This window comes from Bidens hawaiensis, unplaced genomic scaffold (assembly GCF_021521415.1).
Source record: "Bidens hawaiensis isolate Kalapana, Puna unplaced genomic scaffold, B.hawaiensis_p1.1 tig00001382_1, whole genome shotgun sequence".
Lineage (NCBI taxonomy): Eukaryota > Viridiplantae > Streptophyta > Magnoliopsida > Asterales > Asteraceae > Bidens > Bidens hawaiensis.
The window spans coordinates 968,638-1,029,585 of record NW_027491078.1 but is presented as its reverse complement, the minus strand read 5'-3'; the positions used below and the strand labels follow the sequence as shown (position 1 = coordinate 1,029,585).

Here is a 60,948-nt window from a genome sequence, read left to right as displayed (position 1 = left end):
TAGTCACATTTGAGACATGTTTAAGCCTATTTTTATACAAAAGTTTTTTATAAAACCCAAATCATAACCAAGCAAACTATTTAAAATTAAATTGTTTAAACCCAACAAGATATTCCTTTTACTTAAGGCCCAAAATATTTTTCGCTTTTGGCCTAAATTTTTTTCAATTCTCGGAGTCGGCCCTGAATATTTAAATCTATAATTCAGATACGGTATAAAAATTTGTAGAACATTACAAATTTATTCTAATTGCACATTACATTGATCGTTTTGATTTGAGTATTTTAGATATGGTTATCACACAATTTCCCGTTTTTACAATTATGTGAAAGCATGTTTTGTGAATCAAGGAACATACCTCATTCGAAAAGTTCCCTCTGTAGGCGAGCAAGATTCAGTAGAATTGATACCATTAGCCAAGCATAAACCTTTTCAAGCATATCAAAGTAAGTCACCCTCCATCTCCGGATGAAGTGCAAACTCCCAAGTAGTCCCACGAATCCAACAACGAACCCTGGGCCCATTCCTTCGTAGAACCACAATCCTGCATTATCATCTTGATCTTCGTCCTCACCAACATGATCAGATTTTACATAATTTACAAAGCAACTCCTTGGAACTGGTGGACCACATAGTCCAGTGTTCCCTTCATAAATAGATTGATCATCTAGAGTCCGAAGCTGATTTCCTACTGGAATTGGGCCAGATAAGTTATTGAATGACAAATTCAAGTAGCGTAGAGAGTACAAGCTAGCCAAACTTTGTGGAATCGAACCAGTAAGCTTGTTCTTTGACAAATCTAAAGATTCCAATTGCTTTAGATTTCCGATGGTCACTGGGATCTTTCCAGTTATAAGGTTCCCGGAAAGATTCAGATTCTTCAACTCCACAAGATACATTAGAGCATTTGGAATTTCACCAACAATATTGTTGTGTGAGAGGTCTAAGGATGTAAGATAATGTATTGTCTTGGTGTAAAATAACTCCCTTCCCTTCATAAAGGCAAAGATATTTTCTTCATACAATTCCATAGTAATGTAGAAATTATCGCTAGCGGTGATCATTCCACCTATTTTTCCCAAGCAACGAGGGATTGCCCCTGTTATGTTATTACGTGCTAAACTTAAAAATTGAAGAACATTGAGTTGACATAGCTGTAGTGGAATCTTGCCTGTAAATTTATTCGACCCGAGATTCAAAAATGTAAGCGTAGATAGCTTTTCACCAATCCAGAAAGGGATAGTACCCATGAAAAAATTGCTCCCCAAATCCAAGGTGACCAATTCTGTCAAGTTTTGAAAGGACACCGGGATATATCCCTCTAATCTATTGTTGTGCAAGTGCAACGAGATTAGATATACTAGATAACCCAATGAGCTTGGAATCATGCCGGTTATATTGTTATTTGAAAGATCAATTGCTTCCAAACAAATTAAGTTCCCTAAGCATTCTGGAATCCTTCAAGAAAACTTATTTTGTGATAAATCCAAAACCTGGATACAAGGAGCCCTGCACAAGTGTACTGGAATGCTTCCGGTGAAACGATTGTTTGAGAGATTAACAACTTCTGCACTTAGAGTCGTCGTTCTATATGTTTGAGGAACATCTTCGGACAGTAAGTTATCTGAGAGATCCAAAATCTTCACATTAGATGGAAATGCAGCTAGTGATCCCTCAAATTTGTTCGAGTTCATCTTCAAGGACCGATCCTCTATCTGGTTACTAATATTGAAATCAAACCGTGGTAGTTTGCCACTGATGTGGTTGTTCGACAAATCCAAGTAAACAATATGATACAAAATGCTCTCAAACCACTCAGGTATTGTACCTCTAATACTCGAGTTAGAAAGATCTAACCTCTGAAGATTTGTCTGTCTTTGAATCCAATTCGGGAAGTGTGGTCCCATGTTGCAGGAACCTGCATAAAATATCTGCAGTTGGAAGGGAGAAATCCATTGAGAGCTGAAATGCAAATCTAACGAATTCCCAGATAAGCCCAAGTAATTCAGATTTTTTAGCTTGGAGAGTTGAGTTTCAGAAAGAACCCCAACCAATGAATTGTAGGAGAGATCTAGATTCTTGAGCTTTGAAAGTTGCCAAAGACTCTTGGGAATGTTCCCATTCAATTGATTATTATGAAGATATAGGTCATTTAGCTTCAGTAGTAGTCCAAGGCTCGCAGGAATATGACCAGAAAATGTATTCCACGAAAGGTCCCAAGGCTGCTCAAATTGCATAATAGCCTTGCAGGAATATGACCAGAAAATGTATTCCACGAAAGGTCCAGATGAACAAGGCTGCTCAAATTGCATAATAGCCTTGCAGAAATATGACCAGAAAGCGCATTCCCCGAAAGGTCCAGATGAACAAGGCTGCTCAAATTACATAATAGCATTGTAGGAAAATGACCAGAAGGCATATAATTACTCAAAAGGTCAAGATGAACAAGGCTGCTCAAATTACAGAACAAATCTGATATTAAAAAATCAATGGAATTAAACGACAGGTCCAATGAAACAAGACCGCTGAACATCCCAATAAAACCAGGAACTTTTCCATGAAAGCGGTTAGAAGCAAGGTTTAGATGCATGAGGTTGGTAAGGTTTGCTAACCAGACAGGAATGGTGGAATTGATTTCATTCCCAGAGAGGTCAAGTGAATTAAGAGACGTAAAATTTACGATTTTACGGAAGGGATGGCATAGACATAACAATCTGCCAGGTTCAGTGTAAGCAGAGAAGGGAGCATGCTCACCATATGGAACCAATCAACATCATTACCAAAGGTTTTCCCAGATAAATCCAAGTGCTTTGATGATAATAGCGAAGACACCCATCCCAAAACCATTTCACTGTTTGAAAACGAGTGTGACAAGTTAAGGTATTCCAAACGTTTAAATGATCCTAAGAATTCAGGAACGTTTCCTGAGAATTCATTCATGCTCAAGTCCAAATAACGCAAATGCTTCAAATTCTGTAGGGAATGAATCAACTCTCCTTCGCGCCCTAAAGTAACATTGTTTATAGTTTTTTTCAAAGTCACTAGAGCTCGAAGATCAAGTTTGACAACGTGGCCATTCCGATTGTCACACGCAACTCCATGCCAGTCACAGCATTCCACTCCTCTCAATGTGGACAAACGATTATATGTGTTTTTGAGGGTCTGTTTGAATGCAAGAAGGGACTGCCTCTCACTTTGGATACACGTAACATTTGAAGAAGTGGCAATGATGCTTAAGCCAGATGTTTGGAAGAAAAGGAAGGTTAAGATGGCAAGAAAACTGGTTGTCATTTTGGAGTAGGATAGCAGGGGAGGAGGTTGTATATCATATTATAAACTCTTTTCAATAATACAAAAAATAAAAATAAAAATAAAACTATTGGTACCCTATTTTTGTAAGTTATAACGTATACTTTGGTTTAGAATTTAACAGTAGAGTCATCGCTCTAGAATCCAGATCCTTTCAGCAGTTGGTGGCCACACATACTTGTAGTGATTGGTGGGCTTTTGACTTATTAAGTCACTTTATCGTCAACTCTGTTTGGCTGCTGGTATTTTGTAATTTAGATAGAATAATATTTTGTTATTCTCTGTTTTTTGGTTTACTTTAAATTGTTATTTTCTAAAAGAGTATATATATATATATATATATATATATATATATATATATATATATATATATAGGGTTAGGGTTAAAATAAAAACCTACTTGAGTTGTGAAAATTCTAGAAACCCTTTCTCAACCATATGTTTTTTATTAAATTAATTTGAATCGTATGGTTCATAATTAAAGTTAATAAAAATGTGAATATATAAATAACTTTTTCTCTCTCCTGAAAACATATATAAAAATTAGTAAAAAAATGTTAAAAAATAGCAAAACAATTTATTTTTGATTTTTCGATGTTTCGTACTAAATCTAACAACATATATTACGTGTGCAAAAAAAAAAAAACCGATGTTACATAGGGTTTTCACAACGCAAATGGGTTTTCATTCTATACTTCCCCTATATATATTTAGGGGAAGGTTCATGTGCATTTTAGTCTTAACATGAGAATGTAGGAAATAATACCAATTTATAAAAAAATGAGAACGTAAGACACAATATCAACTACAATACCAATCTACATAAACAATTATTTGTAATAACAAAGAAAAAACCTAAAAATTACAACAAAAGAATCAAAATCAAGAACAAAATAATAACAGCAAATACCAACATATACTTATATCAGCAAAAGAAAAAAATCTAATAATAACAACAATATATATATATATAGGGAGATGATCAAGAGAGAACTCCTCATTAAAGAGAGAACTATAGAACCACCTTGAGTTTTAAGAACATGGTTGATTTCTTTTAAGAACCACTTTGAGTTTTAAGAACACGAAAGAACTAAACGTAACAATTTGTTTTTGAATTGTTTTACATATACGTAATATATGTAGGTTACATGTACGTAGAAAAATTACATAATTTTTACGCACCGAGTCGACTTCTTACATAGGTGTAACGGACGTTTAAATTAGTGTAATCACTGTATATCTTTATTCTCTCTCCAACTTAATTTTTTAATCAAATTTAATCTCAACCACTTAATCTAATGTATTTAATTAAATGTGTGGTTAACAATGAAGTTCTTAAGTTCTTAAAACTCAACAAGGTCATCAAATTATCCCTCCCATACATATAATTTAGCAATGTCGGTGGTAGACTCAGGTTTCACTATTAATTTTCATCGTGCCACTTTTCATGCGTAGACAGGGGCAGATCTGCATAGGTTCGATCGGGTCCCGGGACACTAATGTTTTTTAAAAAAAGTTTTAAAGGTGGTGTATTAAATTTTGTAAGGCCCGTATAAAAATTAATACTTGGAACCCATACTATTAAACCTGAATTGGTCTAGTGGAAAATCCTTTGTTTTACCTTTGAGAGGTTGCTGGATCAAGCCTTACCATGCTCTGTTTTTTTAATATCCTATTCAATATTAGTTATTTAGTTAGGTATTTGTGGCTTTCTCTCATGTAGTCATTATATATCCACATGCAACATATATAATGGCAACGTGGATTTTGCATATTTTTTTATTATTTATCTTGCATATGCATATTATAATTAATCGTTTCTCTGTGCTTGAGTTAGTTTTTCATGTTGTGGTCCTGTATGTGAGACTATATATATATAGCTTTACGTTTATGTTTTTCGGGTATAAATAAAAATTAATTAAAGGTCTATGTTCTATCTAGTTTCTAATTTGAATTCTTTCTACTTTCTCGTTTCGAATGACACCGTATTTCTGTGTTTTATTATGTTCTTCGCCTTGACCCGACCAAACAATGACTGACCTGAAAATTTTGTAAACTGAAAAAATGGGATGTCATTGGCAAAAAAATCCTTGGTCCACCACTATGCGTAGAATACAACCAGCCACACTCTTCCATAAATCATACCTTCCAACTTACACGTGTTGCTCAACATGTCTTGCCCTGACGGTTTCTTTCTTAATTTTCCTATCCGCTGTGCGTTAATTTGAAACCTCATTTGGAATTATCTGGATTCTTTAGGGTTTTGATTCGTGAGAAGACTGAGGTCGAACCAACTGATTGTGGTTCATAGTAAGAGATTGAGGATTGTGACAGAAACACAAGATGGAGTGGCTAATTTTCCTCACAACGAAGTCATTTCTCTTGGGGGTAAGCCGACGGCGGTGTTATGGCCGTTAGACACCATAGGCCTTACTGTGGGCTTCCGGAGAACAAAAGATTCGCGAGAAACTTGTTCAATGCTATCTTTTGCAGGGTTGCATTGGGTACCTATGTTAATTTAGGGTATCTTGCCAATAAAATATTCTCCTTCATCAATTATTGATTCTCCCCTACAATAGATATGTAAATCTTTTGTTAAATTTATTTGATTACAATTTTCCTTGGTTTATGTGTTCGAGTTTGTTTATTTTGTAAGACATTTTTGTTTATTATTAGTAGATTTCAGGCTTTTGTTAAATTTCTTGAAGGAGTTGGTGTATTGAATTACAGTAGAAACTCGACAAATTAATACTCGATTATTTAATAAACTCTTTAAGATAATATTTTTTGCCGGTCCCGACTCAGGGATAGGGTGCTAAATTAATAATTCGCTAAAATTATAAGATAATACATTTTTGATAATTTCTTTAGACCCCATATAAAATATAAATTAATAATTCTTTATATATAGCATATTACATGAATGATTTATGAAGGTTTCTTGAAAAATGACTCAATTGTTTTTTGTTTTTTGTTTTTTGTTGAAATCAATTTCCCCTTGAATCTCGTCTCTAATTTTCCTTAGCATTGTAAGAACTTCTGGTGTTGTTTTCTCATAGCTCAACAAGAAATTGTTCAATGTGATTGCCGTTTTAATAGCTTCGTTTCGCGAAGGGGGCTCCATTGTAGAACTTTCATCATCTTCTTCATCAATATCATCTTTATTAATTCCAATAACGCTTTCAATAATTTCTTCATTAGTCAACAACTATGCAACTAGATTTTCTTCTAGGTGAGTCAGAACATCTTCGACATCCATTGCATTGCGATAACCCAACTCTTTGATCAAATTCTGGAGTTCTTGAGTGCTTTCACCACCTTCATTTGAGTTCTCAAAAGTCATGTTATTTGTTGATCGAAGTTTACAATGACGAAAGCAGTTCGCAATTGTATTTGCACGAACATCCATAGTCCATGCTGAAATTGCAAGATTCATTACATCTAATACATTTATTTTTGCTGGATTTGGAACCCTTAATTCATAACCCTCCAAAAGACTTCTATAAACGAGTTAATGTAATGCCGACCCTCAATAGTTAATGTAATGCCGACTCGTTTGTAAACTAAGTATTCTACTATAAATTAATAAAATATTAATTAATATATAAATTAATAATTATTAATTTATCGATTAATTAATAACTCTTTTAATTAATAAATTTTGGTGGTCCCAAGTGTATTATTTTATAGAGTTTCTACTGTAGTTAATGATAACTTAACCTCATTTACATCATATAAAAAAACTAACCCATCAAATGTGACATTATATTGCAGATCATCCGTAGCTCGGCTCGACCCCTGTAACAGCTATGCACATTAACCAAACTATCAAAGAAACACAAGTCTTCAAGAAAGGTAAACCTTTAATGCATATCAGGTTAGGAACGACAAATTAGATTTATAGGTCCCGAAACTGGATCCGACAGATGAACGGATTTTGTTCTTGATAAGCGATCGAGACGAGTGCGGTGAAATCAAACGATCGAACAAAATAATATAACGATAATATAAATAGTGAATGACTCCGTTGTCAGTCTCGAAAGATGAAATATATAATAAACGAACCGATCCCACCCAAGGGGAGCTGGTGAAAACACCTTACAAACAGACACATATACAAAGACAATATATGATATATTTATAACAAACAATAATATTCTAGAAGCCTTTTTCCCCGTTGAAGCTAAACGCGTGCACCGAAGCTCTCGTCTCGTATTCGATTTCCCGCCCACTTTAATTATTAATTTGACCATAATATATTTAACAGTTTCGTTCTTTTGATATCGTAAGTCACATTTTTGGACTTACAATCACCCCCTTGACTGGTGATATCAAAACTGTGTCACGCCGTGTCTCGCATCTTCACAAATCACTCGATAAACCAAGCCTTTTCGTTTCAATTCACCCCCTAAAGGTATGACGCACCTAATTCATTCATGAAGGAATTCCTGCCTCTTTATCCATCTCGGATCTTATGTAATATAGGTTGAGAAGAGCTCAAATATCCACAATTGATTTCGAATTACCGGATTCAACGATCAAATGACAAAACTCATTATTTCTTCTTTAAATCCAAATCCATATCCAACTTGCTCAAAGTTCACCACACGGATCCAAATTCTCGAGCGCCTTGAAAATAAAATAAAAATAACAAGCTTTGAACACTGTTAAACAGTGACGAAAACCTCGATCAATTTTGACTTTCTTTAGTTTGGTCAATCCGAACATTATCAATTTCACAGCCCAAAATTATTTCGCAAACACATGCATAAACGAGTTCATACAACTGGCCCAAGTAATGGCTCATAAGCCCAAGTTAAAATTTGCAGCCCAAAACAAATACCCACTAGTGAATCAGGTCAAAATAACCAACCCCAAATAAAATAAATGGCCCATAACCCATTTTCAGCCCAAGATAGGTTAGAAAGAGGCTCAGCCCACACAAACCTGTGACCTACCTACCATATTTTGATGCTAATGCGTGCACCTGTCAGCCTCCATAGTCTGATGTCGAAAAAAAAACATTCACCAGAAAAGAGCTTGGGTGACACACCTGGTACACAACATCAACGACATCATTGATCTCCTTCATCATCAACCCCCATATCCAGATACCTCTTAACTAAGGATCCCGTATCATAGACACTACACCCGCCACCATCTCTAGACCACTGGTGACCGGCCATCTTATCCGTAAAATCGATCTCCAACCTGTTAACTTGAACAGCCGTCACCTATAATCACCGGTGACCTCACATACCGAAAAATCGATCGCCGGTGACATCACCGCCTTTAGCCACTTTTACTGGACATACAAGCATCATCATCGTCACCCCCTAGGTTTCATGAAAGAGTTAACCATTTATCATAATCATGTGTGACTAGTTGCTTGAAAAATCAGTTGTGGCTTGAAGTTGTCGCCATATTCATATGATGTGCTGAAGGTATTGCTTGTACAGTTTCAAGTTGACACACCTTTTCAGATCTAATCATAAAATTAACCATAAAACCCACCTTGAATAGGAGAACACAAACGCATAAACCCAGATCTCTAAATTGGTCGTAAATCCAGATATACGAAGAAGAACCTGATGCACCTTTATTTCCTAACTTTATTTCTTAAATCTTCAAACTTTATTTCCAATTCTTCAGCGGATCTTCAAAAACTTCAAGAAATTAACGTCTCAATTCGGGTAATCGCGGAATTAGAACCCGAATATCAAGAACAAAGTTGAATCAGTTGATTCAACCCGCTCTAATACCAAGTGTAGGTCCCGAAACCGGATCCGACAAACAAACGGATTTTGCTCTTGGTAAGCGACCGAGACGGGTGCGGTGAAATCAAACGATCTAACAAAATAATATAACAATAATATAAATATTGGACGACTTTGTTGTCGGTTTTGAAAGATGAAATATATAATAAACGAACCGATCCCACCCAAGGTGAGCTCCCCCTGGGTGGGTGAAAACACCTTACCAACAAACACATATACAAAGGCAATATATGATACATTTATAGAAAACAATAATATTCTAGAAACCTTTTTCCCCGTTGAAGCTAAACGCGTGCACCGAAGCTCTCGTCTCGTATCCGATTTCCCGCCCACTTTAATTATTAATTTGGCCATAATATATTTAACGGTTTCATTATTTTGATATCGTAAGTCACATTTTTGGCCTTACAAATCACCCGATAAACCAAGCCTTTTCGTTTCAATTCACCCCCTAAAGGTAGGACGCACCTAATTCATTCATGAAGGAATTCCTGCCTCTTTATCCATCTCGGATCTTAAGTAATATAGGTTGAGAAGAGCTCGAATATCCACAATTGATTTCGAATTACCGGATTCAGCGATCAAATGACAAAACTCATTATTTCTTCTTTAAATCCAAATCAAATCCAACTTGCTCAAAGTTCACCACACGGATCCAAATTCTCGAACGCCTTGAAAATAAAATAAAAATAACAAGCTTTGAACACTGTTAAATAGTGACGAAAACCCCGATCAATTTTGACTTTCTTTAGTTTGGTCAATCCAAACATTATCAATTTCACAGCCCCAATTTATTTCGCAAACACATGCATAAACGAGTTCATACAACTAGCCCAAGTAATAGCTCATAAGCCCAAGTTAAAATTTGCAGCCCAAAACAAATACTCACTAGTGAATCAGGTCAAAATAACCAAGCCCAAAAAAAATAACTGGCCCAGAACCCATTTTCAGCCAAAGATAGGTTAGAAATAGGCTCAGCCCACACAAACCTGTGACCTAGCTGCCATATTTTGATGCTAATATGTGCACCTGTCAGCCTCCATAGTCTGACGTCAGAAAAAAACATTCACCAGAAAAGAGCTCCGGTGACACACCTGGCACACAACATCAAAACATCATCCATCTCCTTTATCATCAACCTTCATCTCCAGATACCTCTTCACTACGAATCCCTTATCCTAGACACTACAGCCGCCACCATCTCTAGACCACCGGTGACTAGCGACCCTAGCCGGAATATCGATTTCTAACCTGTCAACTTGAACTGTCGTCACCTATAATCATCGGGTGGCCTCACATACCAGAAAATCGATCGCCGGTTACATCACCGCCGCCGGCTACATTCGCTGGACAAACATGCATCATCATCGTCACCCCCCAAGTTTAATGAAAGAGTTAATCATTTATCAGAATCATGTGTGACTAGTTCCTTGAAAAATTTGTTGTGGCTTGAAGTTGTCGCCATATTCATATGATGTGCTGATGGTATTGCTTGAATAGCTTTAAGTTGACACACTTTTTCAGATCTAATCATCAAATTAACCATAAAACACCTTGAATAAGAGAACACAATCGCATAAACTCGGATCTCTAAATCGGTCGTAAATCCAGATCTACGAAGAAGAACCTAATGCACTTTTATTTCCTAACCTTATTTCGAAAATCTTCTAACTTTATTTCCAATACTTCAACGGATCTTCAAAAACATCAAGAAATTAACGTCTCGGTTCGGGTAATCGCAGAATTAGAACCCGAATATTAAGAACAAAGTGGAATCAATTGATTCAACCCGTTCTGATACCAAGTGTAGGTCCCGAAACCGGATCCGACAAACGAACGGATTTTGTTCTTGATAAGTGATCAAGACGGGTGCGGTGAAATCAAATGATCGTACAAAATAATAAAACGATAATATAAATAGTGAATGACTGCGTTATCGGTTTCAAAAGATGAAATATATAATAAACGAACCGATCCCAAGTGAGCTCCCCTTGGGTGGGTGAAAACACCTTACAAACAGACACACATACAAAGACAATATATGATATATTTGTAATAAACAATAATATTCTAGAAGCCTTTTTCCCTGTTGAAGCTAAACGCGTCCATCGAAGCTCTCGTCTCATATCCAATTTCCCACCCACTTTAATAATTAATTTGACCATAATATATTTAACGGGTTTTGTTCTTTTGATATCGTAAGTCACATTTTTGGCTTACAAGAATGGCAAAATTTATAACAAATTGATAGCATTTTTAACATACTGAAATAGTCAGATTTTAATATCGATCGAGACAGAAAGAGTGGCGCATGAGGAGAAAAAGCAAACATGACTTCGATGTTTCTTGCTGCCACAGTGCGACCCCCAATTAGAGGTTCCAACTTCTTTCTCCATTAACTTCAGATTTTAATCTTTATCACTTTGATTTATTTCATGTTCGATTCTAATAATGAGACCTAGGGTTTTATCAGTTATCTTGGTGTCGTTGATTTAAAGAACTATATTAACAGCCGGATATTGTTTTTTTTTCCATCAGCTTACAGTTCTTCCATGAATTTTTATATAGGCTTAGGAATCAACTTTTGGTTTAGGGTTTTGTTGATTTCATCTCTATTCACTTACTCAATTGGATTTGTTTGATTTGCTTTGTTTCTGTAGGTCCCGAAACCGGATCTAACAATAATATTCATGGATCAATCTGCCTAGTGGTAGCGAAAATCACACTAGAAGAACCGAGATCTCGGATCTTGTTTGTAGTTGGTTATTTCGGCTAAGGAAGGTAGAGAAGAGAGAAAGTAGGAGTTGGTGAGAAGATAAGATTTTCAAAAGGTTATGTGTGCATGATTGTCTTGCAATATTTATAGTGCAAGCCTCATGCACATGTAATACTAACTTGGACCCAAATAGGCTTTGTTTACATGTGGCCTTAGGCCCAAATACATGAGAAATTACAAAGACGATAACATACATACGTGAACAATACAAAACACTTTAAATATACAAAATAAGGCCTAACAATCTCCCTCTAGTCTTTAGTATTATGCCTTGTCTTCGTCCCTAGTCGGTCTTGTACTCCAAAGCGTCGTCTTCAGGTAGTGGAAGTTCAACAAGCTTGCGAACGAACTTGCTGAAGGCTTCAACTATCTTGTCGGTGTTTTGTTTCTCGTGATCCTCTAGAGTGGGCAAAGGAGAGTTGTACAGCTTCAAAATATCCTCCTTGCTGAGGTCCATCAACTTTATTCATCAAACACACGCAACGGATACATGGTTTGGTAGTGGATCACGGCTTCACCCGTGTTATTATCAAATTCCCAGTAAAGGAAGTCGTGGAGGAGATTTGGCTCGAATGGCTCTCCATGATAAACCTCACGACCATCCTTGGTCATCTTGTATCTCCATGCAATTCTGCGTTTGTCCGTTGATGGATCAATCTCTGTCGGATGCTTGTATTTCCAACCTTTATTAAGCTGGAAGTTGGCATAGCGAATCTTCGATTCTCGATCCATGTGGCGCTTGAACCAACCTTCCATCTTATTTTCTCCAACATCATCACCTATTGCCCGCCTGAAGTTGTTCATGTGAAGCTCGGGCAGAGTATGTACTTCAGTGGAATGCATGTAGGTGAGGTCCCCATTTACCCTTCACAGCGCCCATGACTCGCTGTCGACGTGATACTTTACATAAGCGATGAGCACGTCGTCGTGGTAGGGTAGTTGCAGCAGCGAGCACTTCCTTGGCTCGTCACACAATGCCACTTTTTCTTCATTTATTTTGGAACTTCAGACGAGTTTGCTGCTGTGGCATTCACGGGATCTACTTCGGGAGCCGGATCTCTAACGTCTTGAATAGGCGTGTCAGGATGAGTAGAGTAGTTGATTCCATTGTCCTCTTCAGAGATCTCAGCTTTGTCTGGAGATGATACGGTACCTGCAAAATCATCAGTGTGAAATAAAGCATTGAACTTATCCTCCGATGCAGCATCCTTATCTCTCACTCCCTTCGAAGCCTCGGTAGTAGAGGGGTCTTCATGTGGCTGATCATCCTGTGGAGCGGTTTGTGTATCCGCTCCACTACCACCTCCTACTCCGGCACCACCGTTTACTCCATCACCATTTCCTTCATCATCATCACCGTCGCCATCGACATCGTCAAAACTATCATACACATCCTCCTCGTCATCTTCATCATCGTCCTCGTCATCTTCCTCCTTAGCCTATGCCTCGGTCCTAGCAGCAGATCCTCCAACATTCGGAGGGCTTGGACTGGCACCTCCAGCACTCGAACCACCAGCTACGTGGGGTATAAGAATCCCCACAGTAGCTTCACCTTTAGAAGACACCGCTATATCAATACCAGCAGCAACACTCGAACAAGCAGACGGTTGCTGTTCTTGAGTGTGCTTCGCCCCCTCCCCCCCGAGTCTTTCTAACTACCAAATACCAAGTTAAGACGGTCCTCGAGAGTGTTGAAGTCATCATCACGCATCCCGATGAGTTCTGAGGCTGCTTGATATTTGCTCGCCATTTTTACGTTTATCTTGAGCTGTAGCTCGTTCAGACGGTCTTGGGCGGTAACTTTTGTCTTCAGTGCTTCTATCTCGGTTTTGAAATCAACATTATCAGAAATAAGAGTTCCGAGAGTCTAAGAAGTCCCCTGTTGACTCTCCAACAAATTAACCCCAGATTCCATCGCCTCTGACTCAATCCACCACTTATCCACTGCCGTCTTCAGATCAGCATCTAGTTTCTTTTGAAGAACAGAGGCAGATGGTAAGTTCCTCTCCAGAGTAGACACGCGAGCCTCGACTGTATACCCCTCCTCACGATGATTAGCGAGTGACAAAGATTGATCATTGAGTAGCTTTTGTTGACTGTCAACTCGCTTTTGGAGGGTGTCTATCCATCCCTGCTGACTAGAAATCACGGATTTGTTGAGGTCGCGCTCTTCCTCCAATTTGGCAATACGTGCCAGCAATCCCATTTTCTCCTTCCCGGCCTCCAACTCCTTTTACTTTTGACCCTTGACATACTCAAGCAACACCCGCTCCCGTTCAACATACTTAGCGTTGGATTCCTCCAATGCTAAGATCCTATCGAGGATAGGATCGGCATACAATGGGGCCTTTTTATACTTACCTCTTGACAGGGGTTTGGGTGTGTAGAATGTGGGTTTGTGAATAGTAGGTGGTGTGTTTGACTGTGTAGGTGGAGTTGTGGTTTGTAGAGGTAAGGTTATTGATTGGGTAGGGGGTGGTGAGGTTATGGTTAAAGGTAGGGTCTGTGGTTTTGTCTGGTGTTGTGGTTTTTGTTTGGGATGGTGTGGAAGTGTGTAATATCCTACTTTTGTTAATAATAAATAAAGGGTATTATGCTAGTTTAATTGTGTGTTAGTGTTTGGATTTTGATTGGGATTGGGCTTGAGAATGGGTTATGGGCTATAGAGCCCATGAAACCCCTATATATAAACTCCTATTTCCTAAACTATCCTTCTTTCTCCATTTCATTTCTTTCACAATACACACTTAAGAACACACACTTTCTCTCTCTAGCATTCGGATCCAAATCCGAACCAAAGGAAGGACGAATCTAGTGTATAAACACCATCAAACAACAAGAAACAACACCAGTTCCATGAGTGGTCTAGAACCCGAACCCAAGACAAAAAAGGTGAGTTTCGGCAAAAAGGTTAAGTTTTATGGTCGGATTCGACATGCAACTTGATATATTAGTAGATCGGGCTGTAAGAAGTTAGAAAAATGTAAACTTGATGGGCCGGGTGTTAACGGTTGCGTTATAGGACAAAAAGGTGATATCTGAACCTTGAAAAACACGGGTATACAAAGTTGGTACAACCCGAAACCCATAAAAAGGGTAAAATCGGGTCCTAAGGAAGGGTCACGGAGGAAAATGACTTTAAAATGGTAAAAGTAAAGAAGAGGAGATTCTGTTCACATGATACAGAATCGCATCACATAACCATGCGAATTCTTCCCATGTGATGCAAATTCCTCCCATGCGAATTCTTCCCACGCGATGCGAATTTCTCCCATGCGATGCGAATTCTTCCCATGCGAATTCTTCCAAATTGTTGTAAAATGTGACCCGATTCATTTTTCTGATGCATTTTTCATAAAGGCTTATTAACCAAGCTGACCTCGACCCCAGCCAGGGGCTCTGCCCCTTGGATCCTGCTAGGGGCTGCCGCCCATAGACCCCGCTACCAGGGGCGCTGCCCCCGGACCCCCGTTAGTTGAGGGTTTTATTAACGTAGATGTATGAAGTAGTAGTAATAGATAATTGACACTCGTAATGTGTTACACAGTTAGCCGTGCATAGCTAAGGAAGGGTATTACCATTAACTCGGAGAGAAACCGACTCCAGGTGAGTTCTAGTCCCTTTATCTGTTATGTTTTTGGGGCTATATGTATACTCCTATGTGATAGATAATACACTTACTTGGATGGTAAGTGTATGATTCGTGTATGATTGTGTATTGAATGTTATTATTACAGGATGTTTATATGAATGAGTATGTATATATATAACTAGAAGATATGTAAAGTATGCACGTATGATAAAATATATGGATGATTGACGAGACAGGTATGGTTATATGGTTATTCGAGACAGAAGGGACCAAACCCTTATAATATCTATGATATTAGGGACCAGACCCTTACAATATCTGTGTAGTTAGGGTCCAGACCCTTATAATATATGTGATGTTAGGGACCAGACCCTCATAATATCTGTGATGTTAGGGTCCAGACCCTTACAATATCTGTGATGTTTAAGATAGAATAGCTTATGGTATACTATAGGGTTTTATGAAAGAAAGTATGTAAGTACGTATGCATGTGTATAAAGTATGTATGAAAGAAGTAACAGTAAGTAAGGTATGAATACGTATCTTCGGACACGTATGAGTAAGGATATGAATGTAATGTATGTTAATTGATTATCTAGAACTCACTCAGCGTAGCTGACTTTTAGTATGCACACAGGCAAATAGGTTGAAGCAGTTGGCTTGAGGAGGGGCACATGGCATGAGCTGAAGAAGCTGGCATCTACGAAGAAGTGTCATTACTATTTTATATTAATGTTTATGAAAAGACAATTTGTATGTTTAAGACAAAAACTAATGTTTTTTGATGTAATGTTTGAAGTTTTAAGTATTCTGCAAAAGTTTTAAATTAACTCTGATTTTAGAACTGTGTTTATGAGTAAATCCAACCCCAAAGTAGGGCTACTGAGAACGGGGCCTTACTAAGTGTATGTTGTTTGGGTTGAGGGTGAGGTTGTGAAGGTTTGTGACAAGATATTTGTGGTTCCTAGGGGTGAGGTAAATGTTGGTGATCTGAATGGTGAGGATATGGGTGGGTCAGGTGATATAGGTTGGTCAGTTTTTATGGTGGTTGTAGGTGGAGAGAATGATTGGTGGAAAGTTGAAGTTTGCACGGTTTTTTGTGGTGGTGATGGTGGAAGGTTTTCAAGTATGGTTTGTAATGGTTGGTCTTGTTGGGTAGGTGAGGTTTCGGGAGAAGTAACGGGCGAGTCGAGTAGTAAGGTCTTTGGTTGTTTGATTTGGATTTGGCTTTTGTTTTAGTTTTGGTTTTGGGTTTTGTGCAAACGGGGATTTGTAATTGTTTGGCTTTAAGGTCCGCTAGGGTTTGGGTAGGGTGGTTGGTGACACTATGTGTGGGTCAGGTAGGGTTGTTTACATGTAGCGGCAAAATTGATAACTAGGTTTGGGGCCTTCTTGGAGTCCCCGACCTTGCGTAACCGCTTCAGCGGCTGAATGTCCCTTGCTTCCTCTTCCTCCACTTGTTGGGAAGACTCACCAGCAGAACGCTTGCTGACGGCCTTCCGTTTCTTTGGATTGTGGAGCTTCCTTGTCCTCCTTTCGAACCCACAACCTCCTCACTATTATCACCAGATTCAGCATCATCAGGCTCAGTCTCACTAAATAATCCAAACTTCCTCCCTGGAAAAGCTCCTTTATACACATAATCCTTGCCCTTTGTGTTTAACATGGCATTGAACACTGTTGGCATCACCATCTTCATATGATACGGCTCTGATGGAGGCAGCTAGACACCTTTCTCATCAACCTCAACAATATACTCTGGTCTCGGTGTGTTTAGCATCATTTCGTCTAACAACATCTAGACGAATTCGGGATACATCATCCATGTGTTGTTGGTCGAGGCGTTGGCAATCACGCAGAGAAAAATAAGCCTTGAGTAGTTAAACTTCACCTTATATGTCATCGCGGCCATCACTCCCACCCAGTCTGTCCGAAGGCTATCGAAACCGCCTTTGAGGTTCGACTGACAATGTACAACAATGTGAAATAATAATCTCCAGTAGGGTAGGAGGTGCCTTTTCTCCAAACAATATCATACCCCATCCTAGGTTTCCAACAAACTTTGCATGAACAGCTTGACAACAAAACACATGATTTTGAATAAAATAAGGTTAATAGAATATGTACGAACATAATAAAAACTTAAAATCTTTTTGGCGTTTTCATATATTGTTGAATTACGAAAATATATACATAATATTTGAAGTTGAAACATAAAATAAAACAAAAATAAGATAGGAGTAAAGATGAAATTAACATTATATATCAAAAATATTTACTTAAAAGTTTACTAAATTATTTTGTGAGAAAGATCACGATATGGAATCACATTATCTGTTAATGTTCTAGATCACACTTCAATTTGGACATTATTATGCCAAGAACCCAAAGTCAATTGTAGATATAATTTGTTCACTTTAAACTTAACAAGTATTTGGATGTCAAGGTGATATGTTAAGGTATGTATTAGGTACAATGCTTGTGTGGTCCCCATTTAATCCAACAAATTACAGACTCCATCATACCTCAGGCATAGTATGATTTCACATGTCACCTCAACTTGACTTAAACATTTCTTATCTGATCATAGTACGCTTACTGACACTTTGGACACTTTATTTTGGACACTTAGACTTAAACATTTCTTATCTAGAAATATTAAAATAAAGCAGAAGTTCAGGGTCTTAATAATCAGGTCTTGTATGACTACAAACAGAAAAAGTCCAAAGCTTGAACAAACGAAAGAAAATAAAATAAAGCAGACGATTCAGGGACTTAACAATCAAGTCGGATAATACCATATTATCGCGCAGAGAAAGTCCAAGGCTTGAATCAAAATAAATGATGAAAAAAATTAGAAGTTAAAACAATCCTAAGATAGACAACTTTTCAGTTTTGTTTTTCTTTTCTATTCATTTCTTTTCTGACTCCTTTTCTTTTTCTTTTCTTGACATTTTTCTTGACTCAACAAAGATTAAAATTGACACTCGATTGCATAAGACAACTGTGATAAGGTAAAGAGAGGCTTGGGGTATGACATGCTATTTACATTTCTGCCTTCATTGATATGACTTAAGTTGGAGTCGGCGACCGCTTCATAATGTGTAACCACTAGCATAGGCAGATATTTAAGTTTATATCACTATGGCACTTACTCATTTATCAAGCCTAGGCTACACATCAAGCAATGATTTTGTTGGCTTTTGATCTACTCTTTTCATGTGCTAGAATCGTTAGAGATAATTTCTTATCATTTTCCAAGGGTCGAATCATTTTCTCAAAATTTTAAAAGTTTTAATTATCCGATTCCCTCTAAACAGGAGCTTCCTCTTAATGGGATAGTACTTTTAAAAACGTTTTTTTGATTTTCTTAACAAAACGTAAAATATTTTTGTTAAGTCAAATGACTCATTTTAGTTTTCTTAAACTTACAAAGTGAAAATCTTTTTGGTGTGTTAAACTTAACTCACCAAAAAGTTTTAACTACAAAGTGAAAAGTTGTAAACTTAGTTTTCTTAAACTTAAAAGTTTTAATCATCCGACTCCCTCTTAACATGAACTCTCTCTTAACGGGATAGTACTTTTAGAGACATTTTTCTGATTTTCTTAACAGAACATAAAATATTTTTGTTAAGTCAAATGACTCATTTTAGTTTTCTTAAAGTTACAAAGTGAAAATCTTTTTGGTGAGTTAAACTTAACTCATTTTCCCCCTCTAAAATTAAGACATACTTGAAAAATATTTACAATTTTATATACAAAAAGATAGATAGGTTGTTGTTAATCAAAATTGGTCATGCCGAGCGATTCGACCAGAAATTCAGATCGGGCATGATCGATGGCTTTAGAGAAAAGGTCAGCAAAGCTATTGTCAGATGGACTATACAAAGCATGCATTGTCACATTGTATAACAAAGTTGAAGAGATTCAAACTGAGACCCAACAGATGATGCTGGATCAATCACTTGAGAGAAATAGTTGGACGAGGTTAGTTTGTGGAATGCTCGATAAGTTGTGGTTGAGCCATTTGAACAAGACTGGCGTTGTTGAAGCACAAAGTTCCATATGAAACACTTCCCTTCCTTGAAGCTTGTCCTCCCATGTCGCTTATGAAAGACTCGAATCCGCCATCGAATGGTTTAGCATCAAATAGCAAGGGTTCGTCTTCCGTCATATGCCGGGTGCAATCACTATCTAAGTACGTAATACTATTAATAGTCCTCCTTTATTGACCCTGCATGCACTAAGCGTTTAAATAGACATGGGTTCCCGAGATACTTTTGTCCCGGGAAGGTCAACCGTAAACCGACCAAACTTAATTTTATTTCCTGAAAACAATTTATTTCTTTTTGCCATCTCGCTTGATGAAGAGTAGTCCTTAGGAATCCAAGCAAAACTTGTTCCTTGGATTTGGCTATTTTGGACTTCTCTTTTCTTGCTTTTAGAATTGTTTTTGGTAAATCCTCAGACTTTACAGTCTTAGAATCCTTTTTGATTTTATCCTTTTTGATTTCCAAAAAGGTTTCTTTTTGTGTTTTACTTTATTTACTTTGGATCTCATATCCATTTCACTGGGTTCACTATCGGCTTGATTAGTCCTTGAATCAGGGCTACTGAAAGCTCCTTTTGGGGACTAACTAAGCCGCCTTTGAATATCAATTTGTTGCTTGAACCAGTGCTTGCAATGTCTTGCAAGGTGAGAAGAGTGATCACACACAAAACAGCACTTTCTCCTAGGAGTGCCATATAACTCATCTAAACTATAATGTGGTTGGTGTGGTGGGAAAGGTGATCCTTGGAAAGGAACATGATTATAAAACACATTTGTGTAATATGGATCAAAAATTTTTGTTGATAATGACCATAGTAGTTGTTATCACAGAAGTTGTATGACTGAAGATTTCTTAATTGATTGGTTGTTTGAGAAAATGATCGTTTATTTGATGGAACATATTTACACGAAGTACTTGCCTTTTCATTTTCAAAAACTTTGTTTTTACTTGAATTATCCTCAGCCTCACAACTTGATGAATAACTTGATACGTTCACCTCAACAGGCCTACTTTCATTGACATATTTTTCAACAAAAGTTTCATCACAAACGGTTTCATAGTCACCACTCGTGTTCGTTTCCACCGCACACTTTCTTCAACACAACCTGTTGAACAAGATGAATCACCGATAGATTTATCTGATATAGGAGTTGGAGCAGTCGCTTGTGAAGCAGGAGAAACAAATTTCACAGGTTTTGGTATTTTACCAACACCGTATGCCATTTCTTCCTCGGTAGGAGTGTTGTAACTAAAGTGGGGGCAGACTGGTGTAATTGTTATTCATGGGTGGAGGCACATCAGTATAATCATACCACAGTCTCAACTGTAGTTTAGCACTCCTATGTGCTCCAAAAATATCATTTAATTTACCTGATGCTATCTCAATTTTTTCAACCGTTATCCCATGTTTTTCAGAAGTTGATTTCTTATCAGAAAGCCGAGTTTCTAAATTTTCAATTTCAGCTTTTAGTTTTGAAACAATGTTTTTGTAATATTCAACTTCCTTTTGTGATTGAAAGATTTTGAGTTTAAGATTTGCAACATTATCATGGTGAGTTTTAATCTTTTCAATATATATCTTATCAGATTTAACATATTCAGAATTCAGATTCTTTAACTTTGAAATCTCTTTCAAAGCATTATCATACCTTTGTCTGTAAAACTCAACCTTGTGAATGCAAGCTTATGTGCACAGATTGTGGTTTACCTCATGACTAGGTGATACTCTTTTTTTTTAACTCTATTAGAATTTTTTTTTGGTAGAAAAAGAGAAAAAAAATTAAGGTTTATTATTATTATTATTTTTTTTATTTTTATTTTTTTTGCTGCAGTACCGAGTTTCTACGCTACAGTACCCGTGTGATGCGACTCGATTGCTACAATACCCCCCCCCCCTCCGTGCAATGTGGTTGCTACAGTACCCGTGTGATGCGACTCGATTGCTACAGTGTTTTTTTTTTTTTGAAAATATAGCACTTAAACTTCCAAAAAGTCAAAAAGACTTTAGTTTAAAAATCAATAAATTGGCCTAGATCTGAGTTTTTAAGTCGAATCCGAGCTCAGACACAAAAACTTAAAACACTAAAAACTTAGATTTGGTGATTCTCGTGTATTTCTAAGATGTAAGGGACTCCAAAAGAGGTGAGTAACATGAAATCAACCGCAAATCCAACAAAAACTAAGATCAAAATCCGAAAAGTTTGATCTGAAAACCACAAAAAGTCAAGCCGAAAGCTTTTATACCACTTGTAGGTCCTCTAGATAGATCAACTTTACTCGGATCAATTCGTCTTATTGGTTAGCGGAAATCACCGCAACACTCGGATCTCGGATCTTAGTTTTGTTATTATAAAAGAGAGAAAATATGAAGTGTGGAGAGAGACTTTTATTTCCAAAAAATTGTCTTGAGAGTTGTTAGAGTTATGGAGAAATGGGTAAAGTGACCCTTTTATAGAGTCCCCATTTCTCCAAGATTTACATTTTAACCGTACAAAATAAACGTACCGAGTATGAAATACATATACTAAAAGCAAACTAAAACGACATATACAATCCTAAAAATAATATAGAATATTGGCTCTACAATAAACATGACGAGAAAACTAGTTTCCATTTTGGAGTAAGATAAATTCAAAGCCACAAAGGTGATCAGTGGCGGATCCAGGATTTTTTATGAGTGGGGGTAAAAATAGGCATGGTCAAAAAAAGCCAGGTCATATTACAATGAGTTGTTGACTCAATATAATCCAAACTTGTTTGCTTAATGATATAATAAAACTTTCATACTTATTTGCTTAATAATATTATGATTTTGTTTGAGATTCTTTTGGTCAAATCAAACAAATGTTATAACGTGTATAATAAAATTTCAAAACTTACCCAAAACAAAAATTGATAGAATATTTAACTAGATAAGTAAATGAAAGGTGGTTGTAAATCGAAAATAAAAAAGCAATTATTAATCTATTCAATCTAATTAGATTTGATTAATAATTAATATAAATTGCTTAACTTTAGCTCTCTAAAGTTGTTAAAAATCAAATGAAACTAGTAAGTAACAGGAATGATTTGTAACTTTGCTAAACTAAAAGGGATGAATAATAAATTTGTATTTAATTTACCCTTTTGATAACCCACGTTCCTAATTGATCTCCCCCATTTCTCTCTTTCAACTTATCTCCTAGCTAACCTCCATTGATTCCGATTGGAATCTACAGGTTCTAAATTTTTTTGAAATTGTTCTACTTAAATGGGGGCTTCAAGGGTTCTACATGGGGGCTTATAAAAAAAACATATGGGGGCCTAAACATTATTTGTTATTAAAATGTTGTTTTCTTACCCGAATGACCTTCAACTCAGTGGGGGTCTTTACCCCCCCTCAACTGGTAATGAATCCGCCACTGAAGGTGATGCATAGCATATCATATAAGAATTTTTGTAGTGCAAAAATAATAATTACAAAAGATAAATAAATAATAGTAACTATTATTACCCGATTTTTCCATTTTAGAAAGTATACTTAGGTTTAGACCAAGTCCACAAGACTTTGACAGCAGATTTGGAGTCATTGCCAAAAGAGTCCAAGTTTTTCATATTGGCTGCCGGCTTTCGAAGGATCCTCGATCTGTCTTATTATTGTGGTTATATCTGACATAGTTAATTAAACTCAGGTTGCTTCGGGTTTCCTCTAACCTCAACAGGATATAATTAGTTTATAAATAATGGGGCAAATGGGCGGAGCGGGGCATTTTCAATGCTTATTTATAACACATAAAACATCTCTAAATCATGTTAGTAAAACATCTCTAAATCATATACATAATTCCACAAATTCAAAACTTCATACTTGCATATCTTTATTAAAGCACGTGATAAAACTTTGAAGCATCACAATTTATATTTAAAGGTCTTATGCTTACGTGTAAAGTTTCTTTGATCACTCCTCACAGTCTATCTATGTTCTCCTCATAATCTGCTGTACAGTGTACGACATATAAGTGTTTATGATATGAATAATTCAGTGACCCTATATGAACTCTAAATATTGTAAAGAGAGAAATACAAATTAAATCCACATAAAATAAAATCAACTTATATCTGTCTTCTAATGAAATGATATTGTAATACAGCAAAGCCAATTGCACAATAAGAACATAGAAGATAACAAAAAAAGGAACTGTTTGGTACTTGGTGGATTACATGAGAATCAAAATAACAGATATAATAAATGTTGGTTTCATGAGGCATGCTTAAATTAATTAACGTAAAATGATTTTTTTGTGTATGAAAGTACAGATTCTCAAGCAGTGGTGGAAGTAAAATAGCATATTACAAAATCTTTTTTGAAATGCAAAAAAATAAAATAAAAAAAGATCTAAATATAAATTATAGCAGATGTAGCCATAGCTCCATTTCCTTTCAGTACAATATAATTGTAGATATTGATGGACTTCCACTTGCAAGTTATTTAGCCGACAAAGTTGGTTGACTGCAGTCTGTTCAACTGAAACTTTTCTACTTGTTAGTAATTTTGGCTTACCAGTATCTTTTTTTATTTTTTATTATTTTTTACAACACTAGCTCCTAACCTTGTAAGGGGTACTCGTAAAATTCCCTCTTTCAGGATTTGAACTCATGACCTCCTCATGAAAGAAAAACCTCCACGACCACCCCACCCCACCAACCAACGGACTAATTGCATTTGAATTTGGATATATTATAACTTGTTGGAATTAGTCTTGAAATTCAAGGGCAATTTTCTCATTAATTCGAAAATGATATTCTCCACCTCTTTGATTAAGTTTGCTAATGTGATAGGCCCATAATTAGCATGTTTTAGTAAGAAAGCCCAAATAACCAAAATGGATCATCTCCAAGAATTCTTCTAACCCAATATCTTTTAAAAACAATGACCATCAAGCCCATAAGTAGTATCGGTAATAACACATTGGCTCATAATCTGTTTTTTATTAATTTTATTTGGGTTAGACTTCTTTTAAGGGGCCTTAAAATCTTGTTTTTCGTGTACTTAGCCCACTTAATGCATCCGTATAATATGTTTATCGTTGCATTTGCTATCTATGCACGCCGTTCCTTATTAATCTAGTATTAAAAGGTTTGAGGATGCACACCAAGTTTTCGATGAAACGCTGCAACCATATTGGTGCTTGGCGAAATGCTTTGTAAATCAGTTTAACTTCCCTGAGGCTACAGTTCATTATGTTTTGTTGCATAAAGCTGTTGTTTTGTTTATTAATTGCTACATATTGGTTTAGATGTTTGCTGTTGTTTTGAGCTGTTTTGTGGTCTGCCTGGTTTTAAGGATAACTTTTGTTTACTACAAGTATGTTGCAGAGAAATAGCATCAGACGAATAACGTCCTACTAACATTGGATATAGAGTGCAAGAGTTGTTTCTCTATGCGTTACTAACTTGTACGATACTATCAGTTAATGCTGTCCATGGCTTGAAGCCTTGAGAGAGTAGGTGGTTTTCATTGTTGTTTCTATTTGTTAACATTCATCCACACAAGTCTGCAAATGCTGATATCCATCGCTTGAACGCTTAATTTTTTTAATTGTTTTTATGTAATTTACAGCTAATGCTATATATTGGAAGTTTTGTGGAGATTTATTTGCTTAGGAGTACTTGATATATGGTGGTGTGACCTTTTCAAATTCAAAACAGATTCGGTTGGGCTGGTCCTACCTGCCCGTACTTTCTTGGCGGATCTTGATTTATTTGACCAACAAACTACAACACAAACTAGAAACTAAACAGATTGTCGCTGCGACCATTAACCAGAACAAAATGCTGATTCCTTTAAAACCTGTTAGAAAGCATGCTGATACTTTTAAAATTCTACAGCTTTCATAGTGTCTTTTTGGCTTTCAGATTACAGAACATTATATAGCTTGACAAAGTCAAAGGGGATAGCTTTACATGGAGCTGATCGAGAGGATTGTGTTCAGGTTGCATTGGCAAACGCTTCTGTGGTAGAAGATCAAAAGGTTGTTGCTGAGATTGAAAAGTTTAGAAAGCTGTAAATGAGTTTAAGGAAGTTGTTCTTGCGGGTCACCAAGACTAGTAGTATGTCTGCTTTGTGTATATCCAGGTATGTATCCAATTGTAGAACCATTAGCTTAAACGCACATCAATGGTAGTAGTAGTAGTAGTTAACTAGATAAACCAATGAAACAAATCATAAATCTATATTCCTCGTGGGAGTGATAACTTAAATGCACTTGTACATGATTTTTTATTAGGTATTCTTTATTTTGCGGATTACATGAACCGGTGTTTGGAACGTACCTTATTCAAAAAATTTCTTCAGGCTACCATAGACATCCGTAAGTATCTTCAAGAGTCTCAAAGTAAGCGAACCTCCATCTCCTGATAAAGTACAAACTCCCAAGTAGTCCCATGAATCCGACAACAAACCCTGGGCCCATTCCAGCATAAAGCCACACGCCTTCAGTATCATCTTGACCTTCATCATCATCAACATGATTGTATGTTACATCATTTCTATTGCAACTCCTCGAAACTGGTGGCCCACATAGTCCATTGTTCCCTTCATAATTAGAGAAACCATCTAGAGTTTGGATCTGATTTCCCATTGGAATTGGGCCAGATAAGTTATCGAATGACAGGTTCAAGTAGCTTAGAAAGTTCAAGCTAGTCAAACTTTGAGGAATCCTACCAGAAAGCTTGTTCATCGACATATCTAAAGATTCCAATTGCTTTAAATCTCCAATGATCATTGGGATATAACCAGTTATAAGGTTTCCAGAAAGATTCAAATTCTTCAGCCCGGCGAGATACATTAGAGCGTCAGGAATTTCTCCAACAATTTTGTTGTTTGAGAGGTCTAAGGATGTAAGAAACTTTCTGGTCTTGGTGTATAGCAACTGCCCTCCCTTTATGGAAGCCAAAATATTTTCTTCATAGTCATACCTATATGTAAAAGAGTAGCTGTAGTTTTCACTGTAAGCCTTGATCATGCCACTTAAATTTCCGAAGCATTGAGGGATCGTCCCTGTTATGTTATTATGTGCCAGGCTAAAAAACTGAAGAGAATTGAGTTGACAAAGCTGTAGTGGAATATTGCCTGTAAAGTTATTCAGCTGGAGATTCAAAAATCTAAGGTAAGATAGTTTTTCGCCAATCCAGAAGGGGACACCACCGGTGAATAAATTGTTCCCTAAATCCATGGTTACCAAATAAGTCAAGTTTTGTAAGGACAATGGGATATCCCCCTCAAATATGTTGTCATGCAAGTGCAACGACTTTAGATATTTTATGGAACCCAATGAGCTTGGAATAACACCACTTATATTGTTATTTGAAAAATCTATCACATCCAATCTAATCAAGTTCCCTAAGCACTCCGGAAGCCTTCCAGAAAACATATTTTGTGATAGGTCCAATACCCGGATGCCTGGAACCTTGCATAAGTGTTCTGGAATGCTTCCTGTGAAATGGTTTTTTGAAAGATTAACAAAGTCAAGACTTGGGTTCATTGTTTCATTTGTTTGAGGAATATGTCCTGACAGTAAGTTATCCGATAGATCCAAAATGCTCACATCTGACGGAAATGTAGCTGGTGATCCCTCAAATTTGTTTGAGTTTAACTTCAAGATCCCATCATTAATATTGAAACGAAATCGCGGTAATTTGCCACTGATCTGGTTATTGGACAAATCTAAGTCAAGAATAGAAGACAAGATGTTCTCAAACCACTCTGGTATTGTATCTTTAATACTTGCATTAGAAAGATGTAACTTCTGAAGATTTGTCTGCGTCTGTAGCCATGCAGGGAAGCGGGGCCCGATGTCGCAGGAACTCGCGGAAAATATCTGTAGTTGGAAGGGAGTAATCCATCGAGAGCTGAAATTCAAAACTAATGAATTCTTAGACAACGTCAAACAATTTAGATTGTTTAGCATGGTGAAGTGAGTTTCAGAAAGAACCCCAACCAATGAGTTACTGGACAGATCTAGGGGGGTGTTTGGTACAGAGAATTGGGGGGTGAGAAATGGAAATGGAAACAATTCTCTTGTTTGTTTACGAAAGAAAGAGGTGAGAAATGGAAATAAACCATTTCCATTTCCCTGATTTCTTTTCTCTAAAAAAAGCGGAGAAATCATTTCTCTAGGGTTTCATTTCTCACTTCCATTCTCTTCCTTTTCACTTCTATCACCATCCTCTAATCTCTATCTAATTACCCACCCACGCACACCACCACCATCCTCGCTTGATTTCGGCCCGAACCAGGTATGATTTTTGTTTCCCTATTCCTATTCCCTATCCTCGTAGATTTTCTGTTTCCCGACTTCTAGGGTTCGACTATGGTTTGAACGACTAGGCTTAAGCTATAGCTAGGGTTTATGGTTTGAACGACTGATGTTCAATTTGGCTGAATCTTTCTATTATTTTGAAAATTCTGGAGTTAAAGGAAGTGGGGGTTATGGGTTTAAGTTTGTGGGGGATTTTGTTAAAGTTGTCTAGAAAATAAGAAACAGGGGTCTTACTACCACACAACTTTGGAGATCATAATATAGATAGAAAACAGTAAGCATTGACCAAACCGAATCATAAACCGATGGTTCGGTTTTGATATTTATTAAAAACCGCAATATTGGTTTGGTTTGATTTTGCTTTTTGTGAGGAACCGAACCAAATAAATGGTCAAACCAAAAAAACAGTAATGAATGGACCGAACGAAACTGTAACCATCTAAGATTATGATGTAAACTATATCTTTATGCTTGTTTGTCTATGTTATTTGGTATTTGTCTATTTTGTTTCTTCATTTTTTTAATACATGTGTGTTTATTAGATTACTTGAATTGTTTCTATATATACATGGAATTGACTTTCCTAATTTCTGCAAATGTGTTTATTTCTTCAGGTGTTTTACTTTGATATTGGGGAGAACAGGAGGGGTCGCTTTCTGAAGGTATGTATTCGTGTAATACTGTATTTCTGGTTTTGTGTTAATGTGTTCTAAACTTCTAAAAATGTTTCTACTGTGATATTGTGTGGATAATGGGATTATTAGTTAATTAGATAATGTATAAAGAACTTGAATGTCTTTACTTGAATTGTAATATAGATAAGAGAAATCAAACTATGATCCATGGAAACAAATAAGGCATGTGGCTTTTCTGTCATATTATTATTGTGGTCAGAAATTTTGAAGGACAAATGTTACTGGTGTGTAGATGAATATAGTAGCCAGCTTACTAACTAACTGACTAGTTATCTGTACGTACTTGAAAGCATGTGATTTTTTTGCACCTACCTTGATTTGATTTGGGAGCTATGTTAGGTTTTATTGTCATATTTAGCATGTTGTAACAATCACATTAATGTCTTTAACCATGTGATAGATTTGCTATGAATTGCAGAAGCTTTGATTGCACCATTTTTTAACTAGTTTTAGATTGTATGTTAAGCTGTCATGGCCCATTGTTCAAATAATGAGTTAATTTGGGCAAAACTAAATTACATATCGGTTCATTTGGGCAACTTTAAATTAATTAGTGGGTCGAAATGGATCACCTTAAATTAGTGAACAGGTCAAAATAGGCATCTTAAATTAGTCGACAGGTCTAAACTTGTAACTATTATAATTCTTATTAACTTCAAAAAGGGCCCAAGTGGGTAATCACCACACGTGACCATTGTCTGTTTTCGCCGCCGCTGCCACCACCATTAACTATTTAACTTGATTCTGTTTTAGCCGAACTCATTTTGCTCAGATCCTGTTTTGATCCGAATTAATTTTTTGGAACCCCTTCTGACCTGTAACCCGTGAAATCTATGAAAATGTTAGTGATGAGTTGAAAGCTTTACCAGGTATCACTACGAAAAAACGGTTCAAAGCAGCTCATTTGATTGGTAAAGATGTGGATCTAGGACGTTCTTTTCTTGCGTTGACAATAGAAGAGAAAATTGAGATGGTCGAGTTGTATACCGATGGTTCAATGGGATAGTTGTGTATGGTTGAAGTATGTTTTGTATGTGAATTGGTTTTAACTATGGTTGATGTTTTTTGCTTAAAAACTATGTTTTGTATGTGAATTGGTTTGATCAATGCATATTTTGGTTGGAATTTATGCATCTTTTTATATGTTTTTTATTTTTTAATAAATATTTGTTATGAAAAAAATACTTGTGCTAATGATAAAGTTGATATAATTCTCTGTTTATTTTCTATGTACCAAACAAGAGAAATGATTCTCAGCTATATTTCTCTACTGAAATCTCTGTACTACCAAACAGAACAGTCAATTCTCATTCTCCAGACCAATTCCCTTTCTCTGCAATTCCATTTCTCTACAATTCCATTCTCTGTACCAAACACCCCCTAGATTCTTTAGTTTTGAAAGTTCCCAAGACTAAAGGGAATGTTCCCACGCATTTGGTTATCATTAAGATATAGGTCTTCTAGTCTTGAGAGTCGTCCAAGATTTATTGGAATATGGCCAAAAAACATGTTTTGTGAGAGGTCCAGATGGACGAGGCTGCTTAAATTACATAACGGATCTGGCATCGAAGTTTCAAAGGAATTGGCCGAGAGGTCGATGGAAGTAAGAGCACTGAACGTTCCAAGAAAATCAGGAATTTGACCATGGAAATCATTTACTTGAAGATTTAGATACATGAGGCTAGTAAGGTTTGATAACCAGGCAGGAATGGTGGAATCGATGTAGTTGAAAGAGATATCGAGTGAATAAAGAGACGTGAAATTGACAATTTTAACGGAAGGGATATAATTAATATCACACCGTGCCACGTTCAGTGTAAGCAAAGAAGGGAGCACGCTAAGCGGAGATAACCAATCTGTGTGGTTATCAATGGTTATGCCTGATAAATCCAAGTGCCTTAATAAAGAAAGTGAAGACACCCATCCTAAATCATCCGAAATTTCTATACCAAAATTATGACTCATATCAAGATAATTTAACCTTGAGAGATTTCCTAGATGAGGAGGAACTACTCCACCTAAACCTGAGCTTGACAAGTTAAGGTACTGCAAACGTTCAAACGATCCTAAAACTTCTGGAATGTTGCTTGAGAAAGCATTCAAGCTCAAGTCCATGTAATGCAAATGCTTTAGGTTCTGTAACGAAGGACTCAACTCACCTTTGAGCCATTTTTCATGAAGATCAAGTTTGACTACTTGACCATTTCGGCTGTCACACCCAACACCATGCCATTCACAGCAGTCTACCCCTGTCCATGTTGACAGAAGATTAAATCTGTCTGTGATGCTTTGTTTAAATACAAGAAGGGCTTGCCTTTCCCTTTCAATACATGATGTAACATTATAAGAAGTCATACTCATGGTGTTGTTGCTTGTGCAAAATTTTTGGAAGAAGAGGAATGTAAAGATGACAAAGAAGCTGGTTTCCATTTTCAAGTAGGATTAAGTTCAGAGCCACAAGTAGGGGAGTGTGTATCATAAAATCTTCTTTCTAATGCAAAGATTAAAAATAATAAAATTGTAAATATTATTACCCAAGCTTTCTATATATATTAAATAGTATGCTTGGGTCTAGACCGGGTCCGCAAGACTTTAACAGCAGATTTGGAGTCATCTGCTCAAAGAGTCCAAGTCTTTAAAAGTTGTTGGCCACTCACTTTCAATTCCAGATCTTTCAAAAGAGTCCAAGCCTTTCACAATCTAGTTGGCTACCTGCTGTTAAAATATTCTTAAGCTGTCTTATCATTATAGTAATATCCGGCCATTTAATTTAGAACGAGTCGATTCGGGTGTCATTAAACCTCTTACAACTCAAAAGAATAAAATAAAATTTTAGTTCATAACGAAACTGGGAAAATGGGCGGAGTGGGGCTTGTCCAATGCGTATTTATAGTACACAAACCCTCTCTAAATCATGTTAGTAAAAAAGCTAATTATTACTTGACGAGTTGACGTGCACGAGAAGTCACATGTTTATAACCTGAACTTTAACTTATTGTGTAGGCTGCTAGAATATACTAAAAAAGATGGTTATATGCAATGGGGAAGACAGCTTTTGATATTAAATAAACTTTATACCTATGGGGAAGACAGCTGATGTGAATGTTAATGATATGCAGAGATATTTAGAAAACTCAATAATCATTCAATAACAAAAGCACTGCTTAAATAGCAGCCAAACAAAGACCCACGTCTCAACAACTATCACATGATCTAAACAACCCACTAAACCAGGACTCCATAACCTATTGACTTATTCTAAGCTATCCCTAAAGAATAGCATTACATGACTTAGCATAACAAACTAATTAAAACACCATAATATGAAAATAATAATAAAGACACGTGACACATTTTAATTATTTTTCAACACTCCCCCATAATTCAAAGTGTCACAACTCCAAGCCTTTCACGAAAGTAAACGAATTGTTCCAGCCCCAGCACTTTAGTGAACACATCAGCCACCTGTTCTTGTGTGTAGCATGACTTCAATTCAATCTGTTTGCTTTCTACCAAACTTCGAATGAAATGAAACCTGATATAAATATGCTTGCTTCTTGCATGATATGCTTGATTCTTTGACAGGAACATTGCAGACACATTATCACAAAAAATTGGTGTAGCCTCATTCTGCTCTTGAAACAATTCCCTTAACAGTTTTCGAACCCATGAGGCTTGACATGCTGCTGCACTTGCTGCAATATACTCAGCCTCTGTGGTTGAAAGTGCCACCACATCTTGCTTTTTAGAGCTCCACGAAATAGCCCCAGTTCCAAACGTGAACATGTTACCAGAAGTACTCTTTCTATCATCAACCGAGCTTGCCCAATCACTATCCGTATAACCTGTTAGCTGCAGATTTTCTGTTTTACCATACCATAATCCATACCCTATAGTACCAGCAACATACCGTAATACTCGTTTTGCAGCTCCAAAATGATACACTGAAGGTTTGTGCATAAAGCGAGAAATAACACTTACAGCAAAAGCAATATCGGGACGTGTATGTGTTAAATAAATCAAACCTCCTACTACACTTCTGAATTTATAGGCATTAGCCGGCTCCCCACCATCATCAGATTGATACTTCTCAGCAGTGTTCATTGGTGTTGCAGCAACCTTACAACCAGCCATCCCAAACCTCATAAGCAAATCTTTAGCATACTTTTTTTATGACAAAAAAGTACCATCTTTTCCTTGGTGAAATTCCAACCCAGGAAATAGCTCAGCTTCCCAATATCAGTCATTTCAAATTCTTTGATCATCTTTTCTTTAAATTCACACAGTAGTTTAGTTGATGAACTAGTGTACACAATATCATCAACATAAACACATACAATAATAAAATCAGCTCCAGTACCTCGCTTCACATATAAGGTTGGCTCATTTTGACTCCGTTTATAACCATGTTGCACCAAATACCCATCAATCCGACTGACCAAGCCCGTGGAGCTTGTTTCAGTCCATACAATGCCTTATGGAGCTTGAACACCTTTTCTTCCTTTCCTTTAATTTCGAACCCTGGTGATTGCATTACATAGACATCTTCTTTGAGAACTCCGTTTAAAAATACGGATTTCACATCAAACTGATATGCAGTCCACCCTTTTTGAGCCGCCAATGCTAAGACAATACAAATAGTTTCAAACCGTGCCACGGGCGAAAACGTTTCTTCATAATCAACCCGCTTTCTTGTGAGTACCCTTTGGCAACTAAACGGGCCTTATACTTTTGTACCTGACCATCAGCCTGCATTTTTAGTTTGAAAACCCATTTCAAACCAATTGGCTTCTTGCTCTCAAGAAGATCGGTCAAGGTCCATGTGTGATGTTTCTCTAATGATGCTAGCTCATCTTCCATAGCTAACTTCCAAGGCGCCAATATATGAAGTCGGTTCCAAGGATGACAAGGCAAATTGACATGCCTCATCATTCTCGGACATAGGAGAGGTGGCTTCATAAATGACATCAAGAGAACGTACTCTGTGAGCAGAGTCGCTACTCACACTTGAAACACTTGTGTTGGAAGATACTTGTTCACTTGAGTGTGGTGGTGTAACTGGACTTGAACCTGAGTCTGGACTAGAAGATGAACCAGAACCAGAACTTGTTTCAGACCCGTAGCTCGAGCTTTGGTTGGACCCTGGACCTGAACTTGAGGGAGCAAAACAATCCCCATCATTTGGCCATACACCACCCGGAACAAAAACTTCACAAGGATTATCATTAGTGTCTTCACTCGTCCACCTGCCTTGTTCGTTAAAAACAACATCTCTACTAATAACAACTCGTTTTTTAATAGGGTCATAAAGCCTGTAAGCCTTGGAGTTAGGAGAGTATCCAATAAAAATACATTTATCAGATTTTGCATCAAATTTCTTCCTTAACTGAGCAGGTTTTAAGGCATAAGCAATACAACCGAAGACACGAAGATGACTTACTGATGGTTTACGACCATACCACACTTCATAAGGAGTGGCATTGTTTAAGGCAGTCGTTGGACATAAGGTGATCACGTACACTGCAGTAGCGATTGCTTCACCCCAAAACACCTTTGATAGACCTTTCTCCTGTAACATACAATTAGCCATCTCCACCACTGTACGGTTCTTTCTCTCCGCTACCCCATTTTGCTCCGGTGTATAGGGAGCCGTTAGATCACGATTGATTCCATGAACTTGACAATAATCAATAAACTCATTAGATAAAAACTCTCCCCCACGATCAGTACGCAGATTAACAATCTGCCTTCCACTTTCCTTCTCAACTTTCACTTTAAATCGTTTAAAGTACTCAAAAGCCTCTGATTTTTCTTTTAGAAAATACACCCAAAGCATACGTGTATAGTCATCAGTCAATAGAAAAAAATACTTGTTACCTCCCAGGGAAGTAGTTGGCATTGCTCCAACTAAATTAGCATGAACAAGCTGCAAAGGATGTGTGGTCCTCCAAAGGCTATGAGGAAATGGTTTTCGTGTTGCCTTTCCAAGTACACACCCTTCGCAATCTGTTACTTGGCCAATCTGAGACATCCCACGAACCAACCCTTTATTGCTCAGAAGCTGAAGGCTTTCTTCATGTAGATGACCATAGCGGCGGTGCCACAAATTTGACTCATCCGTATTAGCAACAAAACCAGTTTGAGAGCATGAATTAGAGCCAAACTTCAGCTGGAACACTTTGTTAGAGGACATATCAACGCGATAGGCAACTGTATTGGTACGTTTGTGTGTGATCACGCATGCATTATCATCAAACAAGAGAGAGTACCCGGTGTTCATGAGTGGCCCAACACTCAGCAAGTTATAGCCAAGTGCAGGAGCATATTGAACATCATGCAACACTTTTGACTCTCCATTGGGAGTCACCAGTCCTACCACACCTTTTCCTTCGACCTGAATGCTCTTACCAGTCCCCATCTTAACCTGCACTTTCTTCGTTTCATCCAACCGTTTGAACAATGATCGTTGCCCGGTCATATGATTGGAGCACCCGCTGTCCACAAACCAAACACTAGGAGCCGAAGTGTCTTCACTAACCGCCATAAACAAACGACACTCATCTTCTTCATCGTCTTGTTCAACAGCCGCATTCACTTGGGGTTCAAACCAACAATCCGCACGAACGTGACCCACCCGATTACAATTAAAACATTGAACCTCACTCTTACCTCGACCATTAAGTCGACTACCTCGGCCTCTGCCACGTCCACGAAATCCTGATCGCCCTCTTCCTCTGAGATAGCCTGACCCGACCACTTCTCTAGCCTGTAGGACTCTTTCTTCTTCAACAATTGTCCCGCTTTGATTGACACGTGCTTCATGGGACTGTAATGAGCCCATGAGTTGATCAAACGACAGGGTAGAGAGATCCTTCGACTCTTCGATAGTTGTTACAACATGATCCCACTTGGTGGGCAGGCTTCGTAGTACCTTCTCAACTACAAGCTGGTCTGAGACGTTTTCACCATATGCCCTTTTTTGATTCACAATTCTCATCACTCTTGATAAGAAATCTGAAACTGCCTCGTCGTCCTTCATCTGTAGGGTTTCGAACTCACGTCGAAGCCCCTGTAGTTTCACTGTTAAAACTTTGGAATCACCTTTGTACTCAGTTTCAAGCACCATCCATGCTTGGTTCTCTGTTTCAGCCGCTGCAATTCTGGAAAAAATGTTGTCGTGCACTGCCTGCTGAATTAGGGCAAGAGCACGGGCATCCTTCTTTTGATTCTCTCTAAGGCGAGCTGCATCGGTATCTCTGGCATCAAACACCGATGTCACACACTCCCAAAGATCATGTGATCGCAACACGGTCTTGACTCGAATACTCCAAAACTCATAACCTTCTCCCTTGAAGACAGGAAGAAGGGGCTGAGGGGAATTGGTGTTACTCGCAGCAGCCATAATCACTCGTTTTCTTTTGATCGTTCCTCACAACGTGGCTCTAATACCACTGTTAATGATATGCAGAGATATTTAGAAAACTCAATAATCATTCAATAACAAAAGCACTGCTTAAATAGCAGCCAAACAAAGACCCACGACTCAACAACTATCACATGATCTAAACAACCCACTAAACCAGGACTCCATAACCTACTGACTTATTATAAGCTATCCCTAAAGAATAGCATTACATGACTTAGCATAACAAACTAATTAAAACACCATAATATGAAAATAATAATAAAGACACGTGACACATTTTAATTATTTTTCAACAGTGAACGTATATAGCCATTTTTTCGCGCTTCTGTTTCACATCAAAATAGTTCTTTTATTTTTTTTACTGCAAAACTGATTGAACACATATGAATTCGATTAAACTTGGAAAACCTCGTTCGTTAGTAAACAAGGATGAATCTGAGGTGATCTCTGTTATCTTTTTGGGCCTCTACATTTTTTAGCCTATATTTTTGTTATGAAAAGTCACAGTGGGCCTTGTGATTTAAAACAATTTTGCCGTTTTATTATTTTACCTTTGAATAATTGTTTTATATTTATCCAATTTTTTATTTTTCAATATGACCAGTTTGAGGTTCTATTATTTTTACTTGTTTTGTTTATTTTTTAAATGTCTTGTGATTAACCGGTATGACCAACATCCAATTTTTAAAAACATTTATTCTAAGTGGTGTGGATATCGGGATATGCATGGTATTCCAAATGGCAAAGTCGTATACTCGTATCTCTAGGCTAGATAAATGTACTATAGAATTTGCATGATTAGGCTAAGTGTTGCGGTTTAATGTTTTTGAAAAAAGGAGACGTGAAGGGCGTTAAACACCGTTACCCTTTGGGCCCTCTCGTGAGTGGTAACGGGTGCAAGGCCAGGGTATATTAATGTGGCTTTGTATTAAGATTGAAAAATAACAGTATGCTCTGCGTGTCGGAGATGAAGAAATTGGATATCGGTGTAACCTCGTTCCACAATCACATCTTGTTTAAATGTTAGTTGTAAAGTTCAGGGGTTTGCGGGTCATTTGTCGAAGTTGTAATAAAGGTAATGAAAGTACTTAGCTGGAGTTGGACAGTTTGTGGGACTTAAGAGGGTGTTATTCTAATGCATATAAACTGTTTGATGAAATGCTTGAGAGAAGTTTCTTCCTTATGTTGACAGTTTGACTGCAGCTTTTGCAAGTTAAAAACTAACTAAATATTTAAATTCAAAATCACATAAATTCCACGAGTTCATAAAGTTTCTACTTTTATATCTGCATTAAAGTGTTATTTTGAGGCACCGAAGTCATGTACTATATTCGTTGCACTAATTGCGTCATGTTTGATTGTATAGGAACTAGTGATGCTTGAAGAAATCGATATCGCATCTAAATTTCACCCTGGGTTACCATCGCTCTAAACTGGTATGCTTCAATCTTAAGTCGGTCATGGGTCAGTGAGTAAACGGGTCAAAGGACAGCCAACGGTTAGGTTTATGGAATTGGTCTAAGGGCTAAGGCTGACCGAGTATTATGGGATGCAAAAATGTGGACTTGTGGAAAAAGTAGACGTGTGGAGTAATGGAGTTGTTGCTGAAATAGAAGACAAGTTTTTTTTTTTTTTTCTTTTATTTCATACATGTGTTTGTTTGATTTCTTATATATAGTAGGTAGTAGCATTACTTCTTTGTACTCTCAATTCGTGAGTTTTGAATCAATTTGATATTGGGGCCTGAGCCAACATTGATTTATTATGCAGCCATGCCACCACTTTGATATAGTTGTAGAGATAACAGTTGAATTCTTGATTATCATAACATTTTGCATATAAAATTTTCACAGTTTTCTGTCAAAACATGAAAGATTTGCCACTCGCCCACTCATTATGAAACCAGAGTACTTGTCACCATCTCTATGTATTCCTTGAATCTAGATTATGGAGTTTGTAAAAAGTTGTGGTTTGAATACATTTATAAATATGAGAAAAACTAGAAAAACTGAAGAGGTAGGTCCCAGCAGGGCTCAGTTGGTCCCGCATGACTCACCTTGAACAGGGATGTCTGCGCAAAGACCATCTACTCCCGCAGGACCCACCAGGCTCAGAGAAGCCTACGCGCAGTATGCAAGCTGCATACGCAGGGAAAAGCCTCCCAATGGTAAAGTAACCCGCCTGTTCCCGCAGTTGCGGATACAAGCCATCAGGGAAGGCTACCCGCACAGCATAGCTACACGCATAAGACTTAACACTTACAAATTCAGTGTCACCTGAAAGAATGAGCAAAGGCGGGAGGGGGAAAACTCCCGCCAAAATGGGCCAGTCCGTATGATGGAGGATCTTTTGCGTGATACCTGACGAGGTAAAGACAAAAGATCTGACCAAGAATGCGACAGCTCACTGACAGCAGCGTGGCAGACAGCACGCCACAGCACTGTGACCAATAGCCGCCGCCTGCCCACCAACTCCTGCCAGACCACGTGCCTAGCCTGCAGTTGGTAGAAGACGAAGAGTGCACGGCACGCCTGCTCTGTGTCAGCCGCTACCTATCCACCACTCACAGGTAGGGCACGTGCATAGGTTACAGTTGGTAGCGTGTTGGGCCGGCTAAACCCCTTGGAAACCCACCTTCGGCTATAAAAGACAGCAAATGGTATTATCATTTCATCATCTACTATCTCGTATAACTTACTTGATAACTGCTCTAATAGTATTCATATACTTTTATATTCAAAGAGCAATATAGACTGATTCTCACGCCGGAGGGTGGTCACAAGGAGGAACCCCCCCCTTCTCAGTGACGAGCTTACGGTGTCTGTTTTGCAGGTTCCCTGAAGTACAACTTACTCTGCTGGACCTAACCTTCGTGGGAAACATTACTTAGCCCCCAGATTACCTATAATCTGCCCGGGGTCACTTAGTGTTTCTTCATTGGCGCCATCCGTGCATAAAGCTAGAACTACATCTTTCTCCAGTTTTTCAAAACTTCCAAGATGACTAGAGAAATTCCGGTAACCACAACCCCAGCCACTGGGGTAAACACCGGCAACACAATGTTTACAAACACTACCCCAGCCACCCAAGCTGGGGCAAGTGAAGTACATTTTACGAACACTACCCCAGTCACTCATGTAGGGGCAAGTGGAGTAAATATTCCACTGGGATTCACTGATGCCCAGCTGGAAAAACGAACTCGAGCCCCTCGCCAAACACTTGATCAAGTGAAGGCATGGGCCGAGGCACGTCAAAGAGAATTTCAGGCTGAATTGGACGAACGCTTGCGTTCAGTCCAACAAGCTGAGGAATTCGGTAGTACTCGCCAGCACCTCAACATGAGTAGTGAGTACGAGTACTCAGACGCCGAGAGGGAAGACTCCGACACCGACGCGAACCCTCGCCATAGGGCGAAAGGGAAGCGTAAGGAAACGGATCCCCAGCCAAAAAGGAATTTTGGGGAAGCATTCCAACCAGTCACGGAAAAAAGCTCGCGTGACTTCTCCAAGGCCTTTAGACCTACTGCCACAAACGCAGGAAGGTCAAAATTTGCAAGGGACATTGCAGAAGCAATCGCCCCGAGGAGTGCCAAACAAATGTCCAATATTGGCACATACGATGGTATATCCGACCCAGATGACCATCTGAACAGGTTCATTGCGGGGGCAACCGTCAGTAACTGGACGGAACCCACGTGGTGCTACATGTTCCAGATGACTCTGGTAGGAGCAGCCAGAGCATGGTTCGACCGTTTACCGGTCCACCACATTTATGACTGGGCAGACTTCCAGAACAAGTTCAGTCAACAGTTTAGTCAACAGAGGAAGCACACTGAGGAGCAGTGGACGATCCTCAACTGTGTGAGAGAAGAGGATGAATCCTTACTGGACTTCATCACCCGCTTCAACTCCAAGAAGCTGAGTCTGGGCAACATCAGTGAAGACCTCGTTCGCGCCGCTTTCATTCAGGGCGCTGAATACCCAGAACTCATCCGCACTCTGACGGGTAAAGACGGCATGCCATCCACGTGGGATGCCATAATGACGGCAGCCAAACGCTTTGCCGAAACGGAGAAACAGCTGGGAAGAGATCTCCCCCAGAATACAAACCTCTACACGCAGAGGACAAGGGAGAACAATGTGAGAACCGCCCGGCTAAACAAAAAGAGGCGGCAAGGTATTTGGCAGTCAAGGATAAACTTTGACACCCCCTCAAGCTCTCGCCCTCTGGTTGGCGGAAGGGACAACACGCACCCTTCGAACCGGAAAAACCGTTGGACGCCACTCACCAAGAGCGTCACGGAGATATTTGCCACGGAAAAACTGCCATGGCCAAAAGCCCCAGCGATCCGACAGAAACCCAATGCGGATCAAAGCAAGTCTTGTGACTTCCATGGGACAAAGGGCCATAGCACTGAGGAGTGCACATCCTTGAGGGACATCGTCGAGACATTTGTCAAGGATGGGAGGCTCGCACACCTCTTGGCATCTATCAAGAAGGGAGGAAGGAACGACAACAGGTACAGGGGTAACGGACGAAAGCCCGTCGACATTAGCATCAACATGGTCCAGGGTAAGGTCAGAGGAAGAAAGAGACCGATAACCGAACCATGCGCATGGAAGGAAGCAGAAGTGCGCTTCCCGCGAGTGCCGGGAGGCCCAAACAAAGAAGGCCCCATTGTCATTAAAAGCCAGCTGGGGCACTACATCACCTCCCGCACCCTCGTTGACAATGGCGCATCGTCGACAGTGATGTACAGGCAGTTCTTCGACAAGCTCGACGATGAAGACAAGGAACGCCTGGAGACGGTCTACGCTTCAATGGAAGGGTTTGACGGCAGCATGAACACTCCCTTGGGCATCCTATCTTTCCCCGTCACTCTCACCGATGGGAATTATTCACGCACGGAGGATGTGGATTTTGTTGTAATGAAAAAACCACATCATACGTATGACATCCTATTCGGGAGAGACGGGATGGCAAGATTCAACGCCGTGGTATCCTCAGTCCACGGCATGATGGGATGGCCAACAACTGAAGGCGTAGCGATGATCACGGGCATTCCCCAGGTATGCATCGCATCTGTCTCCTCTAAACCCAAACCGAAGATGGCCAAACAAACCATCACTGAACCTGAACAGTGGGCATTCAATGGGAAATATCCCGATCAGGCCGTTACCATTGGCCCGACAATTGTTGATCCAACACGCACCTTACTCAAGCGCTTACTGCAGCGAAACGCAGACATCTTCGCGTGGACACCAGCCGACATGACTGGTGTACCCCGGGGTAAGGCAGAGCATAAGCTCAAATGCGATCCGGCCGTTACGCCGATCGTACAAAAGCGCAGAGTAATGGGGCCCGAGCAAACCAACGCGTGCAGAACCCAAGTCAAGGAACTCCTTGATGCGGGCATCGTGCGCGTTAGCAAATATCAAACGTGGGTTGCAAATCCCGTAATGGTACCGAAGAATAACAAACAATGGCGCATGTGCATAGATTTCAAAGATTTGAATAAAGCATGCCCCAAAGATTGTTATCCGTTGCCAGAAATTGATCTCAAGGTGGATTCGGTGGCACCATTTCGCCTTAAATGCTTCTTGGATGCGTATAAGGGGTACCATCAAATCCACATGGCTGTAGATGACCAGGACAAAACCGCCTTTCGGACGCCCGATGGCACATTTTGTTATAAAATGATGCCATTCGGACTTAAGAACGCGGGATCCACGTACCAACGACTAATGGACAAAGAGTTTCACGCCCAAATTGGGAGAAACTTGGAAGTCTATATGGATGATTTGGTCATCAAAAGCCCCGAGCCAGAGGCGATGTTGAAAGACATTGAGGAAACTTTCAACACACTTAGAAAGATAAACATGAAGCTCAACCCGAGCAAGTGTTCATTTGGGGTGGAAGAAGGGAAGTTCTTGGGAGTCATTATTACTAAAGATGGCTTCAGAGCGAACCCTGAAAAGGTCGAAGCCATTGTCAAAATGGAATCACCTACCACCATAAAACAGGCTCAAACACTGAATGGACGACTAGTCGCGCTTAACCGCTTTTTGGCAAACCATGCGGATAGGTCGTTCCCATTTGTGTCAACGCTAAGAAATTGTTTAAAGAAAACGCACTTCCGCTGGACACCAGAAGCGGAAGCAGCTTTTCAGGAGATTCGATCACGCCTGATCGAACTCCCAACACTCACAGCACCACAAGCGGGGGAGGAGTTAATCCTATACCTCTCCGCAACAGATAGAGCAACCGGGGCAGTCCTGCTTGTAGAACGAAAAGGCATCCAGATGCCAATCTATTATGTTAGCCGCGTGCTGGCAGACGCGGAAACCCGGTACTCTACCCTGGAAAAACTGGTCTTGGCACTTATTCACGCTTCACGCAGGTTGAGACGATATTTCCAGGGTCACCCAATCACTATTCTCACCAACTTCAAACTCTCAAATGTTCTAGGCAAACCCGAGTTATCGGGACGTCTAGCCAAGTGGGCAATTGAATTGGGAGAATATGCGATTCAATACAAGCCGAGACCAGCCATTAAAGGCCAGGTCCTGGCTGATTTTATTGCAGAAGTCCCCGCTTCACGGGAGAAAGAGTGCCAGGAGGAGGTTCAACCCTCCCCAGCACACGAAATCAATGAGGTCTGGCGACTCTACACTGATGGAGCAGCTAGTAACGAGGGTTCAGGCGCAGGGTTAAAATTAACAAATCCAGCAGGCCAGGAATATACTTATGCTATTCGGCTGGATTTTCCAAGTACAAATAACGAGGCTGAATATGAAGCATTCCTGGCCGGATTGAGGATTGCGCGTAAAATGGGTGTAAAAAATTTGGAAGCCCATGTAGATTCCATGCTAGTGGCAAACCAAATAAACGGGACGTACACGGCTGTGAACGACACAATGGCCCTGTACCTTGCCCAGGCCAAAGCCATCATGCGCGATTTTAATGATTGTAAAGTGATACACGTCAAGCGCAGCGAAAACAAATCTGCGGATGCGTTAAGCAAGCTTGCATCACTGGCCTTCACCCACTTGGGAAAGGACATCCGCGTGGAACTCCTCGAAACACCATCAGTCCCGCACAAGGAAATTTGTGTCATCCAAACCGGTACAGAAACATGGATGACCCCAATAATAAAATACCTTGAAGCAGGAACGTTACCAGAGTCGAAGTCACAGGCAAGAAAACTACGCTGTAAAGCACTGAATTATCAGCTGGTCAATGACACCCTTTACAGACGTAACTTTCTTGGCCCATTGTTAAGATGCGTGGACAACCAAGATGCTGACTACCTCCTAAGGGAGGTTCACGAAGGCATCTGTGGAGTACACGCAGGCCCCCGCGCTGTGGTAGCCAAGCTAAACAACGCGGGATACTTCTGGCCGGGGATGCATATGGACGCGTTGGCATACATCAGAAAATGCAGATCTTGCCAGCTTTACGCACCCAACACGCATCGCCCGAAAAATGAACTTGTTCCTGTCACTTCCTCGTGGCCATTTCAGAAGTGGGCCATTGACGTGACAGGCCCATTTCCAACAGCAGCTGGGAATGTTCAGTTCCTAGTGGTAGCCATTGACTACTTCACCAAATGGATAGAAGCGAAACCTTTAGCCCAAACAACCGCAAAGCATATCAAAAAATTTATTTGGGAATTTATTATTTGTCGTTTTGGACTTCCACAGAATTTGGTAAGCGACAATGGCACCAACTTTGCTGACAAGAAGCTACAGCAGTGGCTGAAAGAACTTCAAATCACCCACACCTTTACCTCAGTGGCACACCCGCAAGGTAACGGTGAGGTGGAAAGAGCAAATAAGAGCATCGTCGAAGGCATAAAGAGAAGACTCTTGGAACATAGATCCGGTTGGGTGGACGAGCTTCCACACGTCCTTTGGGCAAACAGAACGCTGAAGAAGACCAGTACGGGAGAAACCCCGTTCAGTCTCACTTATGGCACTGAAGCCATGATCCCAGTCGAAATCGGTTTACCCTCACCAAGGGTCTTAATCCAACCAGAAGACAATGATGCGGAAAGACGGTTAGACCTTATGCTAACCGAAGAGCGCAGAGACTTAGCCGCCGTGCGTGAAGAAAACTACAAACGACAAATGCAAAAATACTACAACACGCGGGTAAAACTCTGCAACTTCAAGGAAGGAGACTACATACTGCGTAACAACGAGGCTTCGAACCAACAACGCCCAGGAAAGTTGGCCCCGATTTGGGAAGGGCCATACATTATCAAAGAAGTTCTGGGAAAGGGCGCGTACCGGCTCGAAAGGCTCGATGGCACTCCCATCCCTAGAACATGGAATGGAGCTCAATTACGCAAATGTTATATGTAGATCAATTCCAACTTGTAAAGAAAAGGCCTAGAGCCACTTCTAATGGAAATGATTCTCCTTTCATGATGTATTAATAGCTTGTAACCTATGAACTTCCCTTACGGGAAGAAGTAGTTGCGTGTGGAAGGCGGCAATACCCGCATAAACACAACGCCAAAATGTTAAAAAGTTCTAAGGAAAACCTACACGCAGGTCAGATGTAGGTAAAGTTTAGCCATCCTTGTAAGTGCAAGTGACGGTCTTACCCGCACAATCACGAACAAGGAAGCCAAACTTAACTTACCGTCTACCACGTTAAAAGGTTAACTTATGAACACTTAAAAAAGGATAAGAAAAACCTACACGCAGGTCAGATATAGGTCTAAAGTTAAAGCCATCCTACTAAGTGCAAGTGACGGTTACACCCGCACAATCACGAAAGAGGGAGCGAAAACTTTAGTCCGTTATCAACCACGTTCAAAGGTTTAACTTAATGCCTTAGAAATTTCAAAAAGGAAAACCTACACGCAGGTCAGATAGAGGGTAAAGATTAGCCATCCTACCAAGTGCAAGTGACGGTTTTACCCGCACAATCACGAAGGAGGAGGCGAAACTTTAACCCATCATCAACCACGTTCAAAGGTTCTTATTCTAAACACTTGGGAAATTGCTAATTTAAACTAAGTATGCAAGTCATAAGTTTATAAAGCAAAGAACCCAAGGAAGGAAATAACAATCTTATACGCAAAGAGATTAATATTTCACAATCAATTACAAGAATGGCTGGGTAACTACCCGCCTAAAAGAAATCTATACAAGGCTAAGTCTATCCTAGCAGTGGGAAGGGATCTTCAGGATCAGGCTTCAGGGCCACCTCCGCTTGGACCAGCACCGTCAGAGCGCGGCTGCCCAAGGAAAGCCTTAAGGATGCTTAGCCCATCATCAGCAGCAGCAGCTTCATTCACCTTCTCCACCACTGGATGCGGGAAGGCAGCGTACTGATTCACAGCTTGGTCATAAGCAGCTTCAGTATTAACATTGAATAAAGGGAAGTTGGAGGGCGGAAAGCCTCTCTCAGCAAACCCTAGACCAAGCAGGAAGCCAGTCTTCTGCCCATCCTCATGAGAAGCGTTGAGGGCTGCGCTCATTGCATCGTCGTAAGAGGTCTCTGAAAGGACCCGACACACAACCTACAAAAGAAAATTACAAGTTAGAACATTTTCTAATTACGAGCGGAAAGCGTAAAGGAAAAGATAAAGATACCTCAGGCAACGCTTCTCGAAGCAGCCATTGGAGGGTAGCTTGACTTTCTTTGTAAGCACGTTCGGCTCCGCTTTTATCAAGGTTGGCAAGTTGAACTTCCTTGGCGGCAGCTTCTTCGACGCTTTTGAGTTTCCTTTCAGTACGGTCAAGCATCCCCCTCTGGTCAAGGATCTCCTGCAGCTTCTTGGCATCTTCCATTGCCAAGGCGTCATGAGCATGCTGAAGAGCCTTTAATTTGCATTTAAGCTGCTCATTCTCTTCGCGAAGTGGCTCAGCAACAGCTTCAGCCTTGGCAGCCCTCTCAGTTGAGTTTCGCGCAGTCTCCTTGGCCAGCCGAAGCTGTTCATTCACAGCTTGGGCAGCCTTGGAGCGGGCCTCGAGTCGCGCCTGGACTTCAACCTCGAGGGCCTTGAATGCCTTCTCCTTCTCGGCTGCGGCAGCGGCCAACTGCCGGTTCTCCTCCCGAAGAGCCCGCGCTTCAGATACATCTTTGGCGCGAGCTGCTTTTAACTTGTCGTTTTCACGACAAAGCAGCTCGACGCGGGGCTGCGTTCGGGCCTGGAGAACCCGAAGCTCATTGGTTAGCCTACCCTCTTGGTAGCTAGCCATGGCTTCCCCCAACGCACCATGAGGAGCAGCGTGGCGAGCCCAGTCCACGCACTCCACAGGGGTGCGAAGGGTTGTTCCTCGGCGTATGTTCCATCTTGGAACATACACTTCATTGGAATCCGACACTGCAAAAGAAACAAAGGCAGTTAGGAAAAGATGACAAAAATATACAAAGAAAAAAGAACCCTACGTACCTGTAGGGTCAATAACAGGCCGATAGCCGCCAAACCCATCACCTGAACCTAAAGGAAATCCATCCAACAGGTCAGGCAGACGGGAAGGTGGCGTAGATCGGCGGGAAACCCGGCGCGTACCTGATGGTCCGGCCGTCGGTGCCGGTGGCGCAGGTATAGTGGCAGCCGCCGTGGTAGCCATTGTTGGCACCGTCTCCTCAGCAACAGTAACCGCCGGCTCCGTGAAAGATGCTGTAAAAATTGCACTCACGGCCGGCGGAGACACCTTCTCAGCTGGAACAGCCTCAGGAAGGCTGGAACCAGCGGAAGCAAGCGTAGACGCCTGGGTCGACGCCTCGGGAAGGCTGACCGAGCCTACCGTCATTGGCGGGGGAATACTTACTCCAACTCCACCCTGGAATGCGTCAACATCCACACCTGCACAAGCAAAAGTGTTAGAAAAATTTATTTGAAACAACAAATCTAGACAAGAATTATGGGGGTACTTACGGGGTTTCTTGAGCTTGAACGCACGGACGAGCGGGGGCGAACCCGATGGAGCCGGCCTCTTGACACCGGTAACCGTCGTCGTCGCTGCCTCCCCGGAGGTAACACCTGCAGCCTCCGGAGCGGTGGTCTCCTCACCACCGGGCTTCCCCGCCACCTCTGCATTATCTGACTCCGAGTCAGATAGGACTACCGGGTCGGCCGTAGAGGCCACCTTCTCCTTGCCTTTCCCGACGGCAGCCTTTTTCTTCCGCACCAGTGGAGGACCTTCTGCGGATTCCTCAGAAGAAGAAATGTCATGAACTCCAGCAGCAGGCACAGCATTGAGAGGTTCAGGGTAGAAGATAGGCTTACCTGGCCGTCGGTGGCTCAGGATCTCTTGGCCTGGCGGGTAAACCTCCACGAACCGACCCGCAGTCTGCTCTAAGATGGGCAACTCGTTCTCGTCCAGAGCACGAGTACCCATCCGCGCAGGACCATCTTCCTCCCGCGGATTCAGGAGCGACTGAAGATCGTTACCCTCTGAAATCAACAAGAAAGTTAGAAAAAATCGTAGTCAGCAAAAAAGAAACAAGACATACCATAAGGGGTAGAGTTCGAACCATATTCAAGGACGATCGGAACCTTATCCGCATTCGCCGCCTTCCACACCCGGCTCATCCCCAGCATCACCATCGCCGACTCCGGAAAACGGAAAACCGGGGACTGGACCCGGGATATCTTCGCGAACCATTCCGCCTCCTCGTAGTTGATGGCGGGAAGGTTCGGAAGCGGCTGGCCATTCTTGAACTTCATGGCAATGGGGATGGCTCGAGCGGATATAAAGAAGAACTCTCTTCTCCATGAGCGAAGACTCCGCTCGGTGGTACAAATCTTTAAACCCTTGATACGGGTTGTAAGAGTGTACCACCCTTGGATGCACCTCCAAGTATAGAAGGTCATCAGGCGGTCAACAAGGGGCTCAAGGCCCAGTATCCGGCACACCCACTCAAAGTGCCGGACCTTGGCAATGGCCATGGGGTGCACCTCTGTCAGGTGCACACCGTGCCTCTCTAGGACACGGTACACAAACTTTGTCAACGGAAACCTAAGGTTCCCGTAGACAAAGAATGCAGCATAAACCCCGATCTTGCCACTAGGGGCATCGTACACAGTATGGTGGGGCTCAGGAAACTCAGGCTCGAGAGACTCGAGCATGAACTTCCTGACGATATACTGGTACAGCTCGACAGGAAGATAACACTGGCATTCGCCAGCAGTCTTCTGATCATCAGCATCGTGAGAAGACATGGTGGAAGAAAGAAGAGATTTCAGAGCAATGCTTTACTGAAAAAGAGAAATTCGCCGGAAATTACTGGAGAAGAAGAGATGAAAGTGGAAAGTGTGAATTGCAAATAACCTTCTCCCCCTTTATATAGCAATCGCAATTAATGCGATGAATTTAATACGGAAGAGAGAGAAATCAAAGGTGCAATGAAACTATGACGCGTGGCAAAAGCAAACTGGCAACAGCTGTCAAAAAGGACGTGTGCCAGAGATTTCGCGGCTACGCGCCCGAAATCCCGTGCCCACGCGCCTGAAAAAGCAACTGGAATGACCACATAATGTCATGTCGCCATAACTTCTGGCACGTCCTGACACAGTCAGAAGAAACCGTCGCACGACGTTTGAGGTATTGGGTTGTTATCCATCCAACTCTTCAAATTTCAAAATTTAAAAATTTGAAGACTAAGGTTCAAAAAAGTAAGCGGGAAAATACCCCTTACCTTGGCAAACAAGTAACCATAAGCCGGGTGTGGGTACAGTGTAAAGGCAAAACCCTTCACATACCTAACACCCGCAGGGAATTGAAGCCAAAATATTTGGCAACCAAGTAACCATAAGACGGGTGCGGGTACAGTGTAAAGGCAAAACCCTTCACATACCTAGCACCCGCAGGGAATGGACGCCAGGAATACCTTGGAAGTAAAGTAACCGTAAGACGGACGCAGGTACAGTGTAAAGGCAAAACCCTTCACATACCTAGCACCCGCTGAGAATTGAAACCAGGAAGGATCTTCTGGGCAATGCTTGTGAAAACGGAAATAATATCCCCGCATTGCGGGAACATCGAGTACTACGTTGTTTGAGGCTCCAAGATGGAATTGGTGGTTTAAACATAATTGATCACTATGTTCAAAAACTACCAGAACCACAGGGAGAATCCGCACAACTAAGACTCAATGCTCCTGACTTGCGAGGAGGTTACAGACCTACCCGCATCATACCCAAAGACCAAGCAGGAAACTCGGGAATTTCTGCAAGTGACAAGGACTTCCGCGGGAAGAACCCCCATGGAAAACCTTACAAAAACCCCTTTTCAAAACCCTTTGCTTAAGTCCAAAAATTCACCTCACTTTATTAGACATTCGTGAGAAGAACATTGGACTGGGGGGACTTGAAGAGGTAGGTCCCAGCAGGGCTCAGTTGGTCCCGCATGACTCACCTTGAACAGGGATGTCTGCGCAAAGACCATCTACTCCCGCAGGACCCACCAGGCTCAGAGAAGCCTACGCGCAGTATGCAAGCTGCATACGCAGGGAAAAGCCTCCCAATGGTAAAGTAACCCGCCTGTTCCCGCAGTTGCGGATACAAGCCATCAGGGAAGGCTACCCGCACAGCATAGCTACACGCATAAGGCTTAACACTTACAAATTCAGTGTCACCTGAAAGAATGAGCAAAGGCGGGAGGGGGAAAACTCCCGCCAAAATGGGCCAGTCCGTATGATGGAGGATCTTTTGCGTGATACCTGACGAGGTAAAGACAAAAGATCTGACCAAGAATGCGACAGCTCACTGACAGCAGCGTGGCAGACAGCACGCCACAGCACTGTGACCAATAGCCGCCGCCTGCCCACCAACTCCTGCCAGACCACGTGCCTAGCCTGCAGTTGGTAGAAGACGAAGAGTGCACGGCACGCCTGCTCTGTGTCAGCCGCTACCTATCCACCACTCACAGGTAGGGCACGTGCATAGGTTACAGTTGGTAGCGTGTTGGGCCGGCTAAACCCCTTGGAAACCCACATTCGGCTATAAAAGACAGCAAATGGTATTATCATTTCATCATCTACTATCTCGTATAACTTACTTGATAACTGCTCTAATAGTATTCATATACTTTTATATTCAAAGAGCAATATAGACTGATTCTCACGCCGGAGGGTGGTCACAAGGAGGAACCCCCCCCTTCTCAGTGACGAGCTTACGGTGTCTGTTTTGCAGGTTCCCTGAAGTACAACTTACTCTGCTGGACCTAACCTTCGTGGGAAACATTACTTAGCCCCCAGATTACCTATAATCTGCCCGGGGTCACTTAGTGTTTCTTCAAAAACAAAAAAAAAACTTTTAGTTTTTAATTATTCAGGTATTTTAGTGATGAATATGCAACCGAAAAAATCTGTCACGAAAAAAAAATACTGAGATTTTATGATAATAATAAAAACCAAAATAGCATCTCAGTTACATAAACATAAACGGTGAATCAATTACAAGAAAGGCTATATAACATCATCTTTTATTTATCTTCTCTGAGAGCATAGCGATGACAGAAAAAACCTAAGGTAAGCATGTCTTCTCTTCTCTCAAGAGCAAACTACAAAAACTTGTATCAATACTTTTTATTATTTGACTCTGTAGTTCAGGAATTTTATTATTATTATTATTATTATTATTATTATTATTATTATTATTATTATCTCATAGCTAACAGTCAAGTAAAAGATGGTATTTGTGAATACAAGAATGTACCTGATTATTAGAAAAACTTCCTCCTTAGACGAGCAGGAGTCAAGATAATTTGTACATTTAGCCAACCGTAAACATTTGCAGAAACTTGAAATAAGACAACCTCCAAGTCCTGATGAAGTACAAGCTACCAACCAGTCCCATGAATCCTGCAAAGAAACCTGATCCCATGCCACTATAAAACCACGGGCATTCATCATCATCTTGACCCTCATCTTCACCAACATGATTATGTGTTGAGTTGTTTCCTTTGCAACTACTTGATACAGGTGGCCCACATAGTCCCTCGTTCCCTTCATAAACAGACGGGTCTGCAAGAGTCTGGAGCTGATTTCCAGTCGGGATTGCACCAGAAAAGTTGTTGAACGACAGGTTCAAGTAGCTCAGAAAGTTCAAGGTAGCAAGACTTTGGGGAATCTGACCAGACAACATGTTCATCGATAAATCTAAAGATTCCATTTGAATTAGATTTCCAATCATCATTGGAATGCGTCCTTTGAGTTGGTTTCTTGAAACATTTAGGTTCTTCAATCCCATAAGGTTCATCAAAGAATCTGGAATTTCACCTGTAATGTTATTGCTGGAGAGATCTACGGATGTGAGATACTTTATTGTGCTGGTGTACACCAACTCAATTCCCTTCACGTAAGCCAAAATATTTTCCTCATAATTAGCATAATTGTTTATAAAGTTATCTTGTAGAGTGATCATACCACTTAAATTCCCGAAGCAAGGAGGGATCGTCCCTGTTATGCTATTATGTGCCAAACTTAAATATTGAAGGGAGTTGAGTTGACAAAGTTGTAGCGGAATCTTACCTGTAAATTTATTCGACCGAAGATTCAAAAAATCTAAGTTTAGATAGCTTTTCACCAATCCAGAAAGGGATAGCACCCTCGAACATATTGTTACCCAAATCCATGGTTACTAATTCGCTCAAGTTTTGCAAGGACACCGGGATATACCCCTTAAATCTGTTGTTGTACAAGTGCAAAGAGTATAGATATGTTAGAGAACCCAATGAACTTGGAACAACACCGGTTATGGTGTTATTTGAAAGATCTACCACATTCAAAAAAATCAAGTTCCCTAAGCATCTAGGAAGCCTTCCAGAAAACTTATTTTGTGATAAATCCAAAACTTGGATCCCAGGAGCCCTGCACAAGTGTACTGGAATGCTTCCGGTGAAACGGTTGTTTGAGAGATTAACAACTTCGGCACTTAGATTCGTCATGCCATATGTTTTAGGAACATGTCCGGACAGTAAGTTATCTGAGAGATCCAAAATCTTCACATTAGATGGAAATGTAGCTAATGATCCCTCAAATTTGTTCGAGTTCATCTTCACGATCCTGTCGTCCATCTCGTTACTCTTAACAAAATGAAATTGTGGAAGTTTGCCTCCGATCTGGTTATTGGACAAATCCAAGTATAGAAAATAATACAAGATGTTCTCAAACCACTCTGGTATCGTATCTCTAATACCCGAGTTAGAAAGATCCAACCTCTGAAGATTTGTTTGTGTTTGAAGCCAATTCGGGAAGTGGGGTCCGATGTTGCAGGAACTTGCATAAAATGCATGCAGCTGGAAGGGAGCAAGCCATTGAAAAGTTAATGATAACGAATTCCAAGACAAGTCCAAAGATTTTAGATTACTTAGCTTGTCGAAGTTAGTTTCAGAAAGGTCTCCCACCAATGAATTACTGAAGAGATCTAGATTCTTGAGGTTTGAAAGTTGCCAAAAAACTCATGGGAATGTTACCGCTCAATTGGTTACTATAAAGATATAGGTCTTCTAGCCTGAATAGTTGTCCAAGGCATGGGGGAATAGGACCGGAAAACATGTTCATGTTAAGGTTCAGACTAATGAGGCTGGTCAAGTTACATAACGGATCTGGCATCATAGTATCAAAGGGATTGGCCGAGAGGTCAATGGAAGCAAGGGCGCTAAACATTCCAACAAATTCAGGAACTTTACCATGAAAGATGTTCATTTGAAGGTTTAGATGCATGAGGCTAGTAAGGTTTCATAACCATACAGGAATGGTGGAATTGATGTCATTCAAAGAGAGGTCCAGTGATCTAAGAGACGTGAAATTTGCTAATTTAGTGAAAGGCATACTGATACCAGACCATGCAAGGTTTAATGTAAGCAAAGAAGGGAGCATATTAACTGGATGGAGCCAATCAGTATGGTTACCAATGGTTATACCTGATAAATCCAAGTATGTTAATGATGATAGCGAAGACACCCATCCCAAATCATCGATGATTGGCACTTGTTTTAATTTACTATAACCTGAAACTTTCTGATGATCATCATAGTCTACAAAACAATTCTTAAAATCAAGATATTGTAATCTTGAGAGATTTCCTAGATGATGTGGCACTATTCCAGTAAAACCTGAATGTGACAAATTAAGGTATTCCAAACTTTCAAACGATCCTAAGAATTCAGGTATGTTCCCAATGAAATTGTTCATGCTCAGGTCCAAATAACGCAAATGCTTCAAGTTCTGTAACGAATGACTCAACTTACCTCCAAGCCAACCATTGAACGTTAAATACCCAGGAGATCGAATATCGAGTTTGACAACATGACCATTTCGACTATCACACCCAACTCCATGCCATTCACAGCATTCTAATCCGCTCCATGTTGACAGAAGATTATATGAGTCTGTAAGGGCTTGCTTGAATAGAAGAAGGGATTCCCTCTCCCTTTGGATACATGTAACATTTGAGGAAGTGGTAAGGGTGCGTGTGCCAAGCGTTTTGAAGAAGAGGAGGCTGAAAATAACAAGAAAATTGGTTTCCATTATCGAGTGGCCTGAATAACTTTCGAAGTCAACAAACAGCAGGGTTGGAGGATGTATGAAATACTATAAACTCCTTTCTGTAATACCAATATATCGTTACCCTATTTTCTAAGTTATAGCGTATGCTTTGGGTTGGAATTTAACAGAAGATTAAGAGTCATTGCTCCATCATGTTCTTTCACATTGGTGCACGGAAACTTTCATATCAGTTGCCAAGCGGTTAAATTTTTGATCGAATAATATTTTATTATCAATTTGTTTTTTTTTATTATCAGTTGCCAAAACTTTGTTTTTAGTAGAATTGGGGTTGCTATCCAAACGGGGGGTTACGACGCAACTTTTTACCCGCTTACATGCCACTTCTTCGTAAATCGTTTGGATGTTTATTAATGAAATATGATTTGCAGTTTAATACACACACACACACATATATATAGGATCAGAATCATGTGAAAACTTTTTGGGAATTGAGAACTATGAGAACCATTTTGGACCACAAAAAAACCCAAAAATTAAAAAAATCATAAAACAAAAAAAACACAAAAATAAAAAAACTAAAGTTCTTATTTATCATCCCGGTTTCTAAAAAAAACGTAAAAAAAATTCTCGGTTTAGTTAAATCATACATATATGTATAATATGTACATATATATACACACATATTTTTTTCCTATAAATATATGTATAATTTAAGGTAAATGATAATGTACATATGTGTACATTACGTAACTAGAGATTAAATGAAAGTTTACATATGTGTATAGGTATAATACGAATTAAAAATGAAATAAAAATTGGTTTTTTTATTATACATATATGTATAATATGTACACACATGTTTTTTCCTATACACATATGTATAATTTAAGGTAAATGATAATGTACATATGTGTACCTTACGTAACTAGAGATTAAATAAAAGTATACATATGTGTATAGCTATAATACGAATTATAAAGACAAAAAAATTTTCGATTTCTTTTTTTAGGTGAAGCCGGAATGAAATATAAGAATTTTGGTTTTTTTACTTTTTTAAATTTTTTTTTTTTATAATTTTTAAATATTTTTTAGAGGTTTTTTTAGTGGTCCAAAATGGTTCTCAAAGTTCTCAAATTGCCAATGGTTCTATTAGGATCCTTACCCTATATATATATATATATATATATAGAAACAGGATCAAATGCATTTTATTCTTAACATGAGAACAGTGAGAACCAATTTGCTGTTATTATTAGGTTTATTTTTATAGGTGTTTGCTGTTATTTTTTGTTCGTATTTGCTAATTTTCGACTATGAGACGTTATAAATATTTGCTGATTTATATTTTGTTGTTATTATTAGATTTTTTCTTTTGCTGTTATAAGTATTTGTTGGTATATGTTGTTATTGTTTAGTTATTGATTTTGATTCTTTTGTTGTAATTTTTAGGTTTTTTTCTTTGTTATTATAAATCATTGTTTATGTAGATTGATATTGTTTCTTACGTTTTCATTTTTTTTATAAATTGGTATTATTTCTTACGCTCTCATGTTAAGATTAAAATGCACATGAACCTTTCACTATATATATATATATATATATATATTCTATTGGTTTTTTAAAGTCCTTACTTAGAATTAGTTTCAAAAGAGATAAATATTGCATTTCATTATATAACTATTAATTTGGAAGTTGATGTTCTCTCACAATTTGCTACTGTTCTACCTTATTCATTTTTATGCATGAGTTACAACCACTTAAAGCAGACTGATGTTGCCAGCTTTTGGTACACGCGTCCTTCTCTGCAAGATTCTAACCTTTTGTTTATCAATCTCTCATCTTCATTCCTCTTTACATGTTGAAGCTTTCTCTCTCTCTAAAATCTTAAGGCTCTAGCTTTATCTTTTATTCCTTTCTTTTCGGCGACTCCTGGCTGCCGTCGATGATCTGTGACTGCATGTATAGAGAGAAAGAGAAAGACTGAAAGAGAGAGCAATTGTGGGTTTTACATTGAGAAACAAAAAGATGGTGTTGCCCCGTCGTTGCCGGTGGCTCCGGCTGTCTACGGCGGCGGCGGAAAGTGTGACGCTTTCTATTCTCCGTTTATCGCTTTGAACCTTTTGCTTTCATTCGATGATGGTGAGAATCTGACTTGGTGCTGCCCAGCTGTTGCCGGGTTCCGGCCGTTTATTGCGGCTTGAGTAGTTGGTGTTCTCTCACATTTTGTTACTGTTCTACAGCTATCGATAGTTAGCTAAGGCATACTAATGTTACCGGCTGTTGTTATACGAGTTGTTCCTCTTTCGTTTTTGCAACATTCATAGCCAGGCATCTATGGCCACGGCAGAATTGCACGGCGGTGCTTTTGTTGTCCTTTGTTTCTGACTTAGAACCTTTTTGGTTTGAGTCGAAGATGGTGACAGTGTGACTAGGCGTTGCCTTGCCAGCGGCTCTGAAAATAACTTTTGTATTTTGAAGGCTATGATGTTAATGACAGTGTGACTAGGCTATGGTGACAGTGTGACTAGTCTATCGTCCGTGGCGGCGATAGACTATCTATGTTAATGAAAATAACTTTTGTATTTTGAAGGCTATGATGATACTTGTATACTTATCTGAGCCTTCTTAGCGACGGCGATAAGTCAATGATGAGGGGCCTAGCTTCATCTGAGACCCGATATATACATTAAACAACATTGCATTTGTGTGTTGTAATTTTCATTGGAATTTGCATTTCTTTCAAAATTTTCATTTGTGTTTCTTCTAATTTTCATTGCATCTTTTTTGTTTCATTGTCATTTGATTCGTCTTGATTTGTTTGTTTAAATTTTTACCAAGAGGTTGATTTTACTCTTAATATGATGAAATAAGGAGATAAATTGGGACCAGTTGTAAAAAATAAAAGAAGACATACAATCATAATGTTAGTAGTTATTGTTTGAAAAATACACTACGGATTTGCGAAATTTAGTTACGGATGTAACATAACGAACAAGCCAATAACATGTACCAATAACCGTCAATTTAACGCCCGACCCCTGAAGCGCGGGTAAACCCACTAGTTGTTATCAAGTAAGAACTTAAATATTGCAATACCTGAACTTTATACATAAATCAATTATATAATTCCACAAATTCATATTTGCAGATCTTTATTAATGCATGTGACAAAACTTTGAAGCATCACAATATATATACGTATAATTCTTATAGTTACATGTAAGTTTCTTTATTACTCCACCTTTTTTATCTATTTATTCCTTATAATCATAGTAGAGCATAAAATTGTTTATGGTATCGAATAATCAGTGATTATTATTAACAACGAAAACCCTTAATATAAAAGAGGAATTACAGCCCTATACGAACCATAAATGTTGTAAGGAGATAAATACAAATATAGAAACCAACTATTCTCACTTTGGTGGGATATGATGGTAATGTGGCTAGGGTGCACATAGAATGTAACAAAAAAGGAACTTTTTGGTACTTGGTAGGATAACATGAGAATTAAAATAAAAGATATAATAACAGTTGGTTCAATGAGGCATGCTTAAATTAATTAACACTAATGGATTTTTATTTTGTGCATAAAAGTACATAGTATCAAGCAGGGGTGGAAGTAAAATAGCATATTACAAAATCATTTTTCAAAGGCGAAAAAAGAAAAAAAAAACTAAATATAAATAATAGCAGATATAGTCATAGCTCCAATTCCTTTCCGTAGGTGGTGACCCACAGACTTAATAGTAGATAGAGATGGACTTTGACTTGCCATGTATTTATTTAGGCTAAGGGGTGTGGGGGGCTCTAGTGGAGGCTCCAGCCAATAATATTATGACGTGTGGCAGAGAGAGAAACTGGATAAGGGGGATGTTGGAGCCCCCGTTGGAGCCCCTGGCCCTGGTGTGAAGGGGCTCCAGCTAATATATATTTTTTAATTAATTCCACACCCCTCAACGGCTCTTTTTCAAACTCCAAGACACCTTTTATCTCTCTTCTCCCGCGACCAGCCTCACGCCTGCCTGGATTTCCGCGCTCGCGCCCCTGCTCGCGCCCCGGTGGTGTGTGGTTAGCGCCCCGGGGCGCGAGCGGAGGGGCTCTAGCGCCCCGGTTAGCGCCCCACACCCCTCAGCCTTAGCCGACAATGTTGATTGATCCAAATTTTTCTACTTATTAATTACATAATCAACACTTCTGATCTTGTAATGAGTACGGGCGAAAATTTTCTTTTCAAACTAAGAGCATAATCATCCCACTTTCTATCTTCAAACAAAAAATTACATTAAAACTCACTTTATTTTCTCTTTCTATTTTAATTAAATAATACTTTTTATATTTTTTCTCTTTCCTTCATTCACAACCACTTTCAAAATATATTAAAAATTTATAGGGGATGAACAGTAATTTTTCAAATATACAAAAAAATCACTATTTTTTCTAAAATATAAAAATTCTTCACTCACAACACCCTGAATCACTTTCTAAATTATAAAAACACCCCTCACATAATATAAGAGGTTGAATGAAAATGCTCTAATAATCTCCTCATAAAAAACAAAACTTCGAACTAATGATCTCCTCATAAAAGAAAAACCTCTATGACCACCCCCACCCCACCCCACCCCACCAAAGGACTAATTGCATTTGAATTTGGATGTATTATAACTTGTTGGAATTAGTCTTAAAATTCATAAGGGCGATTTTGTCATTACTAGTTTATTTAGTCAATTAATTTGAAAATGATATCCACGACTTGAAAATGATACACCCACCTCTTTGATTCGGTTTGCTAATGTGATAGACCCACAATCAGCATGTTTTAAGAAAGCCGAAATAATCGAAATGGCCCATCTCGAAGAATTCTTACAATCTTTTAAATGCAATGTTCATCAAGCCCATAAACACTTGGAGCCATAATCTGTTTCTTACTATTTTTAATTCGGTTACAATTCTCTAAATAGGCCTTAAAATCAAAACTTTTGTATTGAAAGAGGTTTGTGTATGCACGCCAGCCGTTCGATGAAATGCTCCAACCAAATTGGTGCTTGACGAAATGTTTTGTTATTCAGTTTAATTCCCCTGAGGCTACAATTCATTATGTTTTGTTCCTATGATGTTGTATTTAAATCGCTACAGACTAGTTAATTAGGCGTTTGCTGTTGTTTTGAACTGTTTTGTGGACTGCCTGTTTTTAAGGTTGTTATTTTATAGCCCTCAGGATCAGGGGCGAAGCTAAAGGGACCGGGGTGGCCCCGGTCACTGTCGTTTTCTCCGTTAATAGGGTAAATTTCGTGACTTTTTCCGAAAATTTTTATAGGTGTTAAGTGCGGTCACTGCCAACTTATTTTCCAAAAAGCTACCGGTCACCACCAAATTTTTTTTTTAAATATAATACCCTATCGTTTGATTTTTTTATAAAACCTCACGGTTTTTATAAACAAACGTTATAAAAATTGTAAAAAAACTTAGTTTTTAATAGAATTCAAATTTGGAGGGGCTTGTTGTAAATTGTTACATAACATAACTTAAAAAAATGAAACAAGAATTTTTAAAAAACAATCGCCCTGCTGCTTGGCTGCTTCCCTTATGCCTGCCTTCTGAGTTCGCCTCCGACCCTCTGCCCCATCGCCGTTCGCCGCTCATCCACCTCCGCCGCTCGTGGCTGCTCTGCCTTTGTGTTGTTAAACATAGTTCAAGGATTATAAAATTAGGGTTTGTAATTGTGAATTGGGGATTTGGGGAAATTAGTCAATTAATTGGTATTGTATGGTGAAATTTTACTCTAACTTACCCTATTGAATCTTCTTAATCAGGTTAATCATGAAAAAGCAAGACACAATTTTTTCTTGTTTCAAAAAAAAGCCAGCAGACATCATCTGGCTGGGTCTTGCCGGTATCAACAACGAGAAAAAACTACCAAAAGGAAACAGCAACTAACTATGGCTCTTGGTGGGCCCAGACAACGTCCTAGGCGTAGGGGAGTGCGGTATGCCTTCAATTCAACAAGCATACCCTGGCCAGAATAGTACTGAGATTTCCGTCTCTGTTTAGCTGACTCGCTCGGGATATCCTAGCATCATCCCGGCATTTCACCGTAAGAGGATCCTTAAAGGTGATTCCAAAAGTGATTTGCTTGTCCAGTGGTACTTGTCGCTTTTCTCCGAAGGCTGTTGAATTAGCTAAACCACGTGGGTGGCGGTTGATGAACAAACGAGTAAATGTCACAGAGCTTCAACTAGTGAGCCGGTTAATTTTAAAGGTTGCCGAGCTGCTTTGTAATTCTTATTCTAAGGTACTCACCCCTCCTCTCGGCTCTTGTATTATTATGAATATTTTAGGTCTAGTTTTTTTAATTGTAAGAATAATCGTTTTTAAATGAATGAAAAAAATTAGATATATAGATGTCATATTGCTTGATCTGACCCAAACCACCGACCCGAACGAACCACCGACACGACCCGAACCGCCGACACGAACCGAATTGTCGACCCAAAAATTTTTGGGTCCGTGACTTCGGTCACCGCAATGGCGAAGCCCAAGCTTCGCCATTGCTCAGGATATAATTAGTTTTTTACAAGTTTGTTTATCAGTCTATCTTGCAGAGAAATCACATCAGCTGAATAAGGTCCTACTGTATAGTACATTGGAAAACTTTCTTGAATTCCAATATCCATGGCTTGAAGCCTTGAATGCGTAGGTTGTTTTCATTGTTTCTATTTTTAACATTCAGCCATAAGAGTGTAATTACATAAATCCATAGCTTAAATATTTTGTTGTTTTTATATAAGTTACAATGTTCACTGTAATTGAAAATTTTTATAGATTTATTTGCTTGGGTGTAGTTTGATCATTCTTCTTTTTCGGGAGATATATTGCGCAAGTCAAAACAGATTGGGTCAGGCTGGTCCTACCTGCCCAAAACCTTTTTGGTGGATTTTGATTTATATTAAGAGGATCACCAATAATAAGGTTTTTAAAGGTTGTTTTTTATATCACATGGCACATGACCCACTCAAATACATTCTCTCTCCTCTTTTCTCCCTTTCCTTTCATATACACACTAGGTTAATAACCCGTATGTTATACGGGCTGAAAAATGATATAATGTCAGTAAAGAAATATTTACATATTTGATACAAGTTATAAGTGAAATCAAGCATATAAAACAATTATAATTATTTAAAAAAAATCCATAATGCCAAATAATTTAGTAATGTATAACAATTTCTCATGAATTAAATTATATATTACACTAATTATAATAGTGATGAAGGATTTAAACATAAATTGTTCATAAAGGAAATAATTCAATGGAAAAAGTTTCCATCGGGTTTGAAAATACCGGTTATTTCAAGAAACTATTTTGAACCATATATGAACCAAAACCGCTTGTTCAAATTAACATAAAACTAAAAGTGCCTCAATAATGAATTTAACTTTTAAGTTAGATAATACTATCATTTTAAATAACCTGTTTCGACTCAAACTCATTCTGATCATAACTCTTTTTTACCGGCCCATTTTGACCTTAACTAATTTG

At 39.3% G+C, this 60,948-nt stretch overlaps 3 pseudogenes; all 3 read right to left on the bottom strand.

Moving 5' to 3' along the window:
• Positions 1-359: 359 nt before the first annotated feature.
• On the bottom strand, positions 360-3,350 carry LOC143573810 (receptor-like protein EIX2; annotated as a pseudogene).
• A 22,491-nt stretch (positions 3,351-25,841) lies between these two features.
• Positions 25,842-30,931, bottom strand: LOC143572637 (receptor-like protein EIX2; annotated as a pseudogene).
• Positions 30,932-50,617: 19,686 nt separating this feature from the next.
• On the bottom strand, positions 50,618-53,426 carry LOC143573819 (receptor-like protein EIX2; annotated as a pseudogene).
• Between the last annotated feature and the right edge of the window lie 7,522 nt (positions 53,427-60,948).